The sequence below is a fragment of the Thermobia domestica genome, chromosome 9 (assembly GCF_964235325.1).
Source record: "Thermobia domestica chromosome 9, izTheDome1.hap1.1, whole genome shotgun sequence".
NCBI classification, from domain to species: domain Eukaryota; kingdom Metazoa; phylum Arthropoda; class Insecta; order Zygentoma; family Lepismatidae; genus Thermobia; species Thermobia domestica.
In genome coordinates, this window is record NC_137462.1 from 94,714,199 (window position 1) to 94,786,287 (window position 72,089).

A 72,089-nucleotide genomic window follows, 5' to 3' on the forward strand; every position below is an offset into this window, starting at 1 on the left:
TTGAAGTTGGTGGCCATCATAGTTTTGGCGGTGGCAAAGTTATACAAAATTTTAAGAATTTTTTGATATAGATATATAGTAAATATTGAGATATCTGAATGAAATTTGGTGGATTATTTGGGGGTATAGAGGGGCATATTTGAAGGAAATTTGAAGTTGGTGGCCATCATAGTTTTGGTGGTGGCCAAGTTAACTAAAATTTTAACAATTTTTTGATATAGATATACTTAGAAAAGATTGAGATATCTGGATGAAATTTAATGGATTAGTGGGGGTGTTCAGGGGCATATTTGGTGAAAATTTGAAGTTGGTGTCTATCATAGTTTTGGTGGTGGCCAAGTTATACCAAAATTTTAACAATTTTTTGATATAGATATATAGTAGATATTTAGATATCTGAATTAAATTTGGTGGATATATTGGGGGTGCTGAGCGGCATATTTGGTGAAAATTTGAAGTTGTTGGATTTCATAGTTTTGGCGGTGGCCAAGTTATATAAAATTTTTACAATTTTTTGATATAGATATATAGTAAATATTGAGATATCTGAATGAAATTCGGTGGATATATTGGCGGTGCTGAGGGGCATATTTGGTGAAAATTTGAAGTTACTGGACCTCATATTTTTGACGGTGGCCAAGTTATACCAAACTTTTAAGAATTTTTTGATATAGATATATAGTAAATATTGAAATATCTCTATGAAATTTAGTGGAGTTATTGAGAGTATTTAGGGGCATATTTTGTGAAAATACGAAGTTGGTGGCCATCATAGTTTTGGCAGTGGCCATGTTATAGCAAAATTTAAAAAAAATTTTGATATAGATAAATAGTAAATATTGAGATATCTGAATGAAATTTGGTGGATATATTGGGGGTGTTGTGGGGCATATTTGGTGAAAATTTCAAGTTGGTGGACCTCACAGGTTTGGCGGTGGCCAAGTTATACAAAAATTTTAACAATTTTCTGATAGAGATATATAGTAAATATTCAGATTTCTTAATGAAATTCTTTTGTTTTCTTGGTGGTGTAGAGATATATATTTGGTGAATATTTCAAGTTGGTTGCTCTCATAGTTTTGGCGGTGGCCAAGTTAAATCAAAATTTTACGAATATTTTGATATAGGTATATAGTAAATATTGAGATATCTGAATGAAATTTGGTGGATGTATTGGGGGTGTTGATGGGCATATTTGGTGAAAATTTGAAGTTGGTGGCCATCACAGTTTTGGTGGTGGCCAAATTATACCAAAATTTTAAGAATTTTTTGATATAGATATATAGTAAATATTGAGATATCTGAAAGAAATTTGGTGGATTTATTGGTGGTGTTGATTGGCATATTTGGTGGATATTTCAAGTTGGTGGCTTTCATAGTTTTTGCTGTGGCCAAGTTAAACCAAAATTTTACAATTTTTTGATATAGATATATAGTAAATATTGAGATATCTTAATGAAATTTGGTCGATATTTTGGCGGTTTTGAGGGGCATATTTGGTGAAAATTTGAAGTTTGTGGACATCATAGTTTTGGCGGTGGCAAAGTTATACCAAAATTTTAAGAATTTTTTGAAATAGATATATAGTAAATATTGAGATATCTGAATGGAGTTTGGTGGACGTATTGGGGGTGTTGATGGGCATATCTGGTGAAAATTTGAAGTTGGTGGCCATCAGAGTTTTGGCGGTGGCCAAGTTATACCAAAATTTTAACAATTTTTTAATATAGATATATAGTAAATAATGAGATATCTGAAAGAAATTTGGTGGATTTATTGGTGGTGTTGATTGGCATATTTGGTGGATATTTCAAGTTGGTGGCTTTCATAGTTTTGACGGTGGCCAAGTTATACTAAACTTTTAACAATATTTTGATATGGGTATATAGTAAATATTGAGATATCTCAAAGAAATTTGGTGGAGGTATTGGGGGTGTTGAGGGGCATATTTGGTGAAAATTTGAAGTTGGTGGACATCATAGTTTTGGCGGTGGCCAAGTTATACCAAAATTTTAACAATATTTTAATATAGATATATAGTAAATATTGAGATATCTGAATGAAGTTTGGTGGATATATTGGGGGTGTTGAGGGGCATATTTGGAGAAAATTTGAAGTTGGTGTCTATCATAGTTTTTGCGGTGGCCAAGTTATACCAAAATTTTAAGAATTTTTTGAAATAGATATATAGTAAATATTGAGATATCTGAATGGAGTTTGGTGGACGTATTGGGGGTGTTGATGGGCATATCTGGTGAAAATTTGAAGTTGGTGGCCATCAGAGTTTTGGCGGTGGCCAAGTTATACCAAAATTTTAAGAATTTTTTGATATAGATATATAGTAAATATTGAGATACCTGAATGAAATTTGGTGGATATATTGGGGGTGTTGAGCGGCATATTTCGTGAAAATTTGAAGTTGGTGGCCATCATAGTTTTGGCGGTGGCCAAGTTATACCAAAATTTTAATAATATTTTAATATAGATATATAGTAAATATTGAGATATCTGAATGATATTCGGTGGATATATTGGGGGTGTTGAGGGGCATATTTGGTGAAAATTTGAAGTTTGTGTCTATCATAGTTTTGTCGGTGGCCAAGTTATACCAAAATTTTAAGAATTTTTTGATATAGATATATAGTAAATATTGAGATATCTGAATGAAGTTTGGTGGATATATTGGGGGTGTTAAGGGGCATATTTTGTGAAAATTTGAAGTTGGTGGCCATCATAGTTTTGGTGGTGGCCAAGCTATACCAAATTTTTTAGAATTTTTTTGATATAGATATATAGTAAATATTGAGATATCTGAATGAAATTTGCTGTATAAATTGGGGGTGTTGATGGGCATATTTGGTGAAAATTTGAAGTTGGTGGCCATCATTGTTTTGGCGGTGGCCAAGTTATACCAAAATTTTAAGAATTTTTTGATATAGATATATAGTAAATATTGAGATATCTGAATGAAATTTGGTGGATGTGTTGGGGGTGTTGAGGGGCATATTTGGTGAAAATTTGAAGTTGGTGGACATCATAGTTTTGGCGGTGGCCAAGTTATACCAAAATTTTAACAATATTTTAATATAGATATATAGTAAATATTCAGATATCTGAATGATATTTGGTGGATATATTGGGGGTGTTGAGGGGCATATTTGGTGAAAATTTGAAGTTGGTGTCTATCATAGTTTTGGCTGTGGCCAAGTTATACCAAAATTTTAAGAATTTTTTGATATAGATATATAGTAAATATTGAGATATCTGAATGAAGTTTGGTGGATATATTGGGGGTGTTGATGGGCATATTTGGTGGAAATTTGAAGTTGGTGGCCATCATTGTTTTGGCGGTGGCCAAGTTATACCAAAATTTTAAGCATTTTTTTATATAGATATATAGTAAATATTGAGATACCTGAATGAAATTTGGTGGATGTATTGGAGGTGTTGAGGGGCATATTTGGTGGAAATTTGAAGTTGGTGGCCATTATAGTTTTGGCGGTGGCCAAGTTATACCAAAATTTTAACAATATTTTAATATAGATATATAGTAAATATTGAGATATCTGAATAAAATTTGGTGGAGATATTGGGGGTGTTGAGTGGCATATTTGGTGAAAATTTGAAGTTGGTGTCTATCATAGTTTTTAAGGTGGCCAAGTTATACCAAAATTTTAAGAATTTTTTTATATAGATATATAGTAAATATTGAGATATCTGAATGAAGTTTGGTGGATATATTGGGGGTGTTGAGGGGCATATTTGGTGAAAATTTGAAGTTGGTGGCCATCATAGTTTTGTTGGTGGCCAAGTTATACCAAAATTTTAACAATTTTTTGATATAGATATATAGTAAATACTGAGATATCTGAATGAAATTTGGTGGATATATTGGGGGTTTTGAGGGTCATATTTGGTGAAAATTTGAAGTTGGTGGCCATCATAGTTTTGGCGGTGGCCAAGTTATACCAAAATTTTAACAATTTTTGATATAGATTAATAGTAAATATTGAGATATCTGAATGAAATTTGGTGGATATATTGGGGGTTTTGAGGGTCATATTTGGTGAAAATTTGAAGTTGGTGGACATCATAGTTTTGGCGGTGGCCAAGTTATACCAAAATTTTAAGAATTTTTTGATATAGATATATAGTAAATATTGAGATATCTTAATGAAATTTGGTGGATATATTGGGGGTATTGAGGGGCATATTTGGTGAAAATTTCAAGTTGGTGGCCCTCATAGTTTTGGCGGTGGCCAAGAAAATGTTCTGGTCAGTAAATTAGACACACCCTCGAGATCTGCGTCACGACGTCCCTAATATATTTCTCGGACGCTTAAACGGCCCGAAGGTCAGCCAAGAAGAAAGGAAGGGAATATTATAGTTTGCTTTTTTCACGGATTAGGTATATAATTATTGTCTTCAACTCCTGAGTATGGCAATTCAAAAGTTGAAAAAAGAACTTGAATACCCAAAACATGGATTTATTCAAGTTCACGATTTAGCTACTTCGACATTGAACGATGCATTCATTTCATTGAGCTAGGAACAAAAGATTTGCTGCTCAATGTTATTGCTATCTTTAGTACTCTCTTTCAATGTGCATCTTGCTTCTGAAATACTTTAATCAATAATCCCGGACAATATTTTTGGTAATTTTCCGCTGACCATTCAAGAAGAAAAATATGTTTTAACTAATAAAACTGAACAGCCAACAATGGGAAAATGTTGGAGTATTTTTCTTTTAAATAGAAGCTTATGAGATAGGAAACATAAGTCTCTGAAAGCCACACAACATAAAAAATCAAGTGAAGTAATAATAATAATAATAATAATAATAATAATAATAATAATAATAATAATAATAATAATAATAATAATAATAATAATAATAATAATAATAATAGAGGAAAGTAGACACATAAAGAATACCATTTACATTTTTACTTATATCTAGTTAATATGCAATGAAATATATAAATTGCCAACAGCCCATACACTTAAATAATTAACTTGTAACGTCGCAACGATATATCCTGTGACAACGTAAGGATATAAGGAAAAATTGAACAATCATATAAACATAGGAAATGTGTCCATTATAGAAAAGGGCAACCAATATGGAATACTTGCTGCTATGTAACATTAAAAGTAATTGCAATGAAAATATTTTCAATTACACTGTTCAACAAGGAAAATGTAAATTGAACAAAATCAGCTAATTCTTATTGATTTTGTGGTGCTGATCACGAATTTGAAAGTTATTTTCGAATATTAGCTCTACTTTTCGTTTTACAGGCATGTCTAATAATAACACTTTAAAAATAAATATATTCGCTTCGTTTGGGGTAAAATGTTACACTGATCCGGCAACACTGGAGAAACTATATGAACGATTGGTTTCATTGTGTTCCTTATCTCAGTCGTGTTCTGTTATTGTTAGAAAAGACAGGTTTAGTGCAGTTGTCAGCGTTTTGCGTGTGACGTTTGTGTAGTGCAGGACATAAAAATACAACTACAGGTACGCAAAAATACTGGTATTTCGAATGTATATTTGTAAATAGTCGTAGGAACTATTTCAAGTGACATTTTGAGGATTTCAATAAACAAAAATGCCGCGAAATTGTGTAAACAGTGCGGATAGCTTCTGCTACGTGTGTGGGGAAGTGACATTTTCCTCACAAAAAGCAGACTATAACACCACTAATAAGAAAAGCCTATCTATAATACTTTGGTTGTAAAATTGGAGACCGAGATAAATCTTGTGCACCCCACATTGTGTGTAACACTTGTGCCAGCAATCTAAGAAATTGGATTAATGGGAAGGGGCGCTCAATGCCTTTTGCAGTGCTCATGATTTGGAGGGAGCAAGCGACCACATCAGAGACTGTTATTTTTGTATGGTTCCTTCCGTCAAGAAGGGAATTTCCACGAAAAAGAAGCGGGCCTTGATCTATCCTAACATTCCTTCTGCAATGCTCCCTGTTCCACATGGAGAAGGACTACCTGTTCCTGACCCACCTAAAGAATACGATCTTTTTTCTGATGATGATCAAGAAGTTGAAGCTCCTGAATCAAGTACATCGAAGCACCCTACGTTTGTTGTAGAAGAACCTCCATGTGAACCACATAGACTTCTCAAGAGGAACTAAGTGATCTAATCAGAGACTTGGACCTCTCGAAAAGCAAAGCCGAAATTTTAGCGTCACGCTTAAAGCAATGGAATTTATTGCAGGAAAAAGTAAATATTTCAGTGTATCGGAATAGGGAGAATATGTTCACTTCATTTTTTACTATGGAAGACACACTTGTGGCATGTACAGATGTAAAGATGTAAATGGTCTCATGAGGGCACTTAAAATTAATTACGAACCTACGGAGTGGAGGCTCTTTATAGATTCGTCCAAGGTGAGTTTAAAGGCAGTGCTTTTACATATTGGAAATGAACTTCCTTCAATTCCTGTAGGTTACGCAGTTCATATGAAGGAATCTTATGAAAACTTGAAACGTTTACTTCAAGCCATTAAATATTACGATTTTCAGTGGCTCATTTGTGGTGACCTTAAAGTAATAACACTGTTGTTAGGTATGCAGTTAGGGTATACAAAGTATTGTTGCTTTATATGTGGATGGGACAGTAGAGATCGTGGATCTCATTACCGCAAAAGTGATTGGAGTACCAGAGAAACTCTTCAGCCGGGAGTGAAAAATGTGCAGCATGAACCACTGGTAGATCGTAACCGAATTTTGCTTCCCCCTCTACATATTAAATTAGGTCTTACGAAAAGTTTTGTTAAGAGCATGAACCAAGATGATGAGGCCTATAAGTACCTAAGAGGACAATTCCCTCGATTAAGTGATGCCAAAGTTAAAGAGGGTGTTTTCATAGGGCCACAGATTAGGCAACTATTCAAAGATCACAAGTTCGACAAAATTCTCCAAGGTGAGGAGAAAGCTGCGTGGGAAAGCTTGAAGAGTGTTTGTTCACAGTTCTTGGGAAGACACCGAGCAACAAATTACAAACAACTGGTAGCAAAGTTGTTATTGTGCTACGAAAATCTTGGTTGCAATATGTCTCTGAAACTCCACTTTCTTCATTCACATCTAGACTTCTTTCCCGAAGATTGTGGAACAATAAGTGACATGGTGAGCGTTTCCATCAAGATATTGCAGCCATGGAGAAGAGATATGAGGGAAAGTGGAGTTCTAACATATTGGCCGACTACTGTTGGACCATTGCAAGGGATGCTCCAGATGTAAACTACAAAACGCAAGCCAAGCGAAGACGCTCAAAATAAAATAAACATAATCCTGTACAAGGGATCACATGAAACTTTTGTCTACATTGCAGTGTAGTTCTTGCACAAAAAGTTATTTATACATATTTTTCATGTTTTGATGTTAATACTGATTTTTATTACGGAATTTTTAATGTTTAACTTGACCACGGTTACTTTATTTTCTGTATCGCTGTGAAACTGGTATTTCCGCAATTTTGAAAAAGGAAGTACAAGGGTATAGAAAGCTATAGGTTAGGGTACTTGTTAACTCCCCAGCTTATCACATCACAGTGAAATAGATAAAAAAGTGAAATGTAGGTTTTTACAAGGATTTTGCTTAAATGTTCTATAAATATTAATACATTTGTATATATACAGCTATTGCTGTACAAGGGCGCTTTTTTCTCACAACCTGAGCTAAGAAAATTCTTCTATTATCATTTCTTTTCATATTATGCTTAAATAAATGTAAAAATCGCAATTTCAAAGAATTTACATACTTTCGATCAAAATTTGTTGAACAGTGTTATTGATTCAGAACTACAGAAAAATGTTTTATTAACAAATAGTCTACAAGTCCTTCATGGTTTGGGACTACATATGAGTAATATAAAAAAAGTGTAGCTGCCTAAAATTGAGGGTCCACAAATAAAAAAGAGCTCGAAAGCAAGTTCAGTGATTGGCCCAAGAATGACACGTGTTATTTGCAAGAAGTACACACATGCACTCCCCGACACATTCTTCGTGTTCCCATCCTTCATATATCACGCACTGGACCCACTTTTCGCCTCTACAATCCTACGAAAAACGACCATTACAAAACATATACTCGGCATCTGAAGAGGCAGGATTCTCATCGGGATAGTCTAACTTACCATCTGATGAAGTATCGTGAACACTGTATAACTGCCCTCAGAATCGTCAGAAGTTGAATCACTCTTCACTGAACGCCTCTGAAGCTTCAGTTGCCTTTGACGTTTGCCTCGAGAAGATGAAGTTGCCATTTTGGTGCCGTGCTTCTTGCTGGTTGATGGGTAAACTTCGGGTCGTGACAAAGCGTTTTTGAGTGTACGAAGTTAGTACAAGGGATGAACCAGGTTTTCTTCTGCAATTGGAACTCTTTCTCCGCAACTGTGTTACTGGCGAAATGTCAATAGGTGTTACTAATGGGTTCGGCGTTTGGTGTGATATTTCACCAGAAGGCTCCTCTGGAACAGTGAGATGAACATCTTCTCTTGTCTCCTCATTTACTATCGATCTACTTGGCACAGCTGTCATGGATTCATCATTACCAACGTCCGAATATCTCACTCAAGTGGAACTCTCTCCTGGGGTTTCCTGCGACTCTTCAACAATGAATTTATGGTCGTCAAATATCTTGGAATTCACTGGATATATCCCTGTCGCCCGGAAACGTTGACGGCTATTGCGTCTGTTTGCGCTTTCAAATATGCTTTTCCAAATAGCTCACTTAAGTCAAAATGTGTCAACAGACGAGTATTAACTCTGAGCCACACTCGAACTTCTTCGCTATAATATGCCTTTAAAGTGCCCATAAATGTCTTATCCAGAGGCTGGAGTTTGTGGGTATATGCGGAGGCAAACAGACAATAGTAACGTGGATTTCACGAGCCAGCTGAATGACTTCAATATTTTAGTGTGACTTTGGTGGCCATCTAGAATCAGAAGTGCTGGATTCTCAGATGATGGTTTGACTTTCTCCAAAAAATGGCGAAACCAGAGGGAAAATAAATTCGTCTGGATCCACCCAGATGGATGACACGCAAATATGGAGCCTGGTGGTGCCCGTCTTGTAAGTTGTGGGCTCATATTTTTTCTGGGAAAAATAATCATCGGAGGTATGTATGTCCCACCTGCACTGTTGCAAACCACAATTGTGATCAGAGTTCCTCTTTCAGCAGATGTAAGTGTACCAATTTGCCTTTTTCCCTTTTGAGCGATTATTTGCGGTATTCTTGTTGGAACAATGGATAAACCCGTCTCGTCAACATTAAAGATCATGTCTGGCGAGTAATTGGTCTTCTCCATTTCTTCAGTAAGGATTACGAAGAACTTGCTGACGTTGTATTTGTTAAATCCTTTAACTCTTGCACCAGACGTTCCTGTAGGCCTTCGTATAGAAATCTTATCACGGTGTTGCTTCAGGAACAATTTCAGCCATCCTTTTCCTGCTGTACCTAACGCTTCGAAGGGATGCTTAATGTTATTACGTTTGGCAAGTTGATACGCCATGTTTCGAATATCTTTACGTGTTAACCCGAAAACATTTTTTCCATGGTAATAATGTACTCCACGAGCTCATTTTCAAGTTCTGGGAGAATAGTTCTTCTTCCCAGAGGGCACTTTTTCATTTCACCTGTATCGCGTGTCTCATGGCAGTGACAAAACAGCGTTGAACGTGGCACATTAAAATATTTTGACGCTTTCAGAAACCCCATTCTTTTCCCTTGTACGACGGTGACGCCACGTTTCATATCTTCAGTGTGCCATGTGTGCCTTCTCTTGCCGGTTTTCTTTCCTTTTGTAGGCGGACGACTCATTTACAAAGAAACAAAAACGAAATATTTTTTGAGTCTACAAATATGGAATACTATTCCATATTTATCTATACTTTGGTATTCTATATTTGTTGCTCCGCCATATTTTGCTTCACCCATTGTTAACACCTTGATTTTATGCCGTAATGCTACCGCCAAATAATACCTCGGAATGGGCATATTTCAAAACACATATTTAATATAATCTAATTACTAACATAACTACAGATTTAAAAGTAAAACAACATACCTCTAGAAATTTTTGAAACGCTGAAATCCCTTTTTTTGTTTTTCTCTCCTTCTCAAAGACATGCATTCACTCTCCAAACAGACTCACAGGTAATGGCTGGCTGTCGGGTGCTAGTTGACCACACTTGCGGTCGATGGAAACACTTACCAGAGCCAATATTCAGGTATTCCATATTTATACCTCTATTCCATATTTATCTACTTTACCCATAATAATAATAATAATAATAATAATAATAATAATAATAATAATAATAATAATAATAATAATAATAATAATAATAATAATAATAATAATAATAATAATAATAAAACAGTTTTGCTTAACAGGGGTGGGGTAAATCATCTGCTTACCTTTGCTTAACTAGGGAAGAGAAGGTCTACTAAAATGACTAAAAATGTGATTACGTAATACTTGAACAACACTATCTAATGGAAGAAAAAAATAGTACGGTATATAACACCATTTCTCATTCTAAGTATTACAAAGATTCTCGCAATTTAGTAGTGTTCCGGATTTTCATTTCAAAAAATGGCAACCCTAAATTAGGGCCAAGATGATTAGGTCGGAAACGGGCTGTACTACAACTTCTTTCCTTCCATGTTAGACATTGCAACCGCCAACTGCATTAGATTCAATTTATGGTAGTGGGGTGAAGCAGAAGGCGTACAGATTAAGAATGCGGGTATCAAACTTATGTAACTATGAAACTCAAAATTCTTGGAGAAAATAATATCATTAACCCTTCTAAACTCTTCTCTTGTTACTGCTGGAGTATGGCGATACTTTACCTAGAACAGGTGAAGTTCGAGGGCGTCACTACAAACAGTCTAACAGTTCAAATATTACATATTTTTTCTAATTATCTTCTAATGCCATGTAGACTAATTTTCTTAGTGCCTGCCAACCAAGTGCATACGTTGAAAATTTTCCCTGCAATTTTATATGTTGTAAACAATATGTATGCACACTTATATACCATAAATAAAAGAATTGGAAAGTAGTTTCACATTAGAAGGGTTATTTGAAAAAAGCACGCATCAACATTATTATTATTATTATTATTATTATTATTATTATTATTATTATTATTATTATTATTATTATTATTATTATTATTATTATTATGCCTGTCGTTATATCCTGGGAGTAATAGAATTGTGTGTTTGCTTAGGATTGGGTTTGGGAATGCTTCTTCCACCTTACTTGGTCTTCGGCTTCCTCTTTAACTCTCAACGCCAAACCTCTTTTATCTTATACTAGGTGGTTCTTATTACAACCAAGACTTCTGTCTATTCCGCATCAGAGCAAGGAACAGCTGTTGAACACGTGAGAGTGCGGTTCTGCATTGAACAGGCGCGATGCTGTAGTAGGTATGAGTTTAAATGAAGACAAATGCAATAAACAAGCATCAAACTATGGTAAGTGGTTATCTACGGAACTGTACTCCAAACGAATTTTATATTAAATTAAAATCACACTTTCTACGCTGTATCTGTGTATCCCTGCCTTTATAAATAAGATTCCTAAAGATTATTCATTCTATCCGAAATAAGATATTTTACTGCAAAGTTAATAATATGAGTTCGTATATTCCTCCATAAAATCCTATGATCCGGTTTCTTGGTCAAGTGTAAAAGGAGGCTGTGTTTCCACTCCTCACTCTAAATAGGGATAAATATTAAAAAAAAAATATTTCTGTTCAAAGCACGTTAGATAGAATAAATTTCGCTAGTTCTATTCGAATGGGACAATGTTTAGAGAATGTCCCCTGTGTCCTTTGTGTTAACAAATAGAAAATATTATTATTTCGCGTTTTAATTGTAGGCCAAAAAACCATGGATTCCTTCAAGTTTCGTTCAATTTGTCCAACAGCTTCTAGATTAGAGAAAAGAGATTAACCATAAAATATTATGAAAGAATATGCCTTTCTGCTTACTTTAAGTGGAGACAGAAAATTGAAAAATTATTTCTGTTTCTAGGAGTTACAAGCCATACATTATACAAGTTTTATCCCATTTAGACAATTTTTGGGGTCATACCCCCATGGCATCTTGTATGTGCAAATAGGAAATGCATTTCTTGCTTTTTAATTACAGGCCGATGATGCTGCTATATGAATCCTGAAAGTTTCGTTTCAATGTCTCAACTTCTTCTGGCTAGACTCAAGACCGAATCATAGGATTTTATGGTGAATATGTCTCCCCTGCTTACTGTGAATAGGGATAGCAACAAATTTTAAAATAATTTCTGTTCCCAAGACGTTAAGATAAAACACATTTGGCAGGTTTCATCTCAGTTGGACATGATTTTAGGGCCATGACCCCGTTCCCCACTGGTTTTTTTTTTTTTTTTTTTTTTTTTTAACATTTTAAGTGCAGGCTCAATGGCTACGAATCCTGCAAGTTCGTTGTAATCATTCAACAACTTCAGAACTAGACCCAGGAGCCGAACCATAGCATTTTATAGTCGAACGTGCCCCTTCTATTCTTTCTAAATGGGCATAAACAGCTGAAAAATTAGTTATGTTCCCAGAAAGACAGAAGGAATAAATCTTGTAAGTTTAATCACGTTTGGACAATATTTTTGTTTAATGCTCCCGTGTCCCTTTGTGAGTACAAATATAAAATGTTACTTTTTTGCATTTTAATCGTAGGTCGAAAGTTAATCGTATAAATTGTGCAAGTTTCGTGTGAATAGCTCAACTCCTTTAGGCTGGACCTTAGAACCGGAGTATAGGATTTTATGAGTTAATATGATATTCTACTGCCTGCAAATAGAGATAGAAGAAAGTAAAAAATATTTCTATTCCCAGGACGTCAGACAGAATAAAGTTTACAAGCTTTATTCCATTTAAGAATTTTTAAGGGTCATACTCCCATCCCCTCTTCGTATGTATAAATAGATAATGTTACGCTTGTGCATTTTAATCACAGGGCGATGAGCTATGAATCCTGCAAATTTCGTTAGAATCGCCAAACTCCTTCTATGCTAGACCCTAGCGTCAAGCCCTTATGAAACAAACTTACCATTTTGTTCTTCTTTTGTTCTTCTATTTCAAACTCCACTGAATCCACTCCACTCATTCAATCTCAGTCACATAACGTGCAAGCCAATTCTGAGGTACATGGATGCAACTAATGTTTGGTGGCATTAAAACTATTAGACTGACCACAACTTATACAATTATCGCATATATTTTTCGATCGCCAGCTCCAACGGAATTTTCACCAACTCATAATATACGATCTTATGTTATCATAACATTAATATAGCCATGGGCGGCGATTAGGGTGGGCAAAGGAGGGCAGTTTCCCCCCCACTTTTCTGAAATGGCCTATTAATATATATAGTTTCAACCAGGGAAATTTGTATATTAACATTGATATATAAATATTCATATCTTTCTTGCCCCCCCCCACTTTTAACGTCCAATCGCCGCCACTGAATGTAGCCACCATTTGTCTCAGAAAAAATATTTCTGGCCTTGAAGATGCACACAAACGAAGGATCTGCTTGTAAAATTTATTAACACTTTACAATTAGATATATTATCAAAATCTAAAGTTCTATGTATCACAATGTCTTAAACTGAAAATGATTACCAAGCTATTAGCATTGAAACAACCAATTTGGTTTTAAAAAAAATATGTAGATTTGAAAACAAAACTTCGATCACTGCAAAGATTGATGCTGAAAGCGATTTCTACAGGTTGAAATATAATGCCGTTTTCAGCAAAACGATAGAGAATATAAGAAAGAAAGTAGATATAAGACTTGCACACAATAAGAACTTAGCCCAAAAATTAACTTTCAAGTCGACCTTTGAACATACAACGATATGTTCTCATTATCAACCAACAATTTATCTATATAAAGTGAAGATCCATTTTAAGAAACCTATCTATGTTGGACTCTCAGTCCAAATATATCTAAAATATTTCTATAAAATTTCTATTACAATATATTAACGAAGAATATGGAGATAAAGTCAAATTATTAATGAGTGATAATGATATTGTCATAGAACATATTGAAACATATACGAAGAAATGATATATATATATATATATATATATATATATATATATATATATATATATATATATATATATATATATATATATATATATGAGTATTTTCATATATCTGGTTACAAAGAAAATAATGAATATGGATTGATAAAGGTTCTTAAATAAAATATGTATGCTATTAAGAAAAAGGGAATTAGAGAAAATGAAAAAGATTCAAAGAAAACGAACATCAAATAAGGAAAACAAAACCAATAAATTCAAATATTATTAAATGAGAAATACCTTTCAAGGATAATGAAAGTTGTGTTCTAGATGATAAGGAATTATACAAAAGAGAGAATACAATTGGAAGTAAAAAGACGTTATGTACATCCGATAGGAAAAAAGAAATTAGCATAACGCTCACATGATGATAAAATATATGTATTAGAAGATAGGATACATACTCTAGCATGGGGACATTATAAGAATAGGTTTAATGAGAGAAGAATTAACACCAAAATTGAAAGAATTCGGACATGGGTATAAAAGGAAAAGATAAAAAGCAAACAAAACAGAGAATTGAAGAATTAGGTTAAATAATTATGAGTGATTAAGTTTAGATTTAGATGTATATATTTTATAGTTAAATGCTATAAATTTCTAATTAATTAAAATTATTTTCTCTTAATACTTTTGTGCTAGGATAAATTTTGGGGTGTGACATTTATACAAAATATGTAGTCAAAGTTAAAGTAGGCATCGTGATAATGACCACTAAAACTCAGTCTCGTGTATCCTTTTGCGTGAGGCGTCAGCATAGTAATTAACGTAAAATGTCTTACGCTATTTTGTATATAAAAGGCTTAAAAAATGAAAGTACATTGAAATTGGTATACTTTATACTACTATTTTAATAAAACAAATTATTCAGATGTAACACAACATGTAGAAACTTTAAAATTATAACGGTCAATCGTGAAAAACGAGTAGACGTATTGATAAATGATGCAATATATATAAAGAAACTATTCCACCAACTTGGTAAGATATCAACATCTTGGAGATTGCAGGTGATACTGATTTATTATAAATACAATTCTAAATTTTACAAACGCAATAATATTCTTGAAAGTTCACACTCAATTGTAAAGTTTTAAAATTTATTGTTTAGACCAAAAAGGAACATTGTTTCTTGAGAGTAGCTCATGAACTATTTTGAACCTTTGCTAACTTAAAAACACTTTATGACACTACATTCTTACTTCTATTTTATTTTTGTATATTTTAACCATACTCTACTGTGTATATAAACTTGGTGCTAAAGTAACATTTATATTTTTTATTTTTAAAAACATTTTACAAATTTGTGATAGAAACGTTTGTTCAGTACGTAGCACATAACTGAGAACTGTTCCATTCATATGTTGCGTTATGATCATTTATGATAATTAGTGAGTAAGTTATTTTGTATTTTTAAATAAAAATAACTATATTTATTTTCTATTCAATAGAATGTCACAGGTTTTCGAGCATGCAACAGTGTGGTTCAAGGTGCAATATTTCTTGTGACGCAAAATTTAATCCAAATATGTGTACAAATGAATGTCAACAAGGATGTTTCTGTAATGAAGGATATCGGGGAGATGTTGATGTTTGTAAACCTGAGTCCGAGTGTAAAAGTAAGTATCAATAGAGGCGAATACTTCGTGTAATTTAAGATTGAGAGTTTCAAACAATTTGGTGTATTTGGTGTATAGCTACATTCAAACCAACCGTAAGGATCAGTGCCTATTCAAGACGATATTCTCACAATTATATTCAGTACATTTTGATATTCCAAGTTAAAATAACGAAATTACACAAAAAGGAGTCACAAGTAACAGATAACGTTAATATTAGGAATTAGTTGCGCATGTGAAGGAAATGCATACCTGCCTGACAAACCAAGGTATAACTTTTCAGTGTGAAAATAATAAACATAATATCAAGATCATTTTGATGAAAATATAAATGTGCGTTGAAATGAAATTCGACATGTAAATTGTCAAATCACCACCAAATCAATGTATATAAATTTTCTGAGATATTCGCCAAAACCTAACTCACCGAGACTGAATATTTTTTCGTCTTTAATTGAACCGTTTTTATTTGTGACATAACCTATTCTGTTATTTCACATTATACAAGTGGAAACTCCTAATTGATTTTGAGTTTCCAGTTTACAATTACATTGTAACTGTATAAACTATTGCGACTAAGAGAGAGTACTGATAAGAGATCTATGACTGTCATGGATGAATTTGAATTTCAAAATGATGAGTGTAGAGGTATCAATCATAGGTGCTGCCCATGAATAGTGAGATATTATATTATTATGTCCAGCTGTTTTGCTCAATTTAGAATATTAGGCTTTCTTCTTAGGTTTGAATTTATCGTCTCTTTCATCATCGATGCTATATAAGATTTAAACTGTAGCTGAATGTACAATATGAGCTCTCCCTGCTAGTGAAAACCAGGTCTCCGCGGCGAAAGAATATTTCTCATTTCACTTATCTGTGCGACAGTTTTATATTAGGAACTACCAAGCTATAATTTTCTGACCTGGATATACATTGGCTGGCTGAAGAACAATGGATAGAGAAGGGAAACTCTCTATAATTAGTGGTAGTGGATTTCTATCATAAGAGATAGTGCATAATGCATAAACGTGAGTAAATGATTCAGCATTGATCATGCAAGATAATTACAGTTAACTGTAGTGACCATTTCGGCCGGTTATATGGAAAGAGTTTGTCAAGATTTATCGACGCAAAAATTTGAGAAATGGGCAATTGCTTTCAAACATATATGTCTATAATTCACTTATATAAGTGAAAGTGAACATCAATCAATATCTTTCTTGGGGTTTCTCATTCATTAGGTTCTGCCACGTCTCCAACATTTTCATTATGATTATGCACTTGACATGAACATCTTCCAAGATAAAAATGTTCGTGACTAACAAGGCTCAAACTTTTGTATATGATGAGTTGAACTTTCAAGAAATGTGTCACGCCTGCTCAGACATGTAAAATGCACGGATTTAAGCGTAGATAGATGTAGTGGATATAGGTTGGGCATAGATTGTGAATTATACAACTGTTAGAAATATCTAACAACTTACGTGGACATTTTGTTTCAGCTACCCGGTGTTTCAAACAGCAATCAAACGAGTTTTGGCGAAATAATATTACTTTTGCACTCTTTGTTTGTTTCTTTGTTGTTTTGTTTTCCGCCTTGTTTTCGTGTTTCTTTGTTAACACTTCCCTGTGTAAAATGACAAAGCTATGCTGCATCTGGTAATTTGTTCTATAAATAAATAAATAAATAAATAGCAATGTAGAGTGATAATTTACAATGATGCAGGTAGTACAGAGATCTATGTTTTATAGTGAAAACCTTTCAAAATCTGCACGATATAACAAAACAATAATCTGTACAATTGTTAAGGGGTTACGCTTATCTCTGCAGCGTGGGATCCCTGGTTCCATCCCTGACCACGGAAGATTGTGTAATACAGCATTGTATCCTTTAAGTTTTCTCCTGTGTTTTCAATTCTTTGCACGTTCTTATTCCACACATTCATTCATCACCAATCACTTGCCTGAATCGTGTCTCCCATGGCCTAAATGGCATAATCGTGGGATATTAATCTGATTAATTTCATTTGTACATTTCTTTTTTTCTAATTATAAAAATACTTAACTCTTTCCTTATTTTCGCAAATTTAGTATGTGGAATTAACGAAGAAAACGCATTTTATGGATTGGATAACGATGTGTGTGATGGGTCAAAATACGGAGTTATTCACGTCATACCTGTTTGTCACTGTATTCGAGGGTATGCTCGCCTGACAAAGGGAGGTGTTTGCGTCCCTGCTGAACAATGTGCTCACGGTAAGTTCAGTGGGCATTTTTATGCACCGTAACTGAAGTTACACGTACTTTTAAGATATCAGTTTATATATATATATATATAAAAAAAACAGATTGCAAAAAGTTCGAAAATATGACTACGAGCCCAAAGTCATTGTTTTCATTGTTGGTTGATGTTTTCTTTAAAAATTACTAATAGTCCAGTGTATTTGGGTTTGAACCTGGACAAAAATAATAATAAAGCGAAACCACTTGGGTTAGGTTCAGTATGCTTTCCAGAACGTATCCTGAAAATCTCCACATTCTCTTACTTGGTAAAAATCCACCATCTTGAATTCAATAAGGCGACCTAACTGAGACATAAACTCACATTTAAATAACAATATCTACGCACTCTCAGTTTTATGACAATAGCATAGATTAACGAATGTAAATTAGCATTATCCAGGTATTGCATTAAATACTGAAAAATGATGGACATTATATAAAAATTATACTTATTCTCACTTTACAATAACGATGTTTTGCCATATAACACAGAAACAAACCAAGATATGAAAAATGCCTCGAAATAAACTTGATAGAGCATAAACGATGCAACTTATGTTGGTCTATCTTAAAAAGTAAGGGCGCTAGTCGAATTTTTCTGACATTAGGTGTGCAATTTTCGATAACATTATTTTCAGATGCCTGTTAATGGGCTTGTGTGCTGTAACGAGCTATCTTTCTCGAGATTCTAGGACCTACGAAAAATACACTCGTCCAAGGACGAATTCTTTTTTTTAAAGAAAAAAGTGCTAAAAGAAAATACGCTTGATTGTAATTACTCAGATTGTTATTGTTGTTAACTATGATTAATCATTTAATTAAAAAAACTTTTTTGTTTAAATATGATCATTGTGTGATTGTTTAAAAAAAGAAAAGAAAAAGTGAGATTTTAAAGATTGATCGATTTGTCTGCTTTAGTTTTGCTGCTTTAGAAAGAAAAGGAAAATAATTGCGGAGTAGGGGGTGTGGCTTATCACGCGAAGAGGGTTTCGAGCCAGCGTAACACGGCGTGTTCGCTGACTAGTACCCTGACCGTTATCCGGTTTAGATCTTCTTTTCTTGTTTTGATAGTTTGGTTCGTTTGTCGATGTTGTTCGCTTATTGTATGTCTAAGCGGACAAGTGGGACAGTTTGGATGTTTGTGCCAGTGCAATTAAAGGAGTATTTCTAATGAATGCGGTATATTTCTTGAAGTTTTGCTTCGAAATTAATGCCAAAGAGTTATGAAAGTGATTAATGCAAAATTATCAATCTCTAATATTGAGACTGCAGCCGGAACGGGTGGCTTACTCCGGGGGCCTATTAAATGTCAGAAGTAAAGTGGTGCTTTTTGGTGTCACTGCTGTTTAATATTGAATGCAACTATTTTCTTGAATTAGTAAGCTCAATGGCTTGTGAAAAAGTGCCCGTAGTACGAATTAATGCTGCTATTATTCGTAATTGGAGAATTGAATTTATGTGGTGTGAAGTTGAATTTTAGATTCTTGCTGGATGATTTTCTGGTTTCCCAACTCATTACGAATTTCTGCAGCATTTATGCAATATTACTGTTCGGGTAGCATTGCTTTCATTTGCTTTATTCTTGGCCGAATTACGGAGCTTTCATTAGCTGGGAATAAACCACCAAATTGTCATCATTTCAAAGAATTTGGAAAGTATATACGAGAGAAGCCAGAGGTTACCATGTTGACCAACTTTATGGAAGGTAAAATTAGAGACCTACAACCAAGGTGAGTGTAAATTACCTTTTAAAAATTAAAAAGTAGTTGTGTCACGTCGCATTTTTGCTAGGTGGAGGTGGACGTTACAGTGCACTCAGTGGTCTTCTCTATTTGACTTATGATACTTGCTTAATGCTCTTAGAGCGTAAACACTATTTAGTCAGATGACCTGAATATGGTCAAAAAAGCCGTCATTTTGGATGCAAATATGACATTAAGAAGAAGAGACCAATATAATACTTAGACGTCATTATCTTATTACAGAAGTAAGCTCGAAACGTTATTCTTTTCTTCAATTTCTACATAATAGATATTTTTCTTACCTATTGTTTTAATTTCGTTATTACCGTTATTGTTCTAAAAGAGTATTTTCTCTCGTTTCTCAATGCTGTAACAATGGCAAATAAATTTGTAACTGCAATAATTTGGGAACATTTCTGGAAATAAACAAAAATTTTTAACTACACACTTGGTATCTTAAAATGTAACAGAAAATATAACTTTTTTGCATAACAATAACAGAGTAACTACGCTAGGCTACATAGTTATATATTTTGTGGAAATTACATTTGTTGATTACAACATACAACATAATGCTAAATAAGGAATATGTATGTACATTTTTGTAAAGACATGCGTATGACCTTGTGAATTATGAAAATCAACATACACTGGAAGGATCTTCTATATCGTCTTCATTTACTGGAGTCAAACGGTTATTGCAATCATATCCTGTACAGAATCCACATATGTTAGAGCAGTAAAGTTCACTTTTAATGCATTCATAATAATTATTATTACATCCTTTTTTGTAGTTACAATATAATAGGCGAATAAGATTTCGGGAAACAGGTTCTTTCGCATTTAATATTCGATTAACTATATTTGTCCCTATTGAGTGTAATATAGAGTTCCCTTTCACTCTTGAACTTATTCACTGAAGAAAATTATTAATAGATGTGTTCTTGCTGCGCCCGAGATACTTGGAAAATTTCAAGGGTCGTTCAAGGTTGACCGAGATTTTCGTACGTAAATAATCGATGAATAGCCGGATCATGATGAAACTTGCGGGTGACGTAATGTATTCCTTCTCGAGTACCTTGCGCTCGGCATGACGTATTTGGCGCATGCGCAGCAGTTGCAGCGAAAATGGCGGCAAGCAGTGTGTGTGTGGCTGTGGAGCAACGGTGTGTAATCAAATTTCTTGTGAAGGAGAAATTTAAATCAGCAGAGATTTTCACAAGATTGCAAGCACAGTATGTTGAACAAGCGATGTCACGGACAAGAGTATGCAAATGGTGTGAACAGTTTCGCGAAGGAAAGGAAGCTGGTGATAAATGAAGAGCATGGATACATTCGTCCGATTGCAGTCACTCCAGTCAATAGCGCACGTGTTTTTTAGCACATTATTCTTGACAACCGGCAAGTAATAGTGCGGGATATTGCTGCCGATGTTTATATTATTGTCGGGAGTTTTGAGACAATCATCTACGACCACTTACGCTTCCGCAAAATCAGTACAAGATGGGTTCCCCGCCAGCTGACATTTCATCAGAAGTGGACACGCATGACGGTCTGTGAACAGCTTCTGAATCGGGACAGGTGACCCTCAGTGATTATCATTAGTTTGCACCCCTTAACATCTGGGAGGAAAGAAATTCAAGACAGATGAAGCACTGCGGAACGATGTCCTCCAGTGGCTGCGACAACAACCAAGTTCATTCTACACCAAGGGAATCAGGGAGCTGCCACAACGATGGCAACGGTGCCTCGACGCGCACGGAGAATATTTTGAAAAACTGACATAGCTTGATGCTTCTTGTGCTATCTGTTACCTTTGAAGAAATAACAGTGTCAGTCAACCTTGCTAGATTGAAATTTCTAGTAACACTCTTTTTCACTCTAGTTTTCAAGTAGAGCTCCCACCGCAACTGGTTCAGATTATCAGTAACTTTTCCACTGTATACTACACAAAGAAACTTGTATCCATCTTCTGCAATATCACCCGGTGACGATTGTTTTTCATTAAAAAGAATAACTTTCTCTGAATAATTCATAATCTTATGAACATCTTTTGGCTTTTCCACTTTCGTACAGAATCGAAGTAGTGTCACATCCCGCCTGCATGAAAAAGAGAATGAAGTCCTTCATTTGACCGAAAGTTTATTGAACTGCTTTGCTACTGTATATTCTCTGACGATATTTCTCTTTGCTTGGGACGAGCATGTAAATATCATTCTCAGAAAGAGTATGCGCAATTAGTAAAATTAAAACGTCTATCACTACCTCCGATAATCATACTGAATGAACCCATAAAAGACATAAGAGGTAAAATGCTACCAGACGGACTGCAAACAAGGGACTTTCAGGAGCAGCCGACAACAGAATTTCAAAGGCTTTATGACAAATTGGCTGATCAAAGTTTACGAAAACTATTCTTTGATTTAGCTTTTCAATGTCTTTTGCAGCAGAAAGAATAGCCATTGCTACAACATTTAGAAACCAGAAAAATTACTCTTTTGAAACAATAACGAGCATATTTTAATATTAAATGATAAGAAAGAAGAAAATAACTATTATCTATGAATTGAAGAACGATGTTCCCAGCTTACTTCTGTAATAAGATATTGTTGTCTAAGCGTTATATTGACTTCTTCTTCTTAACAGCATATTGAATTCAAAATGGCGGCCTTATTGAATATATTCAGGTCATCTGACTAAATAGTTTGTACGCTTTCGTACTTTTTAAGATAGACCGACATAAGTTGCACCATTTGAAAGCTACAAGTATGCTCTATCACGTTTATGTCGAGGTATTTTTCATTATCTCGGTTAGTATGTGAGTTATATGACAATAAATCATTATTGTAAAATGAGAATAACTATAATTTTCACATAATGTCCGTCATTTTTCAGTATTGATGCAATACATAGAATGATGCACACTTGCATTTATTAATCTGTGCTATTATGTTGAAACTGAGACAAGAACGAAGTTTGCAACTTAATTCTGTGAGTAGATATCGTCATTTAAATGTAAGTCTATGTTTCGGTTTGGTCGCCAGATTGAATCCAAGTTGGCCGATTTTTTCAGTGTGAGAATGTGGAAATGTTCAGGATATGATCTGGAAAGCATACAGAACCTAACTCAAGTGGTTTCGCTTTATTATTATGTTTGTCCAGGTTTGGCTCAAAATCCTCCTAAATGGACTGGACTATAACTCATATATTTAATATCGTTGTGAATATTGTTAAATAGTAAATAATACTGTAGAAAGTAGATACCATCAACTTTTCCCTAAAAATCATTGTTGGCTGATGGTATATTTCAAATTAGTAACTCATACTGTATGTTTAATATCGTTAAATAGTAAACAATATTGTACGAAGTAGACGTTATTAATTGTTCGCTAAAAATGTTCATATATCCAGAATTCAAATTTCCTACGACCCAGGTATCTAGCATTTTAATATAGTTTTATATTGGTGATACAAAGACGTTGATATGTTGATAAATGAATTTTCAGTTTTGTACATGTTTATTAATCCGTATGTGATATCTATTCGAAACTTACAATTTCGTTCGACCATCTCTTCCCTTGGAGATTTTCAAACTGGCGTAGAGGATAATCTAGTATCCAGGCAAGTGGACTACGTATTAGACTCTTTTATATACAATTTCGATATGCTATATGGAAGATTCCAATGCTTTAGAACAATAAAAAGTTTTGACTCCCGTGCATCTACCAAGCCTCCATCATTTGAGTGTGCCTATGAACCTGTTGGTAGACTTGAAGGGAGAAAGTGTGCAAGTTCATATGTATGTGTGCATACAGTATATTGAACGTTAATCGTCCAGGCGACGGGTGAAGTACTGGGCTTTTGGCGATGGCATGGTCCCTAAATTTCGTACTATTGAAAATGTATTAGAATGGCAGTATGTACTAATTTGAGAAGACTACACAATGTAAAATATTTACCTGCAATGTCCAAACAATGGAAAATTATTCGCTTTCAGTTATATGGTACAGGTAGGATGAAGGTGGCAAGTTTGTTGAGTGTGTCACAAAAACAGTATCCAAGGTAGTGAGAGCCTATAAACTCACAGTGAAATCAAATTAGGGAAGAAAAAAGTGCTAAAAACCGAACCTCAGGGACTTTAAAGAAGATTGTCATTCAAACAGTCACATAACTCTTGTGCAAGCGATGAAGTAATTAAAACGATTTATGGAACTTCCTGTGTTGGCAATCACCCTCAGTCACGAATTAATGACAGAGATATATGGAATTATGGCGAAACACTGGTAAACATTATAATGATACCTGTGATTTCGGTAATTTTCAAATTAGACCACTGTGAAATAAAAACGTTTGACATGATCGAATGATTGATCTTTCACCTCATTCCAAACCACAGCCATTGTTTATGCGTGACGGCCTACAAAAGAAGCGTTTGATCCACGGTATATTCGCCCGAATGTGACACATAACTGAGCTAGTACGATGCTGTGAACCTCAACATCTTGGTTTTCAATGGTCATATGCCCACGCTTACCGGCCGAGTGGTCGTCCTCTATTATATCGGCATTTTAATTGGTATGTACACTCTAGGCTCTAAGTGCTATTCTTTTGCAATAATGGCATTTTCTAGGATGGAAATACACACATTCAGTTAACTGCTGGGGCATGGTTTAAGAAATATTTGTTGAACTAGAGAATCATCCCATACCCGACCAATCCTCGGACATATATACAATTGAATATATGTAACCCGCTTTAGAGAATGTGTTTAGAAAACGTGTTATACCGTACTCATCGCTGCAGACAATAACACCGATACAACACAATTGTATAGAGTTTGAATTCTTTTTAAATCGCCATAGACTTTCCAATCAGAAGAACTTATTGGTATAATTTCGTATAAAGAAATGGGATAATGAACATTGTCGTTAGCCACTACGTAAAATAGGGGAGTGAAAACTTTGTGGGCCTCAGAGAGCTCTTATTTAAAAAGGAGATCGAAAACATATCCTTAAATAATTTATTTGTAGCAACGAAAGGAACTCTTTCTGTAACGCTATTCTAAATATACTTTAAAAGATGTGAGAGACATTTAGCGTGCAAATGTGAAATACAAAGCAAGGTATTATTTTTAACGTGTCTTGCCTCTCAGACGCATGTCATGCGTTTGAGGGTTTAAAAACACAGTTACGTGTTTTTAGAAGCTTTCAGTCGGAATTGCCACAGTAAGGTACTATGTAATGAGAAGTGGTAAGCGAAAATGAAGTTCTTTACGATACTCGGAAAATGGCGTTTCATGGTAATGTATATTACGTATTTCCAACCTTGATTGTATATATACATATATATTTAACTTCCGGAAGGAGTTACGTCCCTGACTAGGAAATATCTCTGGTATAGTACTAAAAATAAGAGATCGAGCGGAGGTCAGAAAAGGAAGTTAGCGACTACTAACTTATTTTCTATATAATTGTGTACTTCTACGTCCAGAAAAAAAAAGAAAAAAGAAAAATGAGGTAGTCAGGAATGTTAAGCTTATATGTGAAGCTCGAAAATTATGTGCTAATCAAAATCATTCTCAAAATTGCAGTTACAGAAGATAGAGGTTCCAATGAATTTAATACCAAAGAGTAATATAACGATAAAAATAGCTACAAATTCCACACGTAAGAAAAGAATAATTGGATGAAAAGATGCAGAAGTTGGGAATGCCATTTCCACCTCGTCTTGCTCTTTACATTTTTCTGCAGCTTTTCGAAGGAAATACGCTTGACAACAAATTTTTTAATCTTCATTTTACTGTGAGAATTAGTCGTAATCAAAACTCTGTGAAAAATAAGTTCGTTGCTTAATATGTTAGTGTATGACATTTTAATTATTCTATGTATGACAGAATTTGTATGTCTCGTTCTTAATAGCCTTGCGCGTCTGCAGATATTTGCCATTTTTCAGTTCTAAATGCGTATACACGTTAATCTATTGATTTCTATACACGCAATATTGCTATGGGATATTATATTAAGACCAGACCTATATCAGTCGCAGAAGACATTATATATTGGTTAAAAATGAGAGAAGCTGGCTTTTATTGTAAAATCTACTATTGTTTTATATTACGATTTCATTTTCCAAATCTCCCTTTTCTCACTATTTTTCCAATTTTATAATTCCACACCAGTATTCATTATTTTTGAATATATACTCAGTGGTGTATTTCTATATCGTAAAAATGAAGAAAGTAAGTGAATGAGTGAGTGAAAATGAAATAAAATCTTTGAGTTTTACGTCTCACAGTTATGCCGATTAAGAATGAGTAAGTGATCGAAATGATGGCAGAGATGACTATTTCTGCATAACTTGGAGATGTCGGTTCAGATACGTGTACCTTGTTGTTAGAGATCTAAGCATATATATATGATCTTGAGTACCTAGGAAAATAGTTGTGTGCTTGGGTACCCAGACCCAATTAGGTCTTTCCCTAAGATTCCAATATAATAACATCGAATTGTGTGCTAGACTTAAACTTCAGAAGAATTCTGTGTGAAAGATGCAGTAGAAAGAACGCAAAATATTCCTTACAATAACGCATCGAGGTACATGTTATTACAAAGATAAAAGTGGTATTTACAAACGTTATACGTGAAATCATTCAGTCAAGAACTTTATAATTGACGGTGGAAAACCAGAAAAGCGTTCCAAATTATCAATTTCTCCTCTACTACTTACACTTTTACCCTGTTATTAACGCTAAGGATCATATCATATTCTCTTCTCTAAAGTAACATGTTATCAAAAGTATGGCAAAAATGGTGCATTCGTAATGTACAGGACAACTAAAGTTTAGTTTCACGGGTTTATTTTTCAAGGTCACGGTTATTTCACTTGGTCACTTTCCTTTATCAGTTCCATCACGATGACGAAAGCTCAAATCTTTGATCATGCCAACTACTTTTTGTCTTGGGTATTGTCACTTTAAGGCCTTGAATAAAAATTATTGCTTTGAGGTTTAAATTTATAGAAACTTAACTGAATAATTCAAACACCTACAGTGTACAAAAGGTAAGAGGTGTCAGGTGCTAGCACAAGCGAAGACTTTCTAAACAAGACTATGTTAAATTATCGTCTGTAGTACATCAGCTACGATACAAGAGGTCTGTTTGATTAGACGTGTGATCTTGATGAAAAATTATATACCTATACAAGTATTGAAGAGGCCAATTTGTTTATGGGCAGTTATTTGGGTGATTAGTATCTAAGATAACTAGTATGTGTATATTACGAGAAATAGTGCCCATGATGTCGGCGGCTAGCTGAACGTATGGTGTAAAAACATCGGCAAAGAGTAACAGTGGAAGTAAGCAAACGTCATTAAAAATATCGAAAGATTAGAGAGGATTGTGAGCTAGAGCTGCAGAACGAATGTTGCAGGAATAACTGCGGAATTCAATATTCATATAGAGAAACGTATCGCGACAATCACATTCGATGCGACATTGATAAGTAGACATTCACTGTTATTTTGCAGTTGCACAACTGTTCCCTTTCAATAACGATTTAGATAGAAGAATGAGGAAAAACATAAAATAATTTACTGCAGATAATAGGAAACACATAAAATAATTATGATTATTTTTTATTTTACTCACAATAAGAAGTGACAGACAGCCATAGAATACGGCAGTATGTGTTTCAAACGAGACATATTATACTTCCATCTTCTTCTAATCGTCAAACATTGTGGCATCAATGCAAAGTTGTGGTCTACAATGTCCCGGAATTCCTTTGAACATATGATTACATTCACAACAACTTTACTTACAATGGTGACACGTGAATCTTATGGACCAGATGTTGTATTTCTTCTGCCCAATTACAGAAGTTAACAAGACAGTATACCAATTTATGCTGCTAGAGCTGTTAAAGCCTTAATTCATGAACATCAAAATTAATTAAAATTTCTCCATTGGCTAGCGCAACCTCCTGACCTCAGCTCAGAAATTCAAAATCTAGAGCAGATATTATCTTACGCCTTCCCTGACATAACTGAGTTCTACACTGCATTAAGAAAGTTTAAATATCACTATAAAATGTTTCATGATTTATGTGTTTCCATTCTACTATCTAACAGAGATATTTTGCAGGCAAACGTTGGTCCGAGACCATTACGAAGTTCAATTTTTTCATAGTTGTTTTCAATTATTTCGGAAATTATTTGTATCAGTCTTTTAATTAATTATTAGTTAATTAAATTCTATTGAGTTATTTTTTAAATATTGATGTTACATATTATCTACTCAAGCAATTTAAAGGTTGTTGAGATATAAATATGTTTTAACAAGTTTGTTCGATTTCAATATTCTATTAACAGCTTTTTTTAATTATTGAACACAATGAACAATAGAATACTGTATTATCAATAGTCTCTGATAAAAACCTATAATTTAAAAAGGTAAAAAAATCCACATGATAGAAGTACAGGGTCTCTCCACACATCTCTATCGTAGTAAATCAAATAGAAGAAAGCGACTAAATAAATATTTTCTCTTATAATCTGTTTGTATTGATGTTCGAAAAAGTTAAAAAGAAAATCGGTGATATGAGATTAAACATGGGAAATCTAGAAAGCGTTATACAACGAGAAGGAACAACACACAAAATATTTGGTAAATTGTGATAAATGTGCGAACAATGCATTCTTTAGCCTATTTTAGTTAAGTATGAGAAGGATTGGAGCAAGTATTGTGATACTCTTCTGCATATTCACCAACGTAGAAATCTGTATAAAGTGAAGTGAAGTGTACTGTAGACTGTACTTCGAAAAAGCCACCATAATCACTAAACCAACAAAAATTTATGATGTTCCTTTGGCTCAATGATCAGGTTATAAACATGCCAACTACTTTCACCAAACTAAGTTTTCAATGCAATCCTGGATTTGCAGCAATAGTAAGGGTTGAAAAATAACTGTAAAGTGATGTCAGGATTTGTGAACGTCACAGGTAAACTCAAATGATGCTAATGTCAAGCACGAACTAGTTTCAGATTTCGTTAAAGTTTTGTAGAACGTATCTATATTTCCCGAACATTGCACTATCAGATTATCATTTGTTCTTTTTTTAGTTAGTAAATTGCATTTCGTACCTTTGAAACCTTGCACTACGAAATCAGGCAAAGAACTACTCTTTAGGTAGACGTTCCCCTGCCTTAAAACACCACTTCTGAATTCAAGCATGGTGGCAGGCACCTGAGAGTGGAAGATAGATTTTTGCTACAATTTGAGCGTCCCTTTCCGCCAAACCTCACCAAGCAAACCCAGGCATATTATCCTTATAGCTTTGGTGTACTATAATTGAACTATTATCATTTATTCGTTTGATTTTGTTTGTTGCCACAAACATGTTTTTACATTATGTATTTCAGAGTGTCCACCTAATGAGGAATATATAATTCACTGTCGAAAGGAAGTTGATGACTGTGATGAAGATCATAACTTGCATTCCGGAGGTTACTGCAGGAGAGGGTGTTTCTGCAAAGCGGGCTACTTTCGTCTAAATGGTGTGTGCATACCTGCCATGGAATGTGAAAAACACATAGGTGGGTACAGGTGTACTTTTTAATACAAGATGTACCGGTTAATAATGTGGATATTATAAGCAAAGAAAACACGATAATTTCAACAGAAGCAGCACATATACTGTATTCAATGTAATGACCATCACTACCTACTCATTTCTTCCATCTTTCAGGTAATTTGTGGATACCATCACAATAGAACTTGGTGTACTTGGACGCAAACCATTCTGAGACACACACCTCCACTTCTTCATACATTGTGAAGGACTGCTCAGAAAATGCGTGTGAGATCGAGCGGTACAAGTAATAATCTGAAGGGGAAAAGTCTGGTATATACGGCGGGTGAACTAATGTTCCCCAGTTAAGGTCTTTTAACGTGTTTTTAACAAGCTTTCAATTGTATGGTGGTGCGTTATCATGAAGCACAATAACCTTGCCGTGTCCTTTGCCCATTGTTTTCGGTTGGTGATTAAAATGTGGGTTAGATTGAGCATTTGTTGTTGGTAGTGACCTCTCTTAACGGTTTCACCGAGTTTTCGCAATTTCAGCAGCGGAGACACTGTTTGCAGTCATACACCTGAAATCCCTTCAACACCTGTCAATCAGCAGCAACAGTAGAATTCCACAGATAAAAGTAATTCCTCTACCCCTTCACCGAGAAATAACTGATTCGAAAACCAACTAGGTCATATATTATCCCCTAACGAAAATATTCTAATGTATCTTCACAAGTAAGTAATAAAAACTTCTTCAGCAGCTTTAATGTTTCAAATTACAACAATCGATGTTTAATGTTTTTCGAGAACGGTCGAGGTGTTAGAAGTAAACAGAATTCATTTGACAAAATCGTACTAAACATTAACTTACAAACAATTGCAATTACTGAAACTTGGCTGACTAATAGCCAAGCTGACAATGAATTGCTTGATGACATAACATATATATAGTTATTAGCTTAGATATAAATTTAATTTACACTAGTGAAAAACAGGCGGTGGTGTTCTGTTAGCAATACAGATTAGGAATTAGGAATTAGATTTTTGGGTTTTCAGCATCTATGGCCATGTTAGCTCGTCACGTATGAAGGACGACGTCCCTCGTCGATCAAACTATTCGAGGAAAGGCAAGCAAGAAAGGATTGAGGAGGGAATGAAGCGGTCTGGGACATGTATGTTAGGTACCATACCGGCATTTGCCTCGTGTGAATGAGGTAAGCCTCACTCAAGTTGGCTGGTGTGAAAAAGCTTTTTCACTTTCTCGACTTATGCGTACCATATTAGCGTTATACAAAGACTTCAAAGTTCGGTCACTTCCCCCACCAGATATAACTTCGCATTCTATTGTTATAAAAATTACTGTAAGTAATGTCTTATGTATTTTCTCCCTCGATCTAATAACAACGTGTATCAAAATTATATTGATTACTTATGTAGTTATTTCCAAACGGAAAGAAATATTGTTCTATTTGGCGATTGGAATCAGCGGCAAATAAGAAGAATTGATTTTGATTTTCTTAATTCTATAAGAATTTGTCAGGAATTATTTAATTTTATGAATTTATGTAACTTAAAAACACTAAATAATAACACTTTAGCAGAACGTTAGATCTAGAGCTTGCATATATAAGAATATTGAAGTGGTACGTGAATCACAACCTTTAGTACCTTACGAAACTCACTACGCCCTTACAGTAAGAAAACCCGTACTAGAGCTATACATAGTAAATCAGATTATAGTTTTCATAAAGCTAATGTTGAGCAGTTTTATAGGGAAGTAGCATCTGCTAAATAAGAAACGGTAGCTCATAGTTTTACGGCTGACGAGGATGTTGATATTTACTGAATAAAAGACTATATGATAATAGTGAATGATATTTTTGACAAGTGTATACCACGTAGGAAAATTAATAAGAACTATCCTGCTCGGTTCACGCCAGACATAATCAAATTGATAAAGAGGAAAGAGCATAATCGAAGAAAATGGAGACAAAGGAATCGCGGATATTACGTATCATTCAAATAAATTGAAATAATTACAAACAATATCTAAAAATGAAATTTCGAGCGCTCATGAAAAATACGTAAATGATTTCGAATCCAATATACTTGCAAATTCGAAATTCGTTTGGATTTATGTTAAAAACAAAAACAGTAATTCGGAGAGAAGTATTATGATTTATGAAGAACGTCAATTAAATATCGAAACATATATTGTTAATATATTTATACAACACTTTCTAGTCTCATATAACTAATTTGAGTATGATCTTGAACGTTTATCACATCATGTTTTCTCTGATCTGCTTAATCAGATCCATTTTCTTATGCTGAAGTCGAAGAAGTCATAGAAGCTAGAACGTGGCTCAGATCATGAACTTCCCGAGGGCCTGACAAAATCCAACTCTATATATATTAAGGCTTGCTGCCATTTACTTAAACATCAACTGCAGACCATATTTTATAAGTGATAGTTATTTCTCGCTTCCCAACGAGATGGAAAGTAGCTGATATCTTGTCCAATTCCTAAAGCCAGTAGAAATAACACTGATGTAAAAAGTTATAGACTAATAGCTATAATCTCTGCACCCGCTAAAAGAATTAAAATATATTTCAATGTCTCTCCTGTTATTTCGCAAAGCCAACATGAGTTTCTACCCAGAAAGTCAACAATCACTAATCTTGCGAATTCACTCGTCTATTAACAAAGAAAAATTGTCAATAAAAATCAAGTTGACACACTTTATGCGGACTTCAGCAAAGCACTTGATGTTATTAATCACGATATTACTCTTACTTTGTTAGCAAGCTTGTAACGTTTATTTTTTTCTCATACCCTACGTAAATTTTTATCGTCATATCTCCGTGAACGCACACATCGTATTCGCTTGTAACGCGCTTCATAAATGTCATGACTACTGATTTTGTAGTTTCGTAGTTCTGTAGAATTTTCAAATAAAATCCATTTTGCATTATCAGCGACTAGTCTATGTAGAAAGGACTTTTTTTTTGTTGCCGTTGAAGCAAGAGTTCACTGGTGACTTTTCGATTTTCCATTTGTCTTTCGGTGAGTTGATGTGATATCTATTTCCGTTCCTTTAAAATTTTTCTCAATACTTTCTAACAATCAATTGTTTGCTGGGCAGCGGTTAATCTAGCGGCAAGTTGTTTTTGAGTTCTACACACATCTTCGTCCAATAATGCTTCCAGTTTCTCGTCTTCAAAACATTTCCGGCTGGCCTGACCGTTCATTGTCGTTCACATTAAAATCATTTTAATTTCAAAGCGTTTAAACTATCGTTCACACGTATCTTGAGAGGAGTATATTCACCATAAGCTTCTCGGAGTATACGATAAATTTCAGCAGTTTGCTTGAAAATAAATGAATCAATACCTCCAACATTATGTTCTTTTCTTAGCACGAACATTACCATGTTTGAGTGTAAATATATCTATGAAGTTAATATCTTCACCTCACTAGACTTCTGACGGATTGGCGCTTCTTCTCACTGAAATGAAATATACCACACAGCATCTTGCATCTAATAGCATTCAACTGTAGCTCCATCTATTGTAAACATTCCACAGTATTAACCGCCAAACCTAGTATAATAAGTAGAAACCATATGTCCAATGGCGCAAATGCTAACTATAAAACATCAGGATATATATATAGTACCGAATAATTCTTTTATAATCTATATTTACACTACTAACAAAACAGATCTCTTGTATATATATATATAATTGTAATAAAAAATTATGTATAATACTGATAAATGTATTCCATTTCGTCGTATCTTTCGGAAGTTATTTACAAGTGATCATGCCGATTATATATACATGTAGGGTAAACTATGTATCTAACCTTTATAATCAGTTTTAGATAACTTCCTGAAAATAACTGATTGGGATAATTTGACCAGTCTTGTACAAAAGTGTTATTACAGAGTAATATAAAATGAAATAATATTGATATAGTAATTTTTGCTATTAAACTTGTTGTTCTTCCCAAATTTAGAGCTCGATGTACATTACAGGTTCAAATCGTAATTAATTGAAACTTCTAATTCTTATATCTAACTTTTAGTTTGTCGAACAACCTTACTTGTTTGCTAAAATGGAAATGTTGGATAGAAAATATTATTAAATATTATACTACCTTAAAAAGTAACATTGCCTGTAGTATACTGTATATACTACGTTCAAGTTAGTTAGTTATTATATTACACTATGCTTGTCGTGGAAAAAGTTGTGAAATTTATTTAACTACTTACAACTTATACTTACAGGTTACAAGTATTTTCAATTAATAGGCCCCACAGTTAATATTAAATTACAATGCGTGTTCATATTCAGTATCATCAGCATCCAATTGTAAATAAAGGCATTCAATAAAATTAGTTGAGATTTTACTGTAACTGTGCAGATTATCGGCCACCCGTCACTTACGGCGTTAGTTCTAAATAAACACAAATATGTAGTCGTTTGGAAAACTCGTCTTGAAAAGACTTAATTTTCAGTTATGCGTTTTGAGTGGACAAAACATTTGACCGCGGCTCAAATTTACCGGAACCCGTGTTGGTTTACGGAGAGACTGTGATTCTTTGTCAGTATCGCGAAATGGTGTCGAAAATTCGGTGAGGTAGAGTAAACGTCACCGACCAGAAGTGGATTTAAGAGAACAGGAGGATTACGTTACGGCATAGAATTTCAGAGCTGGAAATGCCGTTCGGAAGCGTTCGTGACATTGTGCATGATATTTTCCTATAAGGCACAATATCTTCCTTATTGGTTCCAAGTAACTTGTCCACCCAATAAGGAGAAGCCCATGGGGACAAATTAGCAACTTTTGGAACCGTTCTTCATGCAGAGGAACCGTTTTCTTCTCCACATTGTCACGGATGACGAAACATAGATCCACCATTACTTCCTCCGCAATAAGCGGTCATCAAGGATTGGAATCATTCCAATCCAAAGACAAAGGAGTCTGAGGTGACTCCACCTGCTTTGAAGGCAATGACCATAGTGTTTCACGACATCGCTGGTGTCATACTCGTGGGGTCTTCGGAAAGACTGTGCACAACGACCACTGACCGATACTGTGAGACCTTGAGATGAGGAAACAGCCAAAACTTTTCACCAAGGGTGTCAGCTTCCTTCACGTCAACGCGCACAAGCATACAACGCAGAAAACGAATACACTGTTGAAACAGCTTTGCTCGAACATCACCGACTAACCTCTCTACAGCCCAGACTTCGCTCCAAGCTACTTTCACCTGTTCAAGCACTTGAAGCAGCACCTAGAAGGCCGTCGCTTCGCTTCAGACAAAGAAGTGGAATGCTTCCTGACAACTGGCTGAATACCGAAAGACAGGACTTTTTACTAGAAGGGAATCTTCAAACTCATTCCACGATGCGACATGTGTCTAAACTAATATTAAAAATAACCGAGTATATGTACAGTACATTACATAATAATTCAAACAAAAGTGCCATCACAGAAAAATAAGGAAAAGCATTGAAGCAAATATTACATTCTGTTGAAATTAATATAAAAATAGTCTAACTTTTTTAAAAAATAATAATTTAATTACAAGAATTTTCTGAAATCACTTTTACATTAAAAGTGTACTTAACACTTGCAGTTATGATATTGTTCCTTGTTTCTGTTATACTATAGAAGAAATGTCTCCTACAGTTCCCTTCCAGGCGGCAACGTACCAAGGACTGACAAAACGTAGCCACGTTGGATCGCAATGGATATACGTTGGATTAAGAAGGATGCCGAACTTACACATCCAGAAACGATAGATATACGTCTTCCTACCTCTCTGATAAAATGAAGACTTTTAAAACCCCATGACCTACAGGTCTCAATGGCTATTGGAGCAAAAATAAATTTATCGACGAGATTATTGTATTTCCTCTCCTTTTCTGCCTCTCTACGACTAGCAACTTCTCCAGCATTCATAATAGTCAATGGGAGGCTTGAATGGGCAAATATGTACGAACATTTAAAATCCCATACTAGAGATTTGCCTCTCATCCAAGGTACTAATGTCATGCCGTCAGGTCGTTTACCGCCAGAATGACAACAGCTTGACGGTTCACGAATCGAAGGAATTCCTCCTGTTGTGAGGGCTCGCAAAATGATGTCATTAAGAGATGAAAGTCTGGTATTTTTGCCAATGCTCTTCATGCATGAGAGGCCATGCAAGCCGCGTTGGGTAACTTGGTCCCTGCAAGCTGGACAGCGATGTGGCTCACAAACTGCTGAACCTAGTCTTAAGCTACTGTGATTCGAAAAGTTTCATTAGACATGTGAAGAACTAATTGGGTGCAGGTTAACGCATTTAACCATTCTCTACCATGGGGGAATGACGCAGCAAGAAGTCTAGCTTTATACTCTGGAACAGTAACGGATTGTAAAAGGATTTCATGAGAATTTGCAGCTATTGTTGTGTACCAAGATGCCTGTGAACCTCTTTTGCTGATTTCTGGATGGTCCGTGTCTGTTATATGTATCCATTAACTAGGGCCTTCTTAAACTATTCCATCTGGGTCCAGGTGGTAACCTTGTGGAAAGAGAGCCTCGATCAAACGAATAGATCCTTGGTAGGATGCTAAAAAGGTAGGAATCGACATATCAACGATTAGTCAAATACCAAGAACTCCTAGTCCAACAGGTAAGGATGCATGCATCCAAGAGTCATCACTCAAGGAATAGTTCAAAATTGACTCCAGACCCATTTTAGGGATAAGATCATATTTCTCAAGCAGTGGAGTCTCATTCCAAGATGAAAAACACCGTAAGAAGTAGTTCAAACGAGGGATTGACCAAGTACATAGAAGAAAGAAAGCTGCACGGACAGAAATCGAGGCGAAACGAGACAAAAAAATTTCTAACTTCGATATTTTTCTTAACAGGACATTGGTAAATGCTTGCTTCGTGAGAGGGGCGCCTAGAAGACAAGCATCCTGGTTAGTTAGGAGAAGTATTCCTTGGGCAGCTTCGTCATTTTTTTAAAATAATATGTCGAACTTAATTTCATCTGACCCAAAAAATCCAACTACACACTTTCAAAAATTCAAATGTAGGCCAAGTGCAAACGCCTTCTCATTCATTTATGCTAGAGGTGAAATAACTACTTCAGGTTCATCAGCGATAGTCCCATCATCCAAATACCAGATGTTTAATTCAGTGTTGATTGATTTCACTAAGGAATGAATGGTTATAGTAAAAGAGTGTTGGACCCAGGGGATCGCCTTGTTGTACTCCTCTCTGGGATGAAATAGTAGATCACCTAAGAATAGATCACTGGGTTGATCGTAACATTGATAAAGATATGGACAGATTGAAGGAAATTCGTTCAACAGTGTAGTGAGCATGGAGTCCCGGCGAAGCTCGTTAAATGCGTTGTGAAAATCCAGCTTTAAGATAGCCTTAGGGGCATTGTGAGTGGAGAAAAATAAACTCGAGTTGCATGTACAGCTTCATCGGCTCCGTTGGGAATACAAACACCAGGTTCATGGGGAGACAAAAAGTTCTTAACAGGCTGTCGTGTTCTCAAGTATATGATTTTTGCTGATGTTCTGCGGCAGACAATACCAACGTCAATAGGTCTAATTTAAACACATTTCTTTTCAAGAGCAGTAAATTTGGCTCCGAAAAACGATGGCCGAACTTCCAAGTGGACTTTTCCTGAAATAATTAAATAGAACAGATCTCGATTTTCCTTCGATTCAAGTACTTGACAGGATAGAAGATTTTTGAGAATCGAAGGGGGAGGACCAGCGAGGCCTCCGGCGCTACCAGATGGAAAAGAATTAATAGCTACCTTAACTTCATTAATCGAAACTCCTTGACAGCTGTTCGGGTCATCAGGAAGATTCGGTAAAGAAAATTCATTAGGTTGGGTTCTATGTTTCTCCAATAGCGTCTCAAACATAGGAATGTCGGGGGTTGCAACAGTATCATCTGACATTAGTAGATGGACTCCTCCTCGCATGTCAACATCTGCAAATTTGTCTTCAACAATCTTAAGATTGGAAACATTCTGTTTTGGAAGATATTTCTTTCTCTTTGTTGGGTGCCAGGTTAAGGCGTCAATACCTACATCAACCAAAGACAACTCTTTGTTGTACAGTTCGCTGCATAGAAATATTACAAAAAATCTAAATCCAAATTAATAACAAACTCTTTCCCCGTTTTCTTATGCATGAGGAAATACATGTCTCAATCGATTAGTTGTTTCTAGTATTAAAGTCTGTAATGCACGCACACAGCTATAAAATATCTAGTGACAGAAATGAATCTTATTCAATGATTCATTTAATTTCTTTCCAGTAATTGCGAGGAAATGTTCCAGGGGGGTCATTTGAGCAGGACAGGAGGGTGTAATTCCTCCTCCCTTGAGCTTCATAAATACGTATTTTTTGATCAAATGTATAGTAATACACTAATAAAAAAGTGAAAATCTTATGTCGGCGGCGATTACCCCCCTACCCCCGAATAAAATCTAAAATACACTGCTTTTAGCAAAAAATCTACGATAGCACATTACTAGAGAGTTTACATTTGGTTTCAAGAGTCGAAGGTTTGATCTCAAGCCATATGAGTTCCTGGGCGACATTGAGAGAGAGAGAAAGTGAGAGAGAGTATCAAGTATGGAGACAGAGAGGAATGATTTATATACAGAGATTTAGAAATGGGGAAAATGATCGGACAGCACTCGTATTATGACGAAAATTGTGATTTTGTCATACAGAAGAAGGAAAAATTTTCGAACTGCGAGGATCACATTAGGCGGTTGTCGAATTAAGGTGGGGAACTGTTTTTAGACCATCAGATAATTATGAGATCTTGAGAAGTGAGGAATTAAGAACTTAAAAATCTGAAATTTCCGAGACGGGTATCGAACCACGAATCTTGTAGTTATCGAACCATGACTTTATCCATTCTACTATGGAGAACTGTATGTACTTCTTTACATATGTTTCTTTTACCTACGTTGAAAGTTACCTTAATGGGATATTCCAAAAGTGGACTCGGTGGATGCGCCGTTCAGATAGGACGTAAATCTCTTGTAACTTAGTTACAATGTATCGTGGCGGATATAAATCATTGATCAGGTAGTGGCGACTGCTTTGAAAAAATTGCAGAGTACTAGAACTAAATCTAGAGTACTAGAATGATGATATAAGTGAATAAACTTCGGCAAAATTTATATTAATAACTTGAGTTGTTCTTAAACATTTGATTCACAAGTTTGTTTCTTCTCACGAAACCACAGATATGACTGATTTAATTCTCCTACTCTGCATTTGTTTCAAAGTAGTCGCCATCACCTGATCAATGATTTATATCCGCCACGATACATTGAAACTAAGTTACAAGAGGTTTACGTCCTATCTGAACGGCACATCCAACTTTTGGAATATCCCATTAAGTTAGCTTTCAACGTAGGTAAAAGAAACGTATGTAAAGGAGTATATACAGTTCTCTGCAGCAGAATGGATAAAGTCGAGGTTCGAAACCTGTCTCAGAAGTTTCAGATATTTTAAATCGTTAATTCCTCAGTTCTTAAGATCTTTCTCTGCCTTCGTAATGATCTGATGCTCTAAAAGGTGTTCTCCACCTTAATTCGACAACTGCCTAATGTGATTCTCGCAGTTCGAAACCTTCCCTTCTTCTGTTATACAAAATTACAATTTTCGTCATAATACAAATGCTATCCGATCATTTTTCCCCAATTCTAAATCTGTGCATATAAATGATCCCTATCTGTCTCCATACTTGAATCTCTCCCCCCCCTCTCTCTCTCTCTTTCACTCTCAATGTCGCCCAGGAACTCATATGGCTTGAGATCAAACGTTCGACTCTTGAAAGCAAATGTAAGCTCTCTAGCAATGTGCTATCGTAACTCTATAGGTTTTTTGCTGAAAGCAGTGTCTTTTCGATTTTATTCGGGGAGGATTCCCCGCCGACATAAGATTTTCACTTTTTTATTAGTGTATTACTATGCATTTGATCAAATAATACGTATTTATGAAGCTCAAGGGAGGGGCAATTACACCCTCCTGTCCTGTCCAAATGACCCCCTGGAACATTTGCTTGTAATTACTGAAAAGAAGTGAATTGAATCATTGAATAACACTCATATCTCTCAGTAGATATTTTATAGCTCTGTTCGTGCATTACAGACTTTAAGAAGCACAAAACTTACTACCGTTATTGGCAATTTCCATAGATTTCTTAGGGAGCATATTACTAGCTTGCAGTTTTTAAAGAAGGGAAGGAATGAAACTAAAGGCCTTTATGAAGCTCTGGGAACATTGTGCGACTTTTTTTTTCTAATTTATGCTCTTAAGAATTTTTGAGAACAAACGAATGGGAAGACGGTTTTAAAGCTATAACGTTTTAAACTTGATTCCTGTTTCTTTTTCAGCTGAATGGAAAGAGTGTACTAATTCACACTCATTGCCTTAGACAAGGAGAAGTGAAGGAGGGGGAGGGGTTGTATTGAATACTAGAAGCAACTAAACGATTGAGACATGTATTTCTGGATGCATAAGAAAACGGGGCAAAAGTTTGTTATTAATTTGGACTTAGAATTTTTGTAACAATTTCTATGCAGCGAACTGTACCTAGGAGCTAAGATTTTTTATATTTTCTGATTGTTTGGGAGCCGTTAGTGCAACTAATGAAAATAAAAACAAATTCACCCAATCTTTTTCGTCGTTTGGAATAGTTACGTGAAGTAACACATCAGCAACTGCAGCTCAAGCACCTCGAGGGACACGCCTTAAAATATATGCTGAGGGCCTTAATGATATTAACATTTTGTCCAAGTTATACAACGTCATATTCTGTGTGCCTTTATTGTGTTTAGAGATGTTAGTATGTGTAGTTCTATAATCAGGATAGCTATTATTATCGATATGACAACAATCTTCGTCCCCATTTATAACCTGATGCTTTTTACGTATGTGTATAACTAATCATCTGGAATTCACAGTGAGGACATGGTAACATATTCGCAGATTTAGTAGCAGTAAATAAATGGCCATTACTAGGCCTGCTAATGTTCGCAATACACCTAGTATATGTACTATATGTTGGCTGTATTGATTGTACTAAATACACATTTCATTGCAGACTTTGTAACCTTATTTTCTGATCACTCCTCGTACAAGAAAAACACATATCATAAGTCTAATCTATTCACATACATAATACTAGTACACAGTAGAAAGCCTACCACACACCACAACTCTATAGGAACACACTATTCTATAGGAGCTGGTCAATATCCAGGTCCATGGAGTGTATGGCAAAATTTTTGAATTTAAAAATAATTGGTAATTCATTGAGAAAATCTCTATGTACGGTTTTTTATACTTATCATCAAGTCTTTTATACATTTCAATTTATTTAGAGGAACACTAAACTAGTCAACGCCTACAAGAACGTTTGGTTTTATTTTATACCTGGTGACGACTATGATTGATGGCGAACACCTGCAACAGTGTTTTGTTTCCTTTTTACGCGAATTAATAAACGAGTGTTTACACTATGAGACATATCAGAACATCTTAATCTGTTTCAGTATATTATTACTAATTATTCTGCGTTTTGACAGATCCTGTTATTAATACATTTTTGCCAGTTTTGGACCTGTAATATTTCGTACGCGTTTCTCGATCTTTGGCTTCCTGTTTTAACTCCCAGTATTTTCCTCTATTTTTAAAGTCATCGATCAATTGTGTTCGTCTTCTTCCTACTCGTTGGCTTTATTCCGTATTTCTTTCGATAGCTTTATGAAGAAGAGAATTTCTGTGCAAGATATGCCCAATCTAACTAGTCGTTCTACGAAACATGTTGGCTGAAAGCGTCCTCCTTTATTATTTTAAAACATCTTCGTTTGTAACTCTCTCTGTCCATTTTATATTCTCCATCTTCTTCCAACACCACATTTTGAAGCTGTCTAAATCTTCACATTTGACCAACTTCTTCCTTAAGTCAATATTAAGCCTGCTAGTTAAGAGTGATGTTTTCTTGTTGAATGTTTTTTTTTTTTTTTGGCTATGGTAATTCTGGACTTACTTTCTGCTTTATCTTGAGTAATTCAATCATTGTAGCATCTAGAAAGTTCTCTGGTTATTCTCCAATCAGGTAGATCTTGTTAATAAATAAATTCATTACTTTCGTTACATTGTTTTGCTAATATGTCGTCGTCTCCTGTGGCTTTCTCCCGTCTCATGTCTTTGATGGTTTGTACTTCACTTTTCAACATACTGCATCCATTTCCTTCATCATCAACCTCTTCCTCTGCTTCCATAGATATACCGTGGGTAGTTCTTTTGAGTATACAGATGTTTTGTGTATTCCTTCCAATTTTTAAGAATCTTTTGTTAGTCAATTTATATGTAGCATAAATATGTCCTAGTGCAATTTTTTAAAGGAAATAATTATATATCAGTTTTATCACGGATAGATTTCTGATTGAAAAAAAGACAGCTGGATCATGTTATCGGAACTCTACCAGCAATCGCGGTAGTGCTAGTTCAAGGAACGTGAGCAGAATGTAAAGTTCCATTGAAGCTTCCCACGAATTCGTATATATAATGATGTCAGCTTACTTGTAATGCGATTTCACGTTGCTCGGAAGCAAACTTTAGTATCTTATATACGAAAGAACTGTTTTGTTAAATCAGTCTGTGATCTATATTTGTTGATACGGCGGAAAAAGAAACACCTAAATTCCGTTAACTAATAGTAATATCAGCAGATTAAAAATAATGTTACACGAGAATAAAATTAATGAAAACAGTAAATTGGTCCTGATGCTATTTTTGTTCTAGTTGCACAAAAGTATTAACGCATATTGTAGAAACTATCTTGTAAGATTTAATAGGTGTAACTAGAATTTAGATATTACTGAAAATTTTTATTTTCCCAAGAACGTAGATGAAACTACTACAGGCAAGTAGTTTTTTTTGCAAAGAAAATAATTACTTCATTGGTCATAACATTTGTTAGAGATATTTCAGTTCTGTTCGTACTAGCGGAGGAACACCATTAACTGGTAAAATCAAACGTTTTATAAGTATCATCAGAGAAATGTACAAGTCTATAGAGGTAATTCATTATTCTCTTATAGAGATGTGTTAATTATGAGAACTGTTGCTAAGGGGCTACTAAAACAGATGTTACGAACAACTATTTAAATAATCAATATATATAAAAACAAGACCACCGAATTGTAGTTTAGCTGAAAAGCTTTACAACTCTGTAAGAGTAAACGATGTCAATTTCCTGCGGTTTTTGAAAATTCGTTAGCGTTCTAGTGGTAAAAGAAAAAATCATGCGATTGGTGTGGGGTTATTTATCATTTCAAGTCAAAAACTCTGATTATGCGAGACTATTAGAAGATAATTTTTTATGTGCCAAACTAGTATATCATTGCGATTTGCTAGATAGACTGAAGTCTTTGAATGGAAGAATGCAACACAAAATAGAAAATATTATTTCAGCCACAAATACATTTGAACTATTATACACAAATTTAGTAAGCATTCTGTTTTAAGAAGAAAACTTGTTGCTCTACTTATCTGAAAATTTGGAAAATCAGCTTATACAAAATAACCAGAGGTTAATTGAAAAGATTAACAAGAGAACACTCAAATATATTACGAACCACAATAAGAAAACATTTCTCGAACATGTCTGTTTCAGAGTTAGAATGGGTAATTTATCCTATTGTATTTCTGTTGAGAACAAAATAAAAGGTCCCAGCACACTCATCACCCAGTTCTTGGGAACTGCAGTCAGCCACAGGATCTCCAAGTTTTAGGTTGTGCCGGACTGATCACTCGGCATTTAAAACCTACGATCTAGCAAAGTAGAAAGATACGTCACGGATGTTTACTGCTTCTTTTGGATACTTACCTTGCTATGCCCTGTTTGTAATAAATTGATTTGTGGAATTTAAGGCGTATGGACGCCTTGCCATGGGACACACAAGTGAAGCGCTTGCGCACCCAGCAAGTTCGGATGGAGTGGTGCCCTGAATGGTTAGTTGGAGTCTTAAGAAATGTATGCTTTCCCCCGTCTGGAGTGGATATGCACCATCCCAATCTGCTTTTATTTGTACTATCTGGTGTCCAAATCTTTGAAAATAAAATACAAAAATCTATTCACGTAAATGTTAAAAATAATAAAAGGACAAAAAATAATAATATATGCAATTTTTCTTCTTTTGTGGGCTGATGATTTTTTTTTTTTTTTTTGTAGTTCGACAGGTTGATTTATTTAGTTGCAACTATTCTCTTCCCGACGCCATGTGTTTATGTCGACGGGAAATTTTTCACTCTCATTCCTTTTGACCGAGTGGAAGCACGCTGATATTACGGTGGGGCCATGCTTATGAGATAGTCAGAGAAGTATCTTAAGTTTTCCCCACAAGTTACCCGGTGTGAAGTTGTGGTGTTCACACACGCTTTTCATTTATAAATGTACATTTGGTAGCTCTTTAAAATAGGATCCGGCCTCTCCTTCTCGGAAAATCACCAAATCAAACAAAAATGAGACACATTCTCTAGTATCAGATAGTGTAGAGAAGACATGTATCGTGATGCCTATGGTCCGATATCTTGAAACTGATGATAAAGATGGTTATAGTATCAATACTATAGCAAATCATTCCAATGAAGTTAAGAGCTTGTCTCCTTTCCTCACCTATATAGTTATTACTCATAACGCCGGACAGATTATCAATAAATTACGGTTAGGCACTCTATTGGCGGAATCGGTCGAAGAGAAGCAAACGCTGAAGATACTGCAACTGCCTGCCGTTGGACCACTTAATGGCGAGCATTCTGGCTGGTCTCGGGACTTTCTAACCTTTCAATGTAAATAACGTATCCGAAAGCCAGTGATTACTGAAAAGATCTATGCTGTAGATGCTAAGGAGCGTTTTAAAAAAAAAAACATCCATTTCTCTCTTTCTGTGCACTTTGCTACACTTACAACTACTTCTTGTAAGCCTATGGCAACCCAAACGTTCGACTTTTCACCCAAACAGATCTTGTTTCCGACAAAATCCAGAAATTCTGACCGCAGTCCTATCAAGTAGAAACCCAATAAAACGCACATGTTTCTGTTAGTGTTGGTCTTTTGCGAACTCCAACCCTTTGACGTTCACCTTATACGGACTGCGTAGAACTTAGTCAGTATATACAGCAGTGGAGGCTAATGTTAGTGTTGCAGCGTTGCGCAACGACCAAAGTATTTCAAGAAAAAAATATTATTAGCAATAGTAGTAAAGAACAGAAAAAATACTTTCTAATACTCCCATATATACTTTAAATAGCATTTTTTTTTTTACTTCTGTAACTATCCGTTTCGTTAATCCGTTTTAAAAAGCGAAAAATAATCCGTCACAGAGTCTCTAATTTATATTGTGTTGCAGCGAGCATACAACGACCAGATTCCTTCAGCGCGGGAATTGGAGCAAATGTTAAGTCTCCTTTCCCCTATCTCGGAAGTTAAAGGGTCTGATCGTTGCAGTGCTTCTCTGCAACACAGCACTGTTTCCAGTGAATGAGAAGGTTTTTCGCGCTAAATAAGTTTTCTGAATTTTACTTCACTAGCAATTAACAAATGGAATTTGTTTTTATGCATTCATATTTTTATATTACGGTACTTATACTGAAGCAAATCAATATAATGACAATTTAAAAAAGTGATAGCAGAATTACAAAATAAGAAAGAAAATATGTAGTAGAGCAGAAATCAAATGAAAGTAGATCCGCATTTACAAGTTAATTCTTAGCTTATATGGATAATGAAGGTTTCTTTTACAGTAATTTGTGAACCAAATATTAATAAGTCAATATGCAGAATCTCCCTCCCCTCTATGGATAGTATTTTAGTATATACATATTTCTTTTATAAAATAAGTATATTTTATACTCTTGATAGAACTGTAAGGTGGGGAACGCCACATTGAATTTGGGACTAGTTAGCAATGCTCAGAGGCGTAGCCACGAGGGGGGTCCACCGGGTCCGGACCTCCCCAAAATTTCGAAACTCAACTAGCATTTGTAGACTTTCTTAACGAATTATACTTGTTTAACAGAGAAATAATTGATGTAAGCTAAATATTTTATTTTACGTTTCATCGTGTACTCTTTTTTCCTTATGGAAATAATCGTTCTATCATTTTCTCTAAAAATATAGATGACAGTAATTAAGAATTACTTATCTTTTCGGGCACAGTAAAAGACAGGTTCGTTATTACGTAGACGTATTAGGCCTTCCTCAAATACTTTGGACCAATCCCAGCTAACATGTTGTAACTATATCTGGCGGGTTTCAAGGTTGCTTTTCAGAACGTTCATAAACATTGTTTCGCCTCATGTGGAAGTATATTGTGTTCATCGTGCATTGCGTAACAACCAAGACGGATGATTTGCAATGTTTTTTTTTTCTTTTACGCACACACATGTGTGTGTGTGTTGGTATATGAATAGGGTTGCCAACTCTGTAAAATAAAAAAAAAAACTGCACTTCCTCAAAATTCTCTATAGGTCTCAGCGTGAAGTATCTCTGTTCGGACCTATCCATGGAAAGGAAATGTACTAATGTGAACGAAAGTGCATTAACACATATATTCTGTATGTCCTTAGAACATTCACTGAAATTGATAAATCGGCATTAATCAATTTATCAGTAACTACCAGAAAGAGAAACTGAAATTGATAAATCGGCATTAATCAATTTATTGTATTTACCAGTAACTACCATTTCTTTAAAATTATCGAAACAGGTGAACAAAACTATAATAACCTTTATGTGACAATTTTGGATTTCGAAAATGAAATTCACTGTTTAAACATATAGTCTCTACTTCAACTATAGGAAATTGCTTTAAGAAGTCCTTTTCCACTCTTAATAAATGTATAAAATTCCTTGAAAGTAAATTTCAAATTTTCCCTGATACAGTCCCTGTTATCTCTCTAAAATTTTCTAAACAGGTGAACAAAATTATATTAATCGTTGATTGATGGTGAAAGATAATAGTTTTGAGTTTACAGAATGACAGCTACTTTTCAATATCTATACTTCGAACTAGATACAAATTTAAAAAAAAAAAACTGTTATAAAAAGGCTGGTGAGAAGTTTGTACCCGTCACCGGCTTTAATCAAAATAACACCAATTTTTTGGCCAGGCCAATGAAAAGCCGGCCAGTTGACAGCCCTATGTATGAATATGTGACATTCGCAATCCATATACTATTATCTTTTTTGTATCAGCTGCTTTGGTTATTAGTTATTAGATTTAATTTTATTGTGTGTGCTTTAATTCTGTACATAACCTACAAATTCTGAATGAATTGCATACCATGACTACTGTAAATAACTTACAAAAAAATTGTCCAGCTTTCAACTGAGGAAAAAAACTTACAATTAAGGCTTAGACAAAACAAGCAAAGTGCAATTCAGGAGAGTGTTCGAAAAAAAGAAAGGTTTCAGTTTACAGGACATCTTATGGGAGTAATGTTGTATGCAGTAGGTACATTTCCACAATTTATTTGAAATTTTCCTAGATAAAATGTGAATAAAGCGTGTTCAATGTACATTTTTTATAACATTAATCTCTGCTACGGCCTCTCTTCAGTCTACACTGAAGAGGAATTTGGATCACTGTCAGGGATTGAGTTTGCTAGAATTAATTGTTCACAAAAATCTAGAAAAAAATATTTAGTGAATCTACAAAGCTTCTGCAATTAATATTAACTGTATCTATGGCGTCAGTGAAAGAAGAAAGTTTTTTTTTCACATCAAAAAGAGTTGACACTTTCAAGAAATTGAATGTCACAAGAAAGGTTATCACCATTTGTTATGCTTTCCATCGAAAAATACCTGACAAAAAGAATACTAGAGTTCAACCAGCATGTATTAGAAAGATTTGTTCCAATCAAAGAGAGAAGAAGAACTTACTAATTAAATAAGGTGATTAATCGGATTAAAGGTTCTGCATTTTTTATTTTTTAAAAACAGATTTTTATTTAATTTAACATGTCACATAGCATTTGCATCTAAATTTATGCTGATTAGTCAATGAGTCCACTATATATCTTCTGTCTCCGATCGTTCGTACTGCAACACCCGAAACCACAAACCACCGGTCGCCACTGATATACAGCAACTTGAAGGTACAGTGGTTTCCACAAAATGAATAAAATGTTGCACCTATTCGTAAACCACTTTTAGTTTCCTTGAAACCTGGTACGGTGGAAGACGACATAATGGATACTGAGTGGAAGATAATTGGCCCACGTGGAAAGGTTCGCTTCAAACGTTGATTTCTGATGTTTTATGTTTTTACTATTGTTATTGATATATATATATTTTATTCTTACAGTTGTTACTATTCATTATTTTTCCTATGGATTTGTTATTATGATATATTTATTATTTTCTTTTTTCTTTTTAGATTTTTACTTCTCTTTTCCAGCAGTATTTTTCTTATATTTTGATATGTTAATTTTTAAAAATTATATTTATTAAGGTAGTAGTGTTGATTGTGACAGGGGCAAATAGCCGCAATACTGACTTCCCCACTGAACTCTCAATTAATCAATCAATGTGCAAAATAAGAAGTTACACTAACCTAATTGGAAATGAAAAAAAAAAACTGAATTGTTAAACTTGTCATGCAATTCTAACATGAAGAATATTTTGACACTTGATCCAGTCCTTTCAAGTTTATGAATCTTTATGGTGTTTCAGAATTACAAAGAGGACCGCTAAATTTTTTATTTATCATTTTATTAGTAGCAACATTATTATTAATAAAGCTAAATAAGTATGTTGAGATATTGTGGCGCTTAGTGGAGTGTAACTTCGGTCAAGAAAGTTTGGGACTCAGTCTTAGACCTTATAGCAATTATAGGTATGTTCTTTGATTGAGATCACTACTTTAGCACTGTATATACAGTGTATATATGTACGTTAACAAGATTTATAGTATATACTTTTTATAGCATGTGGAGAAAACGAGGAATTTCGGCTGTGTGGACCAGAATTTCAACCTAATTGCGAACGTGAAGCGCCTATTTATGACAATAAGTGCCACAGACGTTGCTATTGTAAAGAAGGTTTTGTAGAAACTTTCGGCAAACCTAAATGCATTCCGAAATCTCAATGCACAGGTAGGTATTTGGTAAAAATCCTTTCTAAATAGTTGTACTACACACCATCAGACAAAAGAAGTTGCCTGTTATTGCTTACACCATCAAACAAAAGGTGTGCCGCCTGTTATTGCTCACTATTATCTTTATACTATACGCTTTGAGTTATTAATCACTTTGAGTCAGTACTATTTTCTATTCGTCTTCTAGAAATTTTGCATGAACAGTTGTTGCTATGGAAATATGGCGTAGAATTTGCAAACTCCCTCACGCCGGTAAAGGAATCCCCATGTAGGATAACTTCCTCTCCTTCCAAAATTACCAAAGATATTAGTTCAACAGTCTCCAAAAAGAGCGGAAGGAATAGTTCATAAGACGCCGTTAGAACATATCAGTGCAATTAGAACTCCAACTTTCATGTAAGTAAATCTAATTCCCAAAAATAGAATTTGAATTAAAATCACAAATGAGAGTAAAATGATGAGCTGGAACCATTTTACTACACAAATGTTAGCTCCAAATAACAATTTGTTCGTAAAAGGTCCTACACATTATTTTGGAAACAACTTACTCTTTGACAACTTAGCATTAAGAATGCAGCAGAACTGCAAATAATATTTTTAATTCTATTAAAAACCTATATGAAAACAGTATAGAGTATATGAAACTGTTTGGAGCAATATATGTATTATCTTTACGGAATGAACTTCAATTTTCTTTTGCATTGAAATCATGAAATATTTGTAACAAAAAGAATAGTAACTAACTAACTAACTAACTCTATGGTCTATCGAACCCGGAGGTTCAATGCCGCGTTCACAAAAGCTCTCCACTGACTTCTATCCTTAGCCAATTGGATCCAGTTTCTACCTTGTATTCCTATCTCTGCGAGATCCATCTTAATATTGTCCTCCCATCTGCACCTAGGTCTTCCTAATGGTCGTTTTACGATTGGTCTTCCTGTCAAGACTTTGAAAGCATTTCTACTTTCTTCCATTCTAGCTACATGGCCTGCCCACCTAAGCCTCCTTGACTTGACGACCCTAACAATGTTGGATAAACCGTATAAATTATGTAGTTCCTCCTTATGAAGTTTCCGCCATTCCCTATTCCCGTTCCTCTTGGGTCCGAATATTCGTCTAAGGATCTTGTTCTCAAATACTTTCAGTCTATGTTCTTCCCTCAGAGTAAGCGACCATGTTTTGCAACCATACAGAAAAACAGGGATGATTATCGTTTTGATATTTTAAGTTTCAAGTTTCTCGATAGAATTCGCGACGACAAGAGATTTTGAACCGAATAGTAACACGATTTCCGTGCTTTTAGTCGACATTTAATTTCTTCGTGAATATGAGTTTCGTTTGTTGATATTGATTCTAGATATTTAAAACTATCCACTTTATCAAAAGTATTATTTAATATTTTAACACATTCATAATTCTCTGTATTACGGTCCCGACGCACTTCCATGTATTTAGTTTTCTCTGCATTTACTTCTAAACCCACGTCCCTGCAAGCGTTTAATAACATCTCTGTATTCCTTTCTGTTGTTCTCCTATCATCCCCTATTAAATTTACATCATCAGCATCTGCCATAACCTGGTGAATACCGTTCAACTCTTAGCCTTGGTTGTAATTTTTGATTTTCCCTATAGCGTATTCCAGAACAAAGTTTAATAATAATGGCAACAACGCATCTCCTTGTTTCAGGCCATTTTCGACGTGAAAGCTCGTGGACAAAAATTTTCCTACGCGGACTTTACTTTGGGATTCATTTAAACAAATCTTAATTAATCTAATTAGCTTTCTCGGTATTCCAAGTTCTGTAAGAACGATGTATAATGTTTCCCTCCTAACCGAGTCGTACACCTTTGTAAAATCAATAAATAGTTCATGTACCGGGGTGTTGTATTCCCACTTTTTTCGGGTATTTGGCGAATGGTAAATATTTGGTCGATAGTTGATCGATTTCGTCTAAATCCGTACTGATAATCTCCAATAATTTCATCTGCGTATGGGGTCAATCTTACTAATAGAATATTTGAAAGGAGTTTATAGGATGTTTTCAGAAGAGAAATGCCTAGATAATTATTAGTCAGATTTCTCGCCTTTCTTATGAATTGGCACAATGATTGATTCTTTCCACTCTTGTGGCAATTCTTCCTTATTCCAGATTAGGAGAAAGAGTTTGTTTATCTTGTTCCACAATTTTTCACCACCAGCTAAAATTAACTCAGCCGGAATTTCATCTACAACCGGAGATTTGTGTTTCTCTAATTCCTTTATAGCAGTTTCTACTCCTATTCGGTTGGGTTCTGGAATATGTGGTTTTGCGGTGTGTATTTCTTTTTCTTCACGCACATTAGTTTTTGGCTCCGTGTTCAGCAAGTCGTCAAAGAAATCTTTCCATCTATTTAAGATGTTATCCGTATCAGTGAGAACTGTACCGTCAGCTTTCTTTAATATATAAGCACGAGGTTAATAACCTTTCTTAAATTCGCCGATCTCCTTATATACGTCCCGAATGTTTTTATTTTTACTATTATCTTCAAGTTCCTTAATTTTAACTTTCAAAAAATCGCGTTTCATTGTTCTAAAAGTTCTGGAAGTATCTCGCCTGATATCTGCGAAATTTTGTGTAGTTTTTTCATTCGGATTTTGTAGCCAGCGTAATTTTGCCTGCTTTCCCTTCTCTGCTAGTTTAATTCATTCCTGATCGAACCATGGTTTGTTCCTACGTATTTCCGCGTGTCACAATTTTTCTTTTGCTGAAATTTTAATGCTATCTCTAATTTCAATCCAAGTATCCTGAACACTAGTGCACTCCGAATGTTCAAAAACCGAGAATCTACTCGAAACTTCAATCTGGTATTCCTCTATTACCTGGCTCTTTTCTAATTTCTTTAAATTAACTGTCTCCGTATTCTAACAATGAATATTTCCTTTATTCAACGATAATCTCTCTTTTATTATCGCTGTTTATGGGTAGTTATGAGTGTCACAATCAGCCCCTCTTAACGACTGGAATCAATTATGCTAGATTGCCTTCTTCTATCTACTAAAACGTGATCAATTTGGTTATGTGTTTTTCTGTCTGGTGATGTCCAACTGTATTTATGAACGTCGCAATGTGGGAATTTTGTTCTCTTCACGATTAGATTTTTGGATGTTGCAAAGTTCACGAGTCTAAAATTTTGGGATGGGTTCTTTTGCCCCATATAACTGTCTTTCCGAAGAAAATAAAACCCGTAGTTTACAATACTTTTAATAGTACTGTTGATATTTCGTGATCAAAGGTTTGGAGGGGTCGGCTCCCCACGCTTCCGTTTTCTCCAGGAAAATACGACACCCGTACTCCCTCATTTTATTTCTACAATATCTCTGCACAATTTCGTTCACTTCGGCTCAATTCTTCTTGCCTATCGGCCGTTAACTTTCAAAATTTTGGGGTGGGTTCTTTGGCGGCAAAATATTTTTTCCGGATAAAATAAGAGACACGTATTCATTTTCTTATGTAAAACCACGGAAGCAAGAATATTCAGAGAATATCTCGGATATAACTTTAGTACGGTAAATTGGACTGGGAAAATAATAATTTAGCATTCTATGTAAACTATTCCTTATTTATTCACTCAATATTCTACGAGTCAACGAGCTGACAGGTAAAATAAATATTGTACTTTTTTTAATTGTTCAATCGGCTACTGACATGATATGTAAACACTTTTCATCCGCTACGTCCTGGAGTAGAGTACATTGAGGATATTATTAAAAGGATCTAATTTTAAATTTTAAATTCTAAATCATTAATTGCTACCAATACAGCGTTTTCATAAGCTAAAGCTAGTTGTATTTTTGTTCCTTTAGCTTTTGTCATTATACATGTGTTTAAACATATCTAATTTCAGAGTATTGCGCGCTGCACATTCTAGTTCCGTTCGGATACCTAGTTGCTTTTAGTCCGCGTGTTTCGGGTTGGATACCCCGTGTTTGGATCAAACTTTTGTTAAAAATACTTTCTGCTTGCACCTATAAATTTTTCCTTTCACATATCGAAATAAAATCATATTATCTACACTTGTACTCAGTATGTAAATATAATTTTCTTTCTATTGATTAACTATTACATTTTTTCTGATTTCATATTTTTATGTGGTGGAGATGGATAAACAAAGTAAATATTATATATCGTGCACAACCCCAGATACTCTAACTAGGATACTTCGATAGGATATAAAAATTATATTGTCAGTGATACTATACTTATAAAGTGTATTGTGAAAATAGAAAAAAGATTGCACCCAAATAGGTGCAGAAAATAATTCGATTGTCAATTGAGGCTGAAGAAAAGACTTGTAATATTTTTTTTCATTTTGTGAATAAATCAGTAGAATATAGAAAGACTGAACAAAAATAACTAAGACAATTGCTAAATGAATGAACAAAAAATGGCATTGTTTATTTAGATACAAAAGGTTGAGACAACATACATGCACTAACATTATCTTGGAACACCCCTCTAATGTTTAACTTTCATTAAAACGTTCAAGTTTTACTGGATTCTAATATCTGAAGGGGGACACTGTCTCAAACACTCTACAATTCTAGTGGTTTTAAACTAAAACCAATTCAACATAAAATTGTATTTGCTCAAAGGACACATATGTCAGTTGGTTATCTTTTTCAAATTTGCATGTTAACGACAAGTTATTATTGAGAGTTCAGCGTCTACATAACACAAACATCAAAACTTTGGAAGCCAATACAAAAGCAAAAGTACCAGTCCATTAGTAATAGTAGACATCTTAAGTATTTTATAATTGAATTCAATGACCGAGAAGAGATTAATTTAAAATAAATAGGAAAACATATACGGGCTTATAATTTTATACTTTTCAAGACGCTCTATTTTGAGAAACATTGCATAAGTTTGAGATCCTACTTAAACTAATATAGTTGTAATATAGGTTGCAACTACATTTACAAATGTTATTGCTGGAATTCTATTTCTGCAAAGAAAAGTAGTAAACTCTAAATGTTTGGCTAAATATGTCTTTTAAGCAACTTTAATGTGTTTTCTGTATCTTTAAAATGGTTTGAAATATCATATAGTTTTAAATGTCATTCTGGTTTTACGCCTATTGAAAACCTTTTGTGTGATTTTATATGATACTTACTTGAGCACTGTTTCAAAGTAAGAATCTTCGAAACAAATCGTCTTTTCAATCCTCTAACTTTCTTTCTATTTATTGTAAGAACATCAAATCTTGAGCACAGTATCCGTCACTAGTTAGCTTGGATAGACCAGTGAACTGAACGGTAACATCCATCTCACTTGAATTAGTAATCTGGTTAAAGTCTCAATAATGTAAATCCACAGCAATAAATATTCATATTCTGCAAATTATATCTTTGGATAAGTGTATCTCTTCCACTCTGTATTTCAACCCACATAGTGTTTTTAGTAGTTCTTATCCCTAGAGTTTTCGTCATGTAAACATCTGAATATTTTTAAAAATAGATCAAAAGCACATTCTTTCATAAATTTGAGGTAAGTATATAATAGACCGTGTAAAAGGATTTTTTAGTTGAGCGTTACACGCATATGCCATTTAGGTTATAGGATACTGATAGTTGATGATTGCGAATAATAATAAAATGATCTGTTAACCAGCGGAGAAGGCCAACAGTAGGTGGTTATACGCCGTATACTCCCGTATACACCCTATCACACCCCTGCATTTAACAACGAGCAGAAGATTTCTCCTGTTTAAAGTGTTTATGAATCTTTAATTTGTCGACGTCACTTACAGTAAATTTGCTGTGTTTTTGGTTGGTTGGTTGGTTGATTACAAACGACAAGTCATAAATATTGTACTGCAAACATCTGAGCATTTGAGCAAGTTACATCCTATTGGACAGGTTGAATATAATTTTATGTTATTGACTCTTTCTACAGTAACAGTTTTAGTTTCTAATCATGGTTTGGAATTTGCATTACATTTATTGCCTTGTGATTTGCGAAAGAAATTGGCAAAAGCTTTGTAGATATTTCTTTACCTGGTAAACATTGTGGAATCACTAAAACAATCTGAAATTCGCTTTACTCTCTGTCTGTCTTGTTATTTATGATCAGCAGTTTAACCTTTAAGGATAATTCTATACTAGTGATACATGTATAATAAGCCAACAAAACTCAACCAGTAGCATGTAAAAAGAAATGTTATTCTTTTAGTATTCCCCTTCAGTAGTATAGTAACTTGTGCAAAATTTATTCTTCTATATACTATTTTTATTTACATGAAGCGTATTTATTGGCAGTGTTGGGTGTTAATTTAGGATATATTGTATCTTGAAGTTTGCAAGCATGGTTTATTTATTTTATGGGTTGATGATATTATGAGACTGTACCAATTATGACCGTCCTTTGTGGGTTTATCGCGAATAGGACGACTTATTCTGATTTTGGATTGCTAACAAACGACATTTTTCTCTTTCTTTTTTTAACCACTTGCTTCAAACCCTGGATTCGTGGCTTCCAGCGTCCACAAAAGGTAATCATAAACCATACAAGCAGTCTCCGCCTCCACCGACCGCTGGAAATATATCGGGGAGGAGAAGAGTGCTTGCCGTAAAGATTAATGAATAAAACAAATTAAATAATCTATAAACCGTTAGAACACCCTGTAAAGCTACGAGCGTTTACAGCTAAGAATTAAACGTGAGATTAAAATTGCGAGTACTATATATTGTGATTAAACAAACAATATACACACAATAAACAAACTACAAGCAAATTATATATTTAACAACCTGAGCGCTCAAAAACAATTACTGGACTTTTAATTTTTATTTTCTTAAACCCATTTACTTTAATTAGATGGCCTTTTTGATTTATAGGAAAGTCTTTATCAATTCTACTTACAGTTTGCGCTAGCGGCAAGGAATGAGAGTAAGGGATAATTATATAACACTCGCTTTCGGGAAAACACTGCACTGCACAAGGAGGGTGGGGATTACGTTAGCCACAGTTTCCTCTTCTGGGCTATCCTCTTCTCACAAATCTGGTTCCCAATTCCAATCCAGTAGTTCATTTGTCATATGAAAGAAGAAAATGCATCCAACTGCTATACTGCTCACAAGAGTGTTATCGTTTGGGTGTGCCTAAACCGTTGCTTATTCAGAAATTCACTAACAACTGAATGGTCTTAAAATTGACTCACTAGCGTCTCTTTCTTTGTTCGGCCGCTACAACACGTTCAATCACGAGCGAGTAATTTCAACTGCAAAGCCCGTTTTGTAATTGTAAACGTAAGGGTAAACCTTTTAGGAACGACACTCCGAAAACTAAACTTGTGTCGACGGGCTGGGTGCAAGCCCGAGTAGAAGCTTACTCTACGTGCAGAGCGCACGATAGGAGCAAGGCGCACCCCTGTTTAAGAGTCTTTTCAATAGATTGACTTGCTCTTTTTCGCCAACCTCTTGTGTCGCTTCTCCAAAGGGAAAATCCCGGTTTTGACTTGAGACGCAACCAACTGATGCAATGGCTAAACTTAGCGATGAGACGTCTTACTGGAATGCTCTGTGAAGCGATTCTTCTTTGTTTTTTGCCATGAAAGGACTGCTGGGCGATTTGATCGAAGTTAGTTGCACACACACACATTCAAACATATATGTATATGCTTGCGAAGAGAGAGTTCTTGGAAAATCTCCATACAAGGCCTGTTTATTAATTTTGAAGTTCACACCGCATAGACTGTCTTTCTTCTCTTGATTATCACAATAAATGAGCCCCAAAAAATATGTAACACAATACTTGCAAAAAACAAGACATTGCAACATGTTTGTTGCTTTATAATTTTGAAACACAAAAAATACTTTCAATGCTTTTTGTCAAATCTTCAGTGTTGAAAATAATATTAAACTAATACTTAGTTAACTGTCTTACACGTTTAGCTACAATTAAATATGCAGAACAATATATAACATTCTTTATTAACCTTTTACTATAACGCATTGTATTAAATTTCATTGATTACTATACCTTAGTTTCAAATTCTATCTTGTCATTTGAAATTATAATTCATAATTGTTTTGTTTCAGTTGGAAAGGCGGTAAATAATCCTGTTAACAACTTCTTTTGAAGTTTACACTACCATTCTTCTTAAACCGTAAGACCAAACAGAGTAGTTAAAGTAAACATTGTAGTTAATTGTAATAAAATGTCTTTCTGTTATATATAATTTTTGTAATTTATTTCATAACAATATTTAGTACTCCCTTTTTACATTCCAAATTGCAATCGTAACTAAGTTGTAGTACGATTAAATTAAAGCGTGTTTAATACCGAATCATTACTATTTCATGTAATAATAATTATATGTATCATATTTTGCTAAGAACAACACGTGACTTTTTAATCCATAGAATCAACTATTAGTCATTAGTGGGTTAATTTGTCTGATCACTGATTATGAATAAAATTACTATTACCTATGTTTTAGTCCTATTGAAGGATATTCGTTTATTTATAAAATTTGGAGATACAACACGCGAGATCATTTTAAACTAAAATCATTAACATCATCAACAACAATGAAAAGTAAGTTGGTTGAGGCTCATATTTAAAGTCACTATGAAAGGATTTGCCTGATGGAACTAAGAAAACTTAAGAAAACTTTTGATAATATATCAGACCATCTTTTTTGGCATATCAGGCGGGAGCATCTCATTTGCGAAGAACATTGTCAACCATTTATCATCCGCTATATACTAGAATTGAATTGAACAGATGTCGTGGTCATTGCAAGCAGGAAAACGTGCCTATAATCTCTGAATGCTTTTGAATAGTAACATTTTTAAAATCATCGACAGGAAGATTTCTTTGAATATAAATAAACTAAGTTATACTCTAGTTACACTCTTATTGCATGGTTACTATTCAGTTGGAAAAACTCTGCCTGTGTAAAAGTTGTTGTTCTATAAAAATACTTCAATTAGACGTTCTTGGGAACGTAATTTCGCAGCATTCTTATTTTTCTTAGTGACAATGTTTATCAAGATTATTTTCTATTACTTATAAGTAATTTTCAAACTTGCGTTTAACCTTCTAACGCTTTTCAGTGGGACTTAAGTGACACATTATACTATCGTAATGGAGTACTTAGGAAACTACTACTGTAAGTAATTGCCAACTCTTCCCTTTACTTCTAGAGAATAATAAAATAAACATTCATATTCTAATTATGGATGTTTTGTGTAACCTAAGTTAATCAAAAGTATGAGTTACATTTTCTTTATGATTATGGCAGAATTGAACTAATTACCTATAAATCCTTTAGAGCTTAGAGCTTAAAACTAACTAATTAGAGCTTAGAAATATATTTTAAAATAGTTCAACCAAAATAAAATTTATGATAATAGATATCAAAACCAAGTATTAGAATACTAAGCATGCTTAAATTAATTTAAATAAGAGGCGAAATATTGAAATATCGTAAAAACTGTTTACTTAGAGGTAAAAATGATAAGTCAAATAATATTTATTTGCATTTCAAACTAATGGTAATATTGAATATATATTCAATGAAACAGAAGATAGAACTAACTTACATACAGTGGTGTGCATTTACTGAAGTACAATACATGTATAGTAATAGATAATATTGTATAGTTGATCAAAATAAATGATTGCCCGGCAGTATGTTATCAGATGCTTCCGACACTTGCACTGAAAATAAACGTATGACGTAAGCGTGACTGTAGCACGATGACGTTCTGCTTCTTTGCGTTGGGCAGTTGAATGGAAGTGACAAGATAATGTGGGAAACTCAGAGAGCTGTAGTGGTGTTGTTTATACTAGTGGTGGTGCCCAGAGACGCATCTGGATGACTTTATACTGGGAATAATCATCTGAAAATTGAAAGAACGACGAAGCGTGATGTTTGTGATCCAGATGTTGCTACTCCACATAGCTTTGTTTAACGTGTGTGGAGAATATTCTGAACTAAAGACAACGCTGTGCGAAGGAATGTGGTTTGTAGACCACAGTCGTATACAGCAAAAGTCGAAAGTTACATTCTACAATAATCAAGAAAATCAAGACTTTGAACAGCAGATGTAAATCGATACATATTTAACCTTTTGTCACTCGCGCTGTTGGAAAAAAGCAAACAGGTGAATAGAAACTAATGCTTTTTACGAACGGTCGCATTAGCGGAGTCACCCCCACTGCTATTCCTCAAGTGGTTCCTCCCTCTCTTCTACCTCAAAGCTTGCTGACGTGTTACAATTGTAGCGGCTTCCAGCGTAGGTTGAGGAAATAGTTTCGTCTGTGTTTGCTTTTTTCAAACGCGCGAGTAGTTTCGTAATACAAGTAGCAACCATATATTTTTATGGAGTTTGAAATTTTCCAACGCGCGATCTTTAATGTGATAATTACTGTTTATGAGAGAAGTTTTGTGTTTCTAAGCAATGCCTTGCTTCTTAAATATACCAGTGAGATACAGAAGTGATTAGACAATATTGATGATGAGTCTGATGTTAACTATCGAAAATTATTGGCTGCTGAAAGTGATGCGGATTTAAGTAATGAAAAAGTAAATGAAGATGATATTGATCATGATAGTGTTAGTGAAGCAGATAAGAGCAGTGTAGATGCAGACTCAAATGCAAACGATGTGGATGTGAGTTACAGTTGCAGTGAAAGTAGTGAAGATTGTTACATTAGGAAAGAGAGAAATAAAATGGAACAAGTAACTGGTACCATCCGCAAAGACAAAGTGTAAAAACATTGTGGAAAAGATGCCAGGGCTGAAACTTAGTGCTAAGGGTATCTCTGAAGAAATTGATGCTTTTTTGAAATTTATCGATATAGCCCTGATTGATGAAATTGTAAAATGTACTAACAACAATTTCTACAAATCACCAACAAGTTTCGACAGAGAACGCGACTGTACAGCAACAACAAGAGTGGAATTAATGGCTTTATTTAAACTTCTTTATTTGATTGCCACAAAGAAAGGAGCACATGATGATGTAAGATCACTATGGGCATGTGAAGGAACAAAAATTCCAATCTTAAGAGCAGCCAATGAGTTACACGAGATTTTGATGCCCGACCTTATAGAAGAGAGATTGACAAGCTATAGATATACCACATTGTCTTGACAGCTTGTCAAGTTCTACTATCACCTAGTGGAATTCCACTCCCTTTCGTCAAGACTCTCTCGGATAGCAACAGCTAAACCCTTATTGGCTCAACGCGTGGGTCTGTCGATGGTGTGAGCTTTGGTTCGCATTTTTACCACGGAACAAGACATTTTGGCAGCACTGTAGCAGCAATACGAAATGCCTAAGTAATTTAGTCAACAATGGCATGCATTACTACAAATAAATATTACAAAAAATATATTGTTTGTATCTCAAAATATCAATGTTGGAAAAAAGCAAACGTGCGAGCACTTATGTTACTAAATCTGGCGCGAGTGACAAAAGGTTAACAGAACTGAAAGGCGCACCGTGTCAGTCTTTAGAGTGTCACATCAACTGCACGGATGTGGTTTCTTCACGAAGTGAACATTACATTATGTTTCATTGATAACCTTAAAGTGACGGCACTTTTTCTGTGATGCCAAGAACATCAGAGCTGGACCGAGAAGTAGATCGGGTTCTTTTCTCAGATGAAACCGGATTCAGTTTGGGTACTTATTTTGATCATATATTCATCTGGTAAGAGATAGAAACTGGAATAAACCATGAAACGTTGTCGAATATGATTGTTACGGTAGTCTGGTTGTTCTTGAGTTGGAAACATAATGGTTCATTGATATACCGACCTCCAATGGTCTGAACTCAGTACATTCACCGGTTGAGGATATTGTCACTGTGAGTCCTTCCTCACGTGCGTCATTGCAGATATACGGTTAGCCCCGAAGTCATCTTTGCGGATGCGCATGAGCTACCGCATCAAACAGAAAAGCTGTCGAAACTTCTGGAAGGATAGGATGTTCAGAAATGGACTGTTCTTCCATTTTCTGTACGGTTTGAACGATATTGAACACATGTGAATTGCTATCTTGCAACCTCCGATGCACGAATGATCAGGAAACAATTGTCAACATCGCTGATGGAGAAATTGAACATTATACCAAAACGGTGCATTACCAACCTTAAAAGCAGCTTTTGGTCACATTGTAGAGGGTGTCTGGGATGATAATATACTATTCTAACCGTTTACTCTTTCACAATTGTCCCGGATGCCATAATGAGTGGCAGTGCCCTCAGTGTACTTTACTAAACTCTTCATAAGTAAATATTTCGTGGAAGACCTGGGTTGGATTAGTGGCTTGAGCTCATGGAGTTCGGATTGCATGTTAATCAGTAGGTTCACATCTAATATAGCCTCGCTGTTGAACGGGACGTTAAACTCAATATCCTCAATCCTGAGTCTCCACAAGAATAAATTTCTTGTTCTTCTAATTGCGTGTTTCTGTCGCTTCTTGTATCATACGTGCAAGTTTGTTAAAGAACATTGTGATTGAACTTCTAGCCTTTGAGATGCATACATATAGCAAGTAGGAAATGTTAACTATACTGCGTTCAACACACACACACATATTCAACCAACATACACTTACACACAAATTAATTAATAATTTACTTTCTCCCTCATATACAGTCTGACTAGTAATTCAATGCATTCCTTGCAAGGGGATATTCTACGCATATGAACCGGAGATTGCTAATCAATAGTTTCTGAGTAATTTGCATATGTGTGATTTCCTTGAAATTTGTCGTCTAATGAGAGGTGTGCGAGAACGTTTTACCCTCAATCACTTTCGCATATCGTTGAGCGATGAAATTTTACATGTGTAATCCTGCATACCTATGTAGGAGGTCATATGGTAATGTATACCTCGTAACTGTGCACCGTTCCTGTGTTATAGGTCTGAACGTGAAGTAAGGTGTAGTGGTCCAAAATCCATTACTACACTTAAAAAAACAGAGTGGAAACATCGCAGAAGTACTTGTTCCTGGGAAATGACTTCATGGTTGGGAAGAGGTGGAATGAAGATTCTGTGCATTCGAAGAGAAAACGGAAACTTTGACGGGTTTCATACTCAGGGTCGTGCATTTGTCTGGCCAACATTCGACCAGTGAACGGTTACGTTGTTTTCCAGGAGTCTCAGATCTCTGACAGCATGCCACGCTCTGGGATTTGCACAGAACCCCACAACGCACGCAGCAATAAGGCACAGTATATCCTCTTAATTGTGGTACTATTGGAAGGCAAGTAGTAAAGCTCATGCTGATGGAAATAAACGTGAACATCATTTAGTCGCTCAGAGTTGAACACGGACTTCCGTTGGTGATGATACGTTGGCTTGCTGTCGTTGGTTTGAATAGGTTTTCCCTGGTTTTCTTCACCGTCACCAGGCGAAGGCCAGGCGATACCTTCTAGAAGGCCAGGTGCAGTTCCTTCGCAAATCGTAGGCCCACAAGAAATCACAGATGGGCACTAGAACACAACAGAAACACAAAAACCATTCAATTACTCTGGGAACGCGAAGCTATGCTTCTTGCAATGCACATTACTGTTAACCATTTTCCCGACTCTTTCTAAACCTGACAGTTTTATCGTGATGGAAAGCTTATAATCTTAGGTTGTCATTGTAGCAATTGGTACGACAATGTCGTAATTTTGTTTTGAGTTATTAAAGCGATGTATTCGATTGCTATTTCTTTCTTTGCTTGCGTATTTATAGAAAAACTGACTTAAGGAAGAGTTCAGACCTCCAACTCCGTTAACACATGAGTCTTGTAGGTGGGTCTAGGATTTGGGAATTAACAGGTTGTGGCCTTGTAGAACGTGCCATCCGGCCCTTCGTCTGGTGGGAGTGAAGGAAACCAGGGAAAACCTACTCAATCCAATGACAACAAGCCGACGTACCATCACCGTAGGTAGTCGGTGTTCAACTCTGAGCTACCAAAGTGATGGATACGCTTGTTTGGGATTAGGGTAGGGTATTACTACTCGCTTTCCAGGCAAAGGTTACCACAATTAAAAGGATATACTATGTATCAATCTTGAGTCCGTTATGGGATTCTGTGAAATCGAAGAGCGTGGCATGCTGGCAAAAGATGTCCGGCTCCTGTAAAACACGTACCCATTTACTGCTGAAATGTTGGCCAGAGAGATGCACGACCCTTTGTATGAAATCCGTTATACCTTGCTTTTTCACTTGACCGCACACAATCTTCGCTCCACCTCCTCGCAACTATGCAGTCATTTCCTATTGACAAGTACTTCTGCGATGTTGCCAAGCTGTTTTCTGAACTGCAGTAATGGATTTTGGACCACTACACCTTAATTACGTTCAGACCTATAACACAGCAACGGTGCAGAGTTACGACCTGTGTATTACCACATGACCTACATCGATATGTTCAATTACACGTAAAATTTCGTCGCTCTACAATATGTAGAAGTAAGTAAGGGTAAAACATTTTCACACTCCTCTCGTTAGATGACAAATTTCAAAAAACAAAAAAAAAAAAAATTACACATGTGCAAATTACTCAGAAATTATTGATTTGCGGCACCCCGATCCATATAAATGAAATGTTCGAAAGCACTTGTGGTATATCCTCTTAGAAGGAATGCACTGAATTACGAGTCACCCTGTATATATATATATATATTTACAGGAGAAGACAAAAAATCTAAAAACGCACTTCATACAGGACACGTGAGTTTGGCCCTCCACTGTACAACACGTGTTGCTGTTGCCGAACGTATTTTGCTATCAAAGTGTCATGTGGACCTTCCTCTTCCATCAGCAGTAACCAATTCACCTGTGAGTGTCGTAATGTGAAAGTGGTGCGGTAAAATGGGCGACCTCACAAACTTCCAGAGAGGCATGATCTTTGGCGCTCGTCTGGCTGGAGCTTCAGTGGCAACAGTGGCGAACATTGTGAGGGAACCGAAAGGCACTGTATTCAGTGTCACGAAGGCATACTCAATTCATGGTCAAACGACGTCTGCAAAGCACGACAGTGGTCGAAAGACAATCCTATCAGATAGGGACCGGAGGTCATTAAAACGGATTGTAGCAGATAAAAAGAATACCACTGCATTGAAAATTACGTGTGGTCTCAATTCCAGCCTACTGAACCCGGTTTCATCGAAAACAGTGCGACGGGATCTTCATAAAATAAAAATTGATGGCAGGGCCGCTATCGCCAAACCAACTGGTCACAGCAGTAAATACAAAAAGCCGTACCCAGTGGTGCAAGGTCCACAAGGCGTGGACTAATAAACAGTGGAAACACGTAATGTGTTCCGATGAATCGACCTTCAGCTTGCTTCCAACAACTGGTCGTGTTTACCTGTGGAGAACACCGTCACAGACCTCTCTTACAAACTCTCTGCTCACAACTACAGAGCATGGGGGTGGTTGTGTTTCAGTATGGGCAGTGATATCGTGGTTTTCTGCACATCCCATCATAGCCCTGCATGGAATGATGAATGCTAAGTCGTATGGGGCCATTTTGGGGACCGGGTTCTACACATGGCCCAAATATTGTTCCCTGATGTTGATGGCATCTACCGCGATGATTTGGCAACCTGTCACGCTGCAAAAACGGTGAAATCATGGTTTGAGGAGGATGACCAGTAACTATTACACCTCCCGTGGGTCCCACAATCATCAGATCTGAACATCTTTGAACCATTGTATTCTGCGGTAGAAAGGCATGTTCGGTCTCATTACCCTCCACCAGCATCCCTTAAGGAACTGGAGCATGTTTACGAGGAACAATAGTACAAACTTCCACACACCACGATTTTCAGGAGCTGTATACATTTTCATACTTCTGCAAACGTTTTAGATTTTTTCTACAATCCCTATATATATATATATATATATATATATATATATATATATATATATATATATATATATATATATATATATATATATATATATATATAAGGATAGCTATAAAGTTCGTTGCAACCCGGTGTATCTTCGAAATGACTGGAAGCATGATCAAACGCAAAAGCACGTTCGCCATTATTGTGAGAGGCTTGAGCTATTAAAGTTTGAGCACGTAATCCGAAATGCGTAAAGCCAAATTTGTTTTGTAGTGATTACCGCTTCTCTAAACTCCATGAACTCCATAGTACTGATGTCCATATTTTCGCAACTCTTTCAACTCCACTTTTGAAACAATCATTTTCTAAAAACTTACTCTCATAGGGATACAGTATAACCGCAAAATGGGCCTACGTTTACAAAATTAGGGGCAACATGCATAAAGTTTCCACCCTATAGCGCATTACTTTTTCGATTTTCAAAGGTATTTACGATACTTCCAATCTGTCCAAAAAAATGAAATCTTGTAGAAGAACCACATTCACAAGCCATAGATATCTAAAAGTACTCAATGGTCTTCAATCCGAAATTTGTTTTCACCACCAATTTTGATTCCGGTAATCTAGCAAATTTTGAAATTACAGTAACAGTTCTTTTGTCGAGCTTGTTCACACTACTCGACTTACTCTGCTCTTTGAAATGTACAAGTTTACCCGTATTTGAGGACGCTGGGGTGAAAATTTTATAGCATCTCTGGAAATTGCAACTCCTGAAAATAATGACAGACTTGTTTTTGTGTTTTGTCTTATTCGCAATAGTTTCGCAGATACACGAGGTGGCAACGGATTTTAAGAACACCAAATGTGAACCCCGTCATTTTGGATCGGCCAATAGTGAAATGTATAGTTCACAGTGTGAAATTATTGTTGTTTCATGTCAATAGTTTAGTGTAGAATTCTAAACAAACTTTTTAATCAAAAAACTATTCTATCAGTATAACATCTTTAAACTAAGGAATTTTGTTAGGAAAAATATTCAAAGGAAAAAATCATAAACCTTTTTGACAAAATCGAGTTTTGAAAGTGGCCAGCCACTCAAATTGCACCGAGAATTTCTTTCGACCAGTGCTAGAGTATGAGTTGTCGCTTATGCTTAAAGTCCAATATTAATATTGTTTTACATATATTGACTTTAATACGTGGCTATCACCTTTCTATTTTATTTTTTCAGCAATAACCTTGCGCTATTAGTCAAAGCAATAATCTTGAGGTATAAGTATGAAATTGTTGATGCGTAGGAACAGGTAAGAACGCGTTTCTTACCTTTCGCGTTTCTAGTTCAATATTTAGAGTTAATCAAAACCAGTGATCTAAAATTAGATCTAATCAAAGAAACCGTTCCATTTATGGCTTCAAACTATGTAAGAATGACGAATTCATACCGTAAGTTACAGAATGTGAAATATTTTGTTGTATTCCAAATGATTTTAATAATTCCTCATCTGGTTTCATATGCTATATCTCGAATTGAAGCTCCAAATTTGGAGTTAATAAAAGGCAGTGATTGACCGTTTAATGTTATCATGGCTAACTTAAAGACGAACAGACAACAGATGCGTCGTCGTGATTGGAAGTCACTAAACTAATCTTCAATCGGCAAATTTAGTAAATTACTTAAAATAAAAATGAATTTAGGATTTTTTGCTTTCTACGTATGTTTTGTTATTGGTTAATTAGTATCGGACTTCCGAAAAGAAACATCAAATGAATTTATTGACTGTGTCTATAGCGACAACTCCCAGTCACGACCGCTCTTCATTTTTGTTAGAAATAGGAAGAGAAAGAGATAGATGAAGTCGAGAAGGAGTTAGGAGAAAAGAATAAAAGGAAGAAAGGAGAAGAAAAATTAGAAAGGAAGAAGAAACTTGAAATAAAGAAATACTGGATAATTATGGTAATATAGTGGAAAAGTTTAAATAAGTATTAAAAAGGTGATTGATTCAAACCCGAATTATATTACTTGAGAATCAATTCTAAATTTTGCCTGAAGAGGCACATGTTCCCTCATACTCCTCCGACCTGGATCCAGGTAACTACACAAGTGGGAATTACCCTGACCGAACCAGATAATGACAAGTATTAATTTAATGAATTGTATAATATTTCCAAATGTTAAATAACCTTTATCCAGTAATTGCGTTTCCACAGCAGGGATCAAACACACATTTGAATCAGCCAAGGATAGAAAGAAAATCCAAGTGATTTACGCATTTTCAACAAATAGGAGTTTTCGATATTCTTGAAAAGACTTTTGTTATCCAAGCTCATCCTGTTGTTTCTGCTTTTTCCTCAGAGCCGATTTAGAATAATTTAGAGTTAGTTATCTTTCATGACCTCGGCCATGCACCAATACACACATAATATAGTATATACACAAATAGTAACTACTATTATATTAAATTGAGATTAGAAATAACCACTTAAAACTGAAGTTGTAATTCATTCACGCACACACACATACATACTGGAGAATGTATTGATATAGGCAAATCAGCTAAGCAAACTATCAGCTAACTACATTTTGGTCAACGTTTATTACATCTATTAAAGAACACAAAGAAAATGTTATTCACATGCGAATGAGTGTACATTCATATATTTATATATACATTCATATGTATTCATATATATTCATATATATTCAAATGTTCATGAAAAATGTTATTCACATGCGAATGAGTGTACATTCATATGTATTCATATATATTCAAATAGAACTTAATCGAATCCAGCAGGGACACAATTTGTTTCTCAGATTGCTAGGGATCTGGGCTTCGACAAAAGAACAGGAAAGAAATGGATTTAGTAACATTGGCAAGATACAAGTAGGTTCACGTCTCAGAAAAGAAATAGGAGGCCTGAAGAGTCAACTCCTTTAAAAATTAAGCATTAGTTACAGAAGTAAGAAATAGACTTCAAAGACACACATTTATTCTATTTTAGAAAACCAGAAAATAAAATTATTCTCAGGAGTCAATAAGGAAAATAGTCGTCGGAGGCTGCATTTCATTGTTGAAGACCCTATATGAAGACTATACTCACTGAAATTCGAAAGATAATACGAGGGGATTGTAGAGAAATACTTACGCATCAATCAGGCATGTTGGCACTTAGTTAACTGGACCAACGAGAAGGTTTTCAAGTCTAACCAGAAAGACATCGTTTTCTTGAATAGAATACCCGGAACCAAGTATGGCGAACATCATATTATCACACCTTCCTGTTACAGACAAATATCAGCACATTTCTGGGGGTATATGATGGCTGCTGCTCCTGGAGATTTGGTTGGAATTTCCGAAAATATGAACTGCAGCATGTACGTTAGTCTCACTAGGGATGATTCCATACCAGGACCAAGTACCTGGAAGAAAATCTATGTATCGTCTGAAAGCTCTTGCAATGAGAAGTACGCAACTGTTTTCGAATGACGGGCAAACCCATAGGCAACTTGACCCTATAAGGGACCAGTTTGTTGATGTTTGTGACTCTATGTATGGCATATTCAATAGAAGTAAAAATGAATGTTACGATGCCTCACGCGTAAGCGCCTGAGCCCATCATGTTCCTTTTATACACATTGCTAGAACGTGACTCGGGGAAGGGTTTGATAATATCACTTTGCACTGAGATGTACCTATTTGGTCAGTGTTGCAAACGAATTGTAAATACAATGTAGCCGATGATTTCTGTACCACTGGATGTATATCTATGGAACGTGGCAAACCAAGTGTAAACATCACATTGTTGGAAATTTCGTGCGTGCCATTGAACGAATATAGAACAAATGTGACAAAAGCATTGGGCAATGGAAAACATACTTCGAATACCCTCGCCTCTCAAGCACCTTAGTTTTGGCAGTGTTGCCAACCAAAGCAAACATTCAAGATTCTCGCACGAAGTCTATAACATTGGCGGATATAATTAAACTGTGACTCATACTAGGTTTGTAGTATGTTAATGTGAAACAATAAACACCCACCTTCTCAGTGTTTCCAACCATTATAAAATAAATTTTCTCGAAAGGTTGCCTGACCATTCCATGCATGGAGACAAAAATTGACAGAACATTATTCGATCAGAGTTGGCGTGGGTCAATGAAACCTTTAGTAACGTAGTGAGCAATGGTAAGATCTAGGAAACTTGTAATCTATGATAATGCCCCCCAACAAGCAGCTGAAAGTACTGTTGAAACAATGCATACATTAATGGAAACTAATCAATCATTCTGCTTACTGCCACCATCTTGCTCTGAACGATTTATCTTTCTTCTTCATCTGAAATTTGGCTTGTATCGAAGCATTTTAATGACAGTATAGTGTTTAATACATAACTTCTATACTGGCTGCACTTGCAGATAGCACATCTTTACTGAAGGATATATTGAAGTTTGTACCACACCACCAGAAATGTCTTTAGGTTCATGAGGACTACGTCTACCTCCTTCATGTATCGGACGACATCGTCGGTAGGGAGCGTAGATGAGAAGCCGGTTTCATTTTTCATGTATACATCACCTCTCGTACTTCTAAGGCCTCCCAGCCACGAATACAGCTACTGAATCGCAGGTGATTGGTGGGATTCCAGGATGTTGGTGGTTGTTGAGGATTTTTTTTATTTGAGTTGGAGAGCAACCGTTCTAGCCTGCTGTTATGCTAATCGAACGTTTATGTTAAAAGGCGTATTCAATCTGTATAAGTAGAAACAAAAATATAAAATATATTAACACAAAGTTTAAAAATAAAAAAAAATAACAGGCAAGGAAAAATACCTTACATTTTGATTCTCTTTCGGACTGGTGGGATATATCTTTAGAGTGAACGGTTTCTTCTTTTGGTTTCACTTCCTTTTCCGAGACCAAGCGTTTGTGTTGTACTCCCATTTCTCTTCACCGTATCGGCCCCACACTGTTCACGACGGTGAAAGCCTGCTCATAGAATAGCCAGGGGAGTAGTATTGGTTTTCCTCGTAAGCGCTCAATTATAAAATTGCGGCGTTCACACATCTTTTCTTATGAGAATGAAACTTTAGAAAAAATGATTCAGGCTCATCCTATCGTGAAATCTCAAACCAACCGACAGTGAGATTAACATTCCAGGGAGGAAATGTTGAAAAGAAAGGTATCGTGACCGTTATATTACGATACCTAGGGGCCAATTAAAAATTGACTTGCGTGATCGCATCGCATCTGTGCGATCAATTTCCAACAAACAATGTAAAATGTATTTTTTCGAAATTAGTATAATGACTTCAGAGTAGGGTTTTGCAATTTTGAAGCTAAATTTATCATATTGAAAGTCTTGAATCAGAATTTTACAGCAACACTTTTGAATACATATGTTATTTGTTTTGTGATATTTGTTTTCAGAGAGTAAGTAAACAACTGCAACTGATGCATGATGCAACGAAGGTCTCTATAAGTAAACACAATGTTCCAGAGATCGTGCACATTACGAATATCGGTGCCACTTCAAAAAAGTATTTTACGTTAATTTTCTTGATTCAAATCTAAACTGTTAGTTCTATGGTGCATGTCCAAATAATTATTTACTGTTTGATAACATATTGATAACAGGCAAATTGATAAGCCAAGAGTCTCAAACTCCTCGTAAAAAAAAGAGAAAAATTTTGCGAGAGATTGTGATCACAAAGGTTCCGATGAACGATAATCAATCGGCCTCGTTGTTTGTTGTAAATTGATAACAAAGATGGGTTGCGATCACAGAAGTCAATATTTAATAGGCCCCTTGTTATTAAAGATAAGGAGGCTGAAAGTAGCAATGTTGAATCAACCTTCCTAATGGTTTTCTTTGTTTGGTCCCTTTCCTGATTAATAAATACATCACTTATAACGCTTGGCAGGTTAATATATATTAAAAGATTCCAAACTCATTTTATTCGTAAAAACAGTGGATGTAAAACAAGCAGGGAACCGGTTGAAATTGACTACCATTGGAGAGGTGACGTGTCAGTAGATCCCAAACCTCTCCTGAACACCTCTTGAGGGGAGGAATCGTGTGTGACCTGCTCAATACCCCCGAGGAGGAGTTTAATCGGATAATATTGACCGATATATTATGGTAAAATCAAAATAGCTCGCATCAAAACTAAGAAGTCGGTTGAACGCATTGCTACCCTGTCACTGACTCTTACTTTCAATTTGCGCATACTTCCGGACGACGTAAAGGCTTGTTATTATCGTCTTAAGTTTCATACTTGTATTCTCAGTCCCTTGCGCTCTTTCAAATATCTCCATTTGGAGCATAGCGGCATATTAGGTAATGCGAGTGCTGCTCTTTGTGCTAAAAGTAACAAGAGTAGTCACGGTTTTGAACCTTTTACAGCAACCAAGCTCTTTTGTGTCAACTGCGAGGGTGAGCATTTTACTTGTTCTCAGGATTGTCCAGATACTGATCGCGACAAACAAACGTATCGGAAGACTGTTATTCAGTAAATTTCTATTGTTAATGCTAATTTTCATTTAAAAGAAAGCATTTCCTTATCAATTTCTACCCAATTTGCTACCGTTGTAACAACTTCACCGAAATATATTGCGATCCCGACATCCGAAGTCTCCAGCCAAACCGAACTTATCCCGGAGAATAGCTGTGACACAAGTAACAGAGTTGCATCAACAAGCAAACCTCCCAAAACCCCATGTATTTCGGTTAGTATTGATGTATAGGGTACTGCGAACCACCGCCGATCACCTTTTATTTCTGACCTTAAACGTTCCAAGCGAATACGCATTCTCAATAATAGTGTTCACTATGGGAAGAAAACGAAATCTACTCTAGATCCTAAACCACCCGCCACATGAAATCTGACAGGGTGGAAGACGAACTGATAGAGATGGAGTAGACGATATTGCACCCACGTGAGATAGCTCGCTCGTTCGTCTATTTCAATATGGGGCTTCTTCAATAGAACCCCAATTCTGCGGTCATTATCTTTAGGAATTGACACAGTTTGTCTTGGATCACTATGCATTTCTTGTTTGCTTGCAGCAAAAACATTTCAAGCCTACCCAAACCTGTCTTGTGTCTGGCTATACAATCTAAAGATGTGATAAGCTAGATGATGGTCGTGCTGGACGTATTGTGTACATGAGTGTCCAATATTCTATCAATTCTGGGCACATGAACATAGTTTCCTGTATTGAAGAAGTCGCGGTGCGAGGTTTTCTTCCCTCGCCCGCTCAGTGTTTGCTCCTTATACATTCCTCATTCTGAAGCCTTTACGGAGTTTGACCTGTTTCAAATCTATCCTCAGCTCGAACCGCCAGTCTTGCTTGTTGCAAATCCTAATGCTTATCAACGGCTGTTAGGCTTTGTCTGGAGTGGGTGACATGTCACGGTAGTTCCTTGATGGTAGGTTGTTCATCCTCAACGATTCCACTCTTATTCACTATACCACAGCCCATGACACTTGTTCCTGTATTGACCTCTCCATGTAGAGTGCTGCTCTATTGGCTTCATTGACATGGAGAGTGCATCCTGATGGGTGTGGCAATGATCTCTTCTCCTTGTTCCTCGATGGTCACTTTGTTGTCCATCTACTGTGTAGTGTCGT

The 72,089-nt window shown here is 35.4% G+C and overlaps 1 protein-coding gene across 1 annotated transcript; it reads left to right on the forward strand.

Annotated features, from left to right (window-relative positions):
* The first annotated feature begins 11,466 nt into the window (after positions 1 to 11,466).
* LOC145660941 (otogelin-like protein) lies at positions 11,467 to 56,727 on the forward strand. The gene is made up of 6 exons (XM_081726381.1): positions 11,467 to 11,512; positions 15,619 to 15,786; positions 17,878 to 18,042; positions 29,232 to 29,405; positions 48,437 to 48,604; positions 56,687 to 56,727. Exons 1-6 carry the CDS (start codon positions 11,467 to 11,469, stop codon positions 56,725 to 56,727), a joined length of 762 nt encoding a protein of 253 aa, XP_081582507.1.
* Positions 56,728 to 72,089: the final 15,362 nt, after the last annotated feature.

Coding starts and splice junctions, on each gene's coding strand:
- LOC145660941 (XM_081726381.1), top strand. CDS start 11,467: ATGAGTTTAAATGAAGACAAATGCAATAAACAAGCATCAAACTATG. Junction 11,513..15,618: donor TAAACAAGCATCAAACTATG/GTAAGTGGTTAT, acceptor TCTATTCAATAG/AATGTCACAGGTTTTCGAGC. Junction 18,043..29,231: donor TGCTGAACAATGTGCTCACG/GTAAGTTCAGTG, acceptor TATGTATTTCAG/AGTGTCCACCTAATGAGGAA.